We start from the raw sequence: 72,089 nt of genomic DNA, 5'->3' as shown, positions 1-72,089 counted from the left end.
TATGTACACTTGATGGATATCCACCTACGTGAATGTAGAACCTGGGTCGGTTCTTATGAGTATTCGTGCAAGTACTCTAGAGCATTCACATAACACGTAAAAATGAGGGCCAAAAAGCAACAACACCGCGGTAACGGGCATATAATGAAAAAGCAATGTGGGTGCATGTCCTCTATTTTACTACAAGGGAATGTTGGTTCAAAAGATTTTTAATCCACCACTTTCACGTATTATAAGACATGTTACCCTATGGTGGTTCAAGCCCGAAAAAAGCACCGAGTATCTTATGCATTGTTTTTTCGATTTCTCTCGGCATTTCGTTAACCCATTTCTTTTGTAATATCCTATTCCAAAATAGTGGGGGACTATTAGTATTTTGAAATAGTGGGGGATTGTTGGAATCTCTTGTGTATTTCTAAATACTAGTGTGTGTGTGCAAAGTGGAGGAGATGAACAAATGGTATTCTCGCACTTTAGTGCATAGTAGATAGTCCCCATTGGTTATCCACCACATCGGGTAGGGTTGGACTGGGCTTGGGCTTCTTGTTGTGGGTAGTGGTTTGACCAATAGCTTTAAACTTGTTTTGCCTTTTTTCTCGGAAAGCGACAAGTTTTGGTGTTCTATTAGGAGTTGGTCTCTCTTTCTCCTAACCTCTATAAATAGGGATTTGTGAGTCTATAGAGAAAATAGACTTGATCGAAACTCAACTCGAGAAACGTAAAACTCAAACCGGTCATTTTCTTCTTCTCTTCTTCCATCGACCCGAGAAAGTTATATTCTTCGTTACAGAGGGTAGTCCGTTTCTAGTGCAAAGTCAGTGCTGTTAACCATTGAATCGTGTGAGGAAGGCGCCTTTGTTGCCTTTCTCGCACCATTGAAAGGCTGAAATCTTTCTTAAGGACGACTTTAATCCGCGCTTGGTTATTCCCGATTCATCACGTCATTGTTTCTTCATTGCTAGTGTTCATACGATTTCTACTTTAGTTCTTTGTGTTCATACAACTATTCTAACATTTTTCCACACGACAATACCAATAACTTGGCGGTCAAGTTAAGCATTGTCGGAGAGTGAACTCATCAAATGGTGTCCCAAATTATCTTGCATGGGCGAAAAAACTTTAACACCTTCGAGCTCTAAAGAAGAAGTGTTTGCATAAGCGGATATCATGGTGTTTTAAGTAACGGAATCCTTAAAAGGAGCAGAATCAAAGAAATGCCGAGCTTTGGTAATATCACGGTTGTGAATGTGAGCACTAATGATAGCGTTCCATGTGAAAACGTTTCTGTCAAGCATTTCGTCAAAGAGACGTTGAGCTTCTTGTATGGAGCCATTTTTTGAGTAGAGATGGATGAGTTGGTTGGACGTGAAAACTGTTTGGAAAATACCGGTTTTTATTACGTGGGCATGGTTTTTGAGTGACAACCTCATTTTTGACTCGATAGGTAATGACTAAATGACGACGCTAACACATATGCAGCGGCAACTAATATATGTCAGTAGTCTATTTCAGAAAAATCGACCGATATTCCTGAAATGCCATACAATTTCGTCACACGTGAGTGATAAGGCCCCATAACTTCATTTCCACGCAATATTTAGTCTTAATCCCAAAGTTGCCCTTGGGATATTAGTAAGTACTATGTAGTAATAGTTGTTACACTTTAAAAAGTTCACTGTCGCTTTCAGCTTTGTTCTTAAACTTTACAAAACAGTGTCAAACAAGAAGAGAGAGAGAGAGCAGAATGGAGAAGAAGGTTATAGTGGTGTGTGTAACAGTTGGTTTTCTTGGAAATTTAGCTGCTTCATTAGCTTTTGCTGCAGAAGCCAAAAAGATTAAGGTATCATCATCTCTCTTGTGTTGTTACGTTGTACATGACATGACTTTACTATAGCCAAAACTACAAGAACACTGACAGTTAAAAGATTCAATATTGAAGAACCAACCTTTCTAGTTGAATGTATTCATGAGTCTCTGTACAATAAATTTCTTTTAGACCGTCAAAAAATACTTTTCCCGATTGTTTCATTACTTTGGGATGTCTTTACTATCCTGTTAATGAAATGGAGAGAGAATCCAACAAGTAAAATGGGATCTAGAAAATGTTCTATTCAGTAAAAAAAAAAAAAACTCCACCATGCCTAGCCGTATGTAATTTTCCATATATAAGTTTCATTGCTCCATGATCAACTTTAGAATGAAAATGATTTTATTTCTTATGGATCTCTACATATTACATGTTTATATAGTTTTCATACAATTGCTAAGATAATGACAAGTGTCCTACTCTATTACAACTTCATAACTAATTCTGTTATGAAAACTGATTCTGTTGAGACTGTTGAGCTGACAACTGATTCTGTTTAACTGACGTGGATGCTTGATTCACTGGATTACACCCCTCAAGTTTGTGTTTGGTAAAAACACAGCTTGCGTTGAAGAATAGAAAATCTTGCAGAGGAGAGACCTTTTGTAAAAATGTCAGCTGTTTGGTCTTGTGTGCATATATATTGAAGCTTGTTGCAATTTGCTGTTACGAGCTCTCTGATATAATGAAAATCGACCTCAATATGTTTCGTTCTACTATGGAACAGAGGATTCAACGATAATGAAATAGCACTGACATTATCACAGAGTAAGAGAGGTGGTTCTGACAAGAATAAGTGAAGATCTTTCAGGAGAATGCAAAACCAGTATAACTCAGCTGCTGTGTAGGCTAATGAACAATATTCTAATTCTGTAGATGACCTGGAAATAGTTGGTTGCTTTTTAGAACACCAACTAATAGGACTAGAGCCATAAAAGATAGAAAATCCACTTGTTGATCTTCTAGTATCAGGATAGCCAGCCCAGTCCGAGTCTGAAAATGCTGTAATCTTTTGTGATCCTTTTGTTAACCAGATACCATGTGTTATTGATCCTTTTAAGAATCGTAAAATTCTTTTAACAGCTGCCATATGAGTAGTTCTTGGTGTTTGCATATGCTGACACACTTGATTCACTGCATAAGATAAGTCTGGCCTTGTCCATGTTAAATATTGCAAAGAACCAACAAGAGACCTATATAATGTGGGATCAGAAATAATATCACCAGAATGTATATCCAATTTCACTGTACTAGAGCAAGGTGTAGATCTGAGGGCTTTGCATCCAACATATTTGCCTTTTCAAAACATCTAAAGCATATTTACTTTGTGACAGAAACATGCCTTGAGCTGATCTAAGTACTTCAATACCCAAGAAAAAATGAATATCACCAAGATCTTTCATAGCAAAGTGTTGATTTAACTGAAGAATGAAATCTTGACAATATGAAGGTGAGCTTCCTGTAATTAGAATGTCGTCAACATATACAAGAATATAGGTGATTGAATCTGCTGCAGCTCTTATAAACAGTGAAGGATCTGCCTTGGCTGAAATAAAACCATACTCAAGTAAGGCACCCATCAATTTTTCAAATCAGGACCTTGGTGCCTGTTTAAGACCATATAAGGACTTATGAAGTTTACACACATAGTCAGGTTTACTTGGATCAACAAAGCCAGATGGTTGCTTCATGTACACAGTTTCTTTGAGATCACCATGAAGAAAAGCATTAGATACATCCAATTGCCTAACTCCCCAATTATTCTGAACTGCAATAGTAAGAATCAACCTGATGGTGGTTGACTTTGCAACAGGACTAAAAGTTTCTGAAAAATTAACTCCTGCTATTTGATGAAACCCCTTGGCAACTAGTCGAGCCTTAAACTTGTCTATAGTACCATCAGATTTCTCTTTCAGCCTGAACACCCACTTATTATCCACTAAATGTTGAGATGAATGAAATGGGACTAGTGTCCATGTATTGTTATGGAGTAAAGCATTATATTACATTTGCCATTGCTTGCCTCCAATTTATATCCTTTCTGACTTGAGTGTAGCATGTAGGAACTATAACTTGAGGATTAATTTGTGATATGTAAGCTCCAATAGGATATTTAGATGCAATGAAGACTTTCTTTTGGAAATTCCCATTTTGATCTTGTATTCATAGAATGTGGCGAGGAAGGTGAGCTTGTTTAGATCGAGTTGGTTTAGTTTGAACTTGGTGAGATGGATTTGTTGAAATAAGAGGAGTTGGGAAGTGGTGGTTGAGAAAGTGATGTGTCGAGGAAGGTGTTATATGTGCAAGTGGTGACATCAGCAGAGGATGAAGACATGTCGAGTGTAGGAAAGAAGGAACAAGAATTTTAGTAGCGAGATGGAATAGAAGGAATTGATGTTGGCGTTGAATTTGAAAAGGAAATGAATTTTCATTAAAAATGACATGTCTACTAATATAGATTCTTCAATTGGAGGGATCAAGACATTGATAGCCTTTATGATGAGGGCTATAACCAATAAAAAACACACTCTTTGCTTCTAGCTTGAAGCTTGTTTGTTGTATAAGGCCTTAGCCATGGAAAGCATGAGCACCCATAAACTTTGAAGAAAGAGTAATTAGGAGTCTTTTTGAAAAGTTTTTGAAGTGGAGATAGATATGATAAGGAAGGTGTAGGAGTTCTGTTAATAAGGAAAACACAAGTTTGAAATACATGAACCCAAAATTCTGGTGGAATGTTGCTTTGAGCAATGAGAGTTCTTGTCATTTCAGTGATATGACGATGTTTTCTCTCTGCTAAGCCATTTTGTTGTGGTGTATGAGGGCATGAATATTGAGTGGAGATACCATGATGTTGAAGAAAAGTCTTGAATACTTGACTAATGTACTCACCCCCTCCATCAGATCGAAGAGTTTTGATATGATAATCAGTTAGGTTCTCAACATTGGTTTTAAATAATTGAAACACAGTAAGAAGATCAGACTTTTTAAACAAAGAAAAGATCCAAGTGAATTTAGAGAAATCATCTATAAAAGAAACATAATATACATGCCCAAGAGTAGATGGTATGGAAGAAGGACCCCATAGATTAGTATGCACCAACTCTAAAGGTTTAGTAGCTTTATTCAAAGACATTGAAAAGGGAAGTCTTGCACGCTTTCCAATTTTACAAGCATTACAAAAATCAACACTAGTACATGATGGTAAAAGATGATAGTCGGTGACAATTTTCTTTAAAATGAACAAGGAGGGATGTCGGTTCTGTGATGCCATAATGTTGAAGAGGCCTTTTCACCAAAGAAGGTAGTATGAAAGCGATTAGATGATGACTGAAAAGTGAAGGAAGGGATGCTTGTGAAGTATGCTTGAACTGCATAGGATAGAGACCATTCTTATGTCTCCCTTGGAAAAGAATCTTTCCTGTTTTGTTGGCCTTTACATAAAAGCAAATGGAGTAAATGTGATTGAGCAGTCATTGTCACTTGTGAACTTATGAGCAGTAAATTTTGTGAAATTGTGGCACATGAAGTATATTTTTAAAAGAAAAAGTGGAATGTGGTGTGTGTAATAAAAAGTTTCCTACATGAGATATAGACAGACCTTGTCCATCACCAACAATCACTTTGTCATGGCCATCATAATCATGTGAGATCATCAGATTTTGCAAATCAGGAGTAAGATGATTGTTGGCACCAGTATCAGCAAGCCAGCTAGAATCATGCCCATACACGTTTGAGTAACTAGAAGCATTAGGAGTAGAGACATTACCCTGATCATAATAGTTACTCTGAGCATTCTGAGAAGAGAAATCAGCATCTGAATAGTTGTTGTATGCCATTCTCCTAGCAGCCATTGCTTGAAGTTTCACTGGTGGAATTCGACCTTGATACACATAATTCATGCGGTTGTAACAATCCACGCCTAGTATGATTAGTTTTTCCACAAATCGATGACTTTGCTTTGAGGTAGAACCAAGAGAGTTGTTTTCTTTAACTTGCTCACTAGAACCAGAATTCGAGCTTGAACCTCGCATTGGATTGAAACCATTAGAACCGCGTCCAAAACTGTTATTCCTTCCACCATAAGAATGATTATTTCCACGACCTTTGCCTTTGTGATAACCTCTTCCTCGATTCATTTGATTGTAATTTGAGTAGAATACTTGAGGAGCATAATCAACCAAAGCTTGATGTCGTGATAGAATTGTGATTTCTTCACTGATAAGCAAACCATACAACTCGTCAAACGTCACTTCTTCAGTTCTCAACCTTATTGAAGTACCAAATGCATCATATTCAGGTGTAAGACCATTTAGAACATGCGTAACCAGATCACCATCAATTTGTGACTTTCCAGCAGCCATTAAAGCATCAGAGAGGTGCTTAATTCTTTGTAGAAACTCAGACATGGTTGAATTACCCTTTTTGGTCATTTGAAGTTGACTTTTAAGCTGATGAATATGAGAACGTGTTGTCACATCAAATCTTTTCTCTAACAGAATCCACAATTCTCTTGCAGTTGAACAACCAATGACATACTGCAAGATTCCTTCAGAAATAGTTGCGTTTAACCAGATTAATAAGGTTTGATCCATTTTCTGCCAATGAAGATACTCAGGATTGATAGTAGTCGTGTCAGCAAGAAATTGATTTGGAATTGATCTTGATCCATCAACAAAATGAAGAAGATTATTGCTTCTCAACACTGGCATGAAGAGAGATTTCCAGAGTAGAAAATTGTCTTTTGTAAGTTTAATGGGAATGAAATGATTTATGTTAACAGAAGTCATTGAAGGTGTTGTTGAATTCATTGTTTTGGTTGAAGATTGAAAGATGAATACTGATCAATCTTGATCAATTCAGATTAGAATTGAACAGAGAAATGAGATAAACGAGTAGAGAGTAATGAGAATAGAGTGAACAACTTGAATAATGAGAGTAATGAAGAAGGAAAACTTAGCTTGTTGAAGCTTTAATAACATTTTAATGGAGTCTCCAGAATCGCCTTGTTAGCTTTTGAGCTGATGGCTCTGATACCATGATCAACTTTAGAATGAAAATGATTTTATTTCTTATGAATCTCTACATATTACATGTTTATATAGTTTTCATACAATTGCTAAGATAATGACAAGTGTCCTACTTTATTACAACTGCATAACTAATTACATTATGAAAACCGATTGTTGAGGATCATTGCCCTTGGCGTGGATGCTTGATTCACTGGATTACTCCATACATGGTGATATGAAACAATTTGAAGTATACCATGCTGCTGTTACATAGGTTTTGGGTAGGTTTGGTACGGTCCAACTGTTTTGACTAAATTTTCTAAATGTGTATAAGCATTAGAAAACAAGCAGTGGAACGAGGAAAGCTTTACTATATAAATCTGACCTTGTTGGTAGACTAGACTTGTAAAGCTCAATGTGGAAGAAGTTAAGTAGAATTGCATTGGAAACTTGGAAGCCAAAGGGAGATTGGAAGATCATTTCTCTTGGTAAAGGATTTTTCATGATTCGACTAACTTACGAGGATATTTGGAGGAAGAGATGGTGTGGCGGTCCATGGAAATTCAAAGATCAAACTCTTCGATTAACAAAATGGGCCTGATTTAGACCCGGCGTCGAGGTAAAATCTAGTGCTTTAGTTTGGATAAAGTTTCCCAAACTTGGACAACAATATTGGGATTATGAAATCTTGATGTCTATGGGTAGAGGACTTGGCTATCCCGTTAGTGTTGACAAACATACCGCGCAAAGAGACTATGGGTTTTTGCTTCAGTATTGGTTGAAGTAGATCTTGCGAATTGAAACCGATACCAAACCAGATACTTGTTGAAGGGGACGAGCACACGTCTTTCCTTCAAGAAGTCGAAGTTGAAAAACTCCCAAAGTATTGTGGTCACTGCAAATCTGTTGGGCACCTTGTTGCAGAGTGCAAGGCATTGCAAAAAGGCTTTAGACGCGAAAAAACAGTAGTGACTGAGAAACAAGCTGAGGATGTGCAAAAACAGAAGAAGAAGAAGAGGAATAGAAACAAGAACAAAAATGTACCGATCGAACCAACAAACAATGTCTCGGTTGAGACTATGGGTACAGTTCCCGTTGAGGTGCCTACTACAACGCCAACTGAGGTGGTTCCAATTGATGTGGGCACCGTGGATATTGTAGTTGAGCAGGATGCACAAACACAAGATGGAACTGATCACATTGATGCAATACCACAAGTTGGGGTAGCGAGAACATATAGTTTCGATGTTGTTTCATTGCTTCCACTAGGCTGTGGAAATGCAATCAATGCATCCTTTGAATGCACATGGCGGAGGTTACAACTACTAACTGCTCTCTAGCTGTTGAAAATTTTGTTTCTCCAACTCTGTGTAGTCTTACACACTACATTGCACCTCCACTAAGAGTTACTATGGCTGAAAATACAATTGTGCCGCAAGAGAATAGTCGAGCAGCTGATTCCTATTCTCCCATTGCGAGGACTATGAAGAGTGGAGCTTTAGAGCCCGATTCCTCTTCAACAATGAGAATGGCTGAGTTCAATTCTTCTTCCACTACTGGAGAGGGAAACAGGCTCAAATAATTGAATGAGGCAAATTCACTGCTAAGATCGGTTAATTGGGCTGACCTCACAAATGATGATGAAAATGTCGAGGATGGTAAAGAACCATGGCAAAAGATAGCAATAAAAAAGTATAAGCATGCATGGATGTCGTAGGAGCATGTTGATGACAATGATAACTCACAGGATGGTGATGAACCATGGCAGTTTCAAAAGGAGAAAGGAAGCAAGACAAAGGGGAAAGATATGGATCTGACTCCTCTTCCACCCAGGGCAAGGAAAATTCCAGCAAGATATAAATGATTTACTTTTACTGGAAATACACATGGTTTAGACAATAGAATGAAGGCATTATCACCTTCATGGAATTTATTTTTTGGTTTCAAAGTGGGAACTTAATCCATCCCGGGTGGTACTTAACCCCTAGTTTGTAACCTTATTATTATATATAATATATTTACATTTTGCCTGCAAAAAAAAATGATATTGCTCATATATTGGCTATGGCTTGCGCGCTTCAATTCCCCAGTTGCAAGTTTTAACAAAATTGTTGTATGGAGCGCATAATGAGCATCTTGAATAAATTATTATGCTGAAACTGATCAACTACTATACGAGTGGGTTAATTATTAGCATAGTATGAAGAAGTGGGGGAAGTTTAGTGTATTCCATTCAAGTCTTTGGTGAAGAAGGTAGGTTACAAGCTAATTCTTCTGGTTATGAATGATAAAATACAAATTGTTCAAAGGAATTAGAGTTTACTTGCTACAGAATGTGATGTGGAGTTTGCCTAGCTCAAGCCCTCAACTATGCAGAATTGACAACTGTTTGGTGTTTCCACTGGGGATGCCAACTAATTTGTCTTATTTTGGTGGGTATAAAGTTCAAGAGTAAAGCTCATGACGTATTATTTTAAGTGTGAACCTCCTGAGACATGGGGATGTCATGTATAAATCTATTAAGTACTGCCACAATGTGGACATATCAATTGGTATGGCAAGAATAGAGTTGTATCTTAGTTAACATTTTAGTTTAGTTCAAGGTTGAATTTTGTGATTTGTTTGTTGTTATAGGCTGATTATGAATTGTGTTGTTAATGGCTGAATTTTCATGAATATGTAGTTTACTAATCAATTGTCCATTTTTCTGATCTCTTGTAGGTGTTAGGGAGCTGGAATTTTGTCTAAACAAATTATTGTGTAGAACATGGGATCATCCTCCCAACATTGGTGATATGGTGCACATGTTATCTTATTGTATGAAGGCGAAGTCATAGCACCGTAGAGATTTGTTTTTGTGTTTTATGATGCATAAGACTTCCTTAATAAAAAAACAAAATCACTTTTTGTGTATAAGTATTATCCACTTTTGTTGGGTACAGGTAATAGCGTTCGAACAATTGGTACCTTTTATGTGCATGCACTAGATAGACTTTGTTGACCCTTTTCTACACGTTTAATTCATGATCATCGTTGGCAAGCCTAGAAATCAGAGTTTGTTGACACTTCTATTCCATTTTATTTTTATTATATATTGGCATTTGGAGACTTGAATAACCTAAGGCAAATGATAAGGAGAGATTATTCTCTCTAAATTTAGTGCGCACTTCATATCAGCCGTTGGATGACATGATCATACGGTTTGGTGTGGTTTGTCTACTGTGGGCCATGCAACAACCTCGATCTAAAGAAAAAATTTCTTCATCCAACGACTATTTGCCTTGATCTCTCCAAAATTTAGAAAGAATGATCTCTCCTTATCGGATCTCATAACCTAATGTGTTGTTCAATTGTGTTTGATTATAGTGACCAAGTTTATATTATCAGTATGTGTTTAGAACCATTTGGACATGGTTGTAAACGTATTAAGCACATTTGTCTGTTACATATGAGAGCGTATAAGAGATGAAAGGTAGGCTTTGTACTTTTCATTTTCCATAATTTGGAAAACTATGCTTTCTATTGGAGAGTGTGTCTATGTCGTGTGTTTATGTGGTTGAAGTGCAAAAATATATATATCTAGGAATCTTCATAGTACGCCAAATTTAAGAAACATGCAATTTAGAGTGGTTGATAGATAGAATGTGACTCTGCTTCTAATAGTTCAGTTCACCTATAGATTGAAGAGTTAGTGACGAAATTTATGCATGCATAAGAGGTAGTTGTCCATCTTTTGCACTTTAATTGCTGACGTGCTCTAATTTTCCATCACATGGCAAAAAATTTATGTTTTAATAGCTAAAAAAACTTTATTAGATTTATTATAATTGGCATCTATTTCTATAGGTGCATATCTATCGCTTGAAAATTGAGCAGGGTCAAAAGCTGAACTTAAGTACTTTGAGATACAAGAGAATGTCTACTTTCTTTCTATTTAAAACTTTGAAATGTATAGCCTGAACGTTGCCTTATGAATCTTGAATACTGTTTTTTAGTAAGTGATGAGAACCTCTTTTTTGTCAGTGGGTAGTGATAATAGTTGCAGCTCTGAAGCCTTCTTCAGTGTGGTGGTCGAAAATACTCAGGCGTTGGTGCCAAGATATTGTACAATTTTATCTCAATGTACGCCTGGTATAACTATATGTACTTCTAGATATCCATCCCTTAAGGAGACCCATTCCATCTATGTTTGACGTGTTTGGTCAAATTACTTCACTACATATTGGTAATGTTATCATGTGTTTCAATAGAGGACAAGAGAACCATCTTACTTGGTTTTTTTCCCTGTTGAGTACTTCCGTAGGTACGTTGTTATTGGCTTATTGCCTTTTCACTTTAGGCAAAATTCTCATTCTGACATTGTCCCTGTTTAAACAATGAAATAGCAATTTGGATTTGATACATTGCAAGTTTTCCAAGAAAATGTTTCTTTTGATTATGATGCGCAACTTTGGAGAAACTTAAAGTACATACAAATTTGAATGTGATGGCTATGTTATCCCAGCCTGTAGTGAACATTATGTAGAACTATGGTTGTTTGTCCAACGCAAGGTTTGTGCAAAAGCTTTAGTGCAATCTTGGTTTTTGACAAACTCTGTTTGCTCCAGTGCATTGGCAATTATTAGACTTCAGCGCATCGACAATTATGAGACTTTGACGAGCTTTTAAATTTCAATAACATGGTTTCTAAACCAACTTTTATATGTTTTGCAGAGCCTTAAAAGTAATGCAGTTCAATCAAGGATCTCAAGTGTTACTCTTAAGGGATTTGCTTATATTCATAGAAGCGTGTTTGTATTTTTCTTTCTCTTTTCATTTCCACATCTCTACCGAGGGAGTAATTATTGTATTTTTCTTACAAAGATTTTGACAAAGCAGTTATTCTTCACTTCGTATATTTGCCATATAAGATAGGGTCTTCAACAAAATTTATTTATAATCGAGTAATTGATAACTGTAACATAATTTTATAAAAGAATTTAGAAAAAAAAACTTAAAACACAAACGGATGTTAGCGTACTTTTTTTAAAACATTTATTTGTCATCTGCACAACACGTGTATTTTGCTAGAAAGTATTAAAGAAACTATGTTCACATTCTATTGCTCTTATTGAAGAGAATATGAATATAGTTATCAAGAGGAGAGTTAAGCTGCTCCATATTTAACCATAGTGTCTTCTATGAAATTTGCATAGCTCGTGTCTTTTTGCATCTCAACGCCCAAAGTTTGTATAGGTTATGGATTGATTCAATCCATTTTAAGAGATCCTTGCTCCATTGCTCTCTAAATACGCTGAAAGGATGACCCAGCATTCAACAAAGTAACTTGAACTCTTTGGCAACCTGCAAGTAGGTGCTCGCATAACCCGCCCCTCATTCCTGTATATCACCCCTGCACCAGCTGGGCCACTGGGTTACCTAATGATGCCCTATCCGAATTTATTTCAACAAAGCTACTTGGGCAGCTTGATCTCCATCCTGATCTTTTGTAGTTTCGCTGGTTAAAGTCAAAGCATGTTGTATCCACCTCTTGATGCCCAGTTTGCATTTTGTTTGTAAGCAATGCTTGTCATCACAAGCAACCATATCTCCAGTGTAGTGGCCAAAGTCCCCACATTTTAACATATCCTTAATAATGGAACTTGATGCAAGTTTCAATTCAACTGTCTTTACATTTGCATCTAATGACATAGGAACAGTATCCATTGCCATACCTGCAAGTCTTGGGTGTATTGCCATCCTCCATATTATTCTAGACCACTAAGGTTTGTTCACATTTAATCAAACCCTAATAAAAAGTCACAGCCATCTAGAAAGAATAACGATATTGTAACATTATATCCTCCATATTATCGTAGACCACGAAGGTTTGTACACATTGAATCAAACCTAAATAAAAAGTCACCATTAAAACGCAGCCATCTAGAAAGAATAACGAATTTGTGACGTTATATAAGCTACTAAAACATTCTTTCTCATTTTTTTGGAAAAAAAACCCTTAACAACCATATAATATAGCCTATGCAACTACATTAGAGTATTACGGTCATGCAACAATAAGCACTTGAACCACTAAATGCAACGGTTAACAATCAAATAGCTCAAGCAATTTGACAAACAATGTATATTGTGTAGGAGATCAAGACATCTACTTGTGTGTGGAATGAATTTGAAATGTGTAAGTAATATGCTTATCAAATTTGATCTTAACTATAGACATACCTGAACATGTACCACAATTCGATCACCTCTCCATCCATGTCCAATGAATTTTAAAGGACGTAGTGTGTTCAACGAAACTGTACATGGGAAACAGTTAGTGATAGTGCAACAATATATAAAGCAAATTAAATAAAAGTGATTACACTGATTATGAAGAAAGAAACATAAAATAGCCCAATTTTTGGCCTTCCCAAAATAATGATTATAAAGATAAAAAGAACACCCCCAATTCTTATTATAAAAAGTAGCGCAACTAAGTCATAAAACCCAAGTCGTTGTGAATAGATAGTCGCAATGCTTGCCTAGGCCAAACAACCACACCACACGCACCTTGAAAATTCATCAAAAATCGATCATATACACCTTTTTATCACTATGCTACTTTTAAGAAAGTTATAGTATATTTGGCTCTTCTACCTTATTATCCAACCTGACAATTTGTTCTGGTTCTTGAGACATTCTTGATTATGTGGCGTCGTTGCAAATGTCATTCCATTGTAGTTGGTGATACTTTAAACCTATTGGAAAGGAAAATTTAGAGATCATGAGCATAGAATCCACCTCAATTAAACTTTGACTTGTTAAGTAGACTGAACTCTCCTTGGAGGTCATTATCAGTAGCGTATTTTTAAAATCAACAGTCCGTCCCTTGCTATCTGTCAACCTACCATCTTCCAGAATCTGAAGCATCATATTGAAGACATCGGGGTGAGCCTTCTCTATCTCGTCAAAAAGGACCACATTATAGGGCGGTGGTGAGCGGCTTCAAGAAGATGGTCGACCACCCTTAGTGTAGCCCGACATAACAGGTGCCGGTGGTGAACCAATCAGCTTGGAGACATACCTCTCCATAAACTCACTCATATCAAGCCGAATCATGGCTTCCTCATAACCAAAGTAATAGGTAGCCAACATTTTCGCCAGCTCCGACTTTCCAACACCGGTTGGACCTGAAAATATGAAACTCGCGATAGGCTGATTTGGATTCTTCAGCCCAACACGGGCTCGGCGGATGGCACGGCTAATAGCTTTGACAGCTTCATCCTGACCAATGATTCTTTGGTGGAGTGTGTCTTCCATCTTGAGGAGTTTTTCAGACTCATTACTTGATACTTTTTCAACTGGGATTCCAGTCCATGAAGACACAATATGTTGTATGTCAACTTCTGTCACGACAAGACCTGAATTACTTGCCTCACTCTCTACCTTGGTTTTCTCTTTACCTTTGTCAATTAAATTTGTGATCTGGGGCTTGAGGTCCATTTCCCTATCTCTCAACTCACCAGCCTGCCAAAAGTCATCATAAGCTTGACTGGAAAAAACCCAACCGGTGAGTTTATATGATTCTAATCACCTATAACAAACCAGTAAGTTCTCTTTCATTTCTTTTACTCTCAATTTTTAAACAAGCGTCAGACATCAACCTAAACAAAACAAAAAATAAAAAACAAATTCATAGTCCTATTTATTTATGCACATTATGACATCAGTTTACAAGTTCATGGATAAGTGCTTAAGGTGCAGAACCCTTGTATGGCTGTTACTTGAACAACGGATCTAAAACATGCTCATAGACTTGACCCAAAAAAGATTGGAACATAATTAAGCTAGCTAGCTAGTATACTACTATACTATATCTTGTTATATATCTATAAATATTCAGTGTGTATAAGTGTACTGATTAGTGTGTATAAGTGTACTGATTGAACGGGTGTACATAAAAACAATCTAATTTTACGTAGAACTTGAAGATTTATATAAGATGGCTCTTAATGCAACTCGGTCACCAGTGCGGAGAAAGAAGAAGAAAGGAAACTATAAAAACATTAAGGGTGTGTTTGGCAACTAGGATTTTAGGGTGAAATTCATAATATATTTTTTGAAAATTAAGAGACCTGTTTGGCAACTTTTATTCTTTGGAATAGAAATCTCAAATCCCCAAAATCTATGGAAAATTTCCATAATTATTTTAACTACTTGAAATTGTAAGTTTTGGAATTATATTTTCAATTCCAATTTTCCAAACACACCCTAAGGATACAACTTGGAAAAGAAATTAATCTGTCCTACATTTATAGAGGATCTTTGAATCTTTGATTTAATTTATTTTCCAAGTGAATCTATGATCCCGGCCTGAAGACAAAGAATCCATGACATGGGCTTTTGTATGAATACTATTAGCTTGCTAGTGCCAATTCATTTATTTAAGGGTTTATTTTAGTAGAATTCGAATTGAAGCTTTTTCATTGTAAATGATAATGAGTTTTACCAAGCCAAACATAATAACACGTACGAGACTCGCATTCATTTTTTTTTTCAACATATTCATTTTAATAGTACCAATCAACTACTGTTTTTTATTGGCCTCAATCAACTACTCATTATGTATAAATCTCATAATTGACGAATAAAATATAAAACGTACATTTCCAAAGTTACTTTTATATATAGAGATATTTTTATGCACACATTATAGTCAAATTGTAAATGAATCCAAACAAAATTATGGACTTAAAAATTGAATTAAGGGCTTATTTTTTGTAGATCGATATGATCTCCCTACCATAGAGAACATGCTTACAAAAATTAAGCTCATTCAAAAAAGTATAACATTAGAACATGCTCACAAAAATTTTAGACCGTTAGATGAAAAGTTTAAAAATGAACACAAATGAACACTAATTTTTATGTGATTAGACATATCTATATATTATGTTTTTTTGTGAAGATAATCTTCATGGTGGGGAGATCATTTCTACAAAAAACTAGGCCTTAATTCATTTGTATGTCGAAAATGTGGCTATAATGTGCGCATAATGAATGTGCTTCTATCCCTCCCTATATATATATAGAGAGCTCTACGACGACATACAGAAATGACATACGGAATTGACATACGCAATCCAAAAGCAGACTTGCACATTACTCTAAGAGTTGATTTTTGGTAGATATTATATCCCTACCATGGATAGTATCTCCACAAAAAATCAGCTCAATCGGATGTGTCTAGTTTTGTCAAAAGAGTGTCAAAAGAGTATTAAAAATTTTAGACCGTCAGATAAATTTATAATTTGAACTCAATTTTTAGTAGGGTTAAACATGTTCAAAGGAGCTAATTTTTGTGGAGATGATCTCCATGTTGTGGAGATCACATCTCCATAAAATCAGCTTTTAGTTTATTATGTAGGTAGGTAGTATTGCGTATGTCAATTCCGTATGTCATTTCTGTATGTCGACGTAGCCAGCCCGATATATATATATACAGCCCGGCTCCTAAAAGAACCTTAAATAAGTACCAAATCTAAAACACCCACAACTTTACCTACAAAATGATTTAAACCCTAATCTTTTGTGCATATGATCTACTAACCATAAAGAACATCTCTACAAAAATTTAACTCGTTTGATATCCTCTAACTTAGATAAAATTGTTTTCCACTTTTGAAATATATATATAAAGGTTCAGAAATGTCTAGTTTTTGCAATCATCTTTTGCCAGTGTTAAAACGAGTTGAATTTTTATAGAGATATTCTTTATAGTTAGTAGATCATATACACAAAATATTAGGATTTAAATCATTTTGTAGGTGAAGTTGTGAATGTTTTAGATTTGGATACTTATTTAAGGTCATTTTAGGAGTCGGACTATATATATATATATATATATATATATATATATATATATATATATATTCACAACTTCACCTACAAAATGATTTATAATCTAATCTTTTGTGCATATGATCTACTAACCATAAAGAGTATCTCTACAAAAATTCAACTCGTTTGATATCCTCTAACTTAGATAACATTGTTTTCCACTTTTGAAAATATATATAAAAGTCCAGAAATGTCTAGTTTTTGCAATCATCCTTTGCCAATGTTAAAAATTGTCAAACGATCGAGTTGAATTTTTGTAGAGATGTTATTTATGGTTAGTTGATCATATGCACAAAAGATTAGGTTATAAATCATTTTGTAGGTGAAATTGTGGGTGTTTTAGATTTGGTACTTATTTAAGGTTCTTTTAGGAAATATATATATATATACACTTAGAAAATGAATTCAAACCTAATTTTTAGATTATCATCTACTCATCATAAACATTATTTCTACAAAATTTCAACTCATTTGGAAATCTCTAACTTAGACAAAAGATGATTGCAAAAATACTACTTTCTGGACCGTTAGATTTCTTTTTAAAGATGACAACAATTTTTAGCTGGATTAGAGGTTTCCGAATTAGATCAAATTTTGTGGAGATGGTCTTTATGGTATGTAGGTATTACCCACAAAAAATTAGAGTTGAATTCATTTTCTATGTGATGTTTTACTTACGTACTTATTTTAACTTTAAAATAAGTATGTACTTTTAAAATTATATATATATATATATATATATATATATAGCCCAGTTCCTAAAAGGACCTTAAATAAAGAGCAAATCTAAAACAGCCACAATTTCACCTACAAAATAATTTAAAACCTAATTTTTTGTGCATATGATCTACTAGCCATAAAGAATTGGAACATCATATCTCTACAAAAATTCAACTCGTTTGATATCCTCTAACTTAGATAAAAATTGTTGTTCATTTTTGAAAAATATATAACGGTCCAGAAATGTTTAGTTTTTGCAATCATCTTTTGTCAATGTTAAAAATTGTCAAACGAGTTGAATTTTTGTAGAGATGTTTTTTATGGTTAGTAGATCATATGTACAAATGATTAGGTTTTAAATCATTTTGTGGTGAAGTTGTGGTTGTTTTAGATTTTGTCGTTATTTAAGGTCTTTTTAGGAGCTATATATTATTTATTTTATTTATTTTATTTTATTTTTATTTTTATTTTTTGGGTTCGTTCTTCCGGCAACCAATCAAACATAAATGTTGGGATGTATTGTGCAAAGACTTGGAGCCTGGCTATGTTGGGCTATGACTATGCTGGGCTATGACTATGCTGGGCTATGGATATGTTGGGATGTATTAATTTGGTTCTCTAATGGTTGTTCCTCATTGAGGGGTTTCCTAATGAGGATACAATATAGTATGTAATAGGGGATTAGTAGGTATTCAAGTTTATAATGTTGCACCCTCTAATGACCGTACTCTTAGAGTGGATGTAAAATTCAAACTTTGGTTATATATAGGTGGGGGTCTGTTTTAACCCCAGCTTAACTGGTAAAAAAAAACATAAATTTCTCAATGAAATATCATCAACGCAAGTTATTAACGAAAACTTCTTGCAACCGATGCACATGCAATTACCAAATTTCCATTATATGCACCTTATTTTATGCTTGAGATCTGCACAGAAGTATTTGCCTCAAAATATTATCTCCTAAAGGGATTTAAGAGACTTGTTAGAGTACGCGGGTCCTTGTTAGGGCATCTCTAATGAAGGGTGTAAACCATATAGAGTGTAAAGTTTACACTCTAAGTGTCAAAAAACTCTTTCCAATGGGAGCAGTATACCGTAAGTAATAGACTATTAGTTAATAGAGGTGGAGAATTTCCCGTCTCGCTATCAGTTGATAAATAGCTTGGGCGACACTTTAACCAACGTCCGAACAAATAAAATTTCGGACGTCACTTTAAGTCATGTCCCTTTCTAGTTCTAAAGTCATAATTTGAAATTTTTTAACTTGGACGTCAAAGAGAGACGTCATTTTAAGTGACGTCCGAGTTTAAAATCTAATTTTTTTTTACACTTCATTGGAGAGTATAGAGTGTGGATATTTTTAAACTATACAATAGTATGCAATTAAAGTTATAAAATCCTAATGCCACGTACGTGGAGTCTACGTGGAGGTGTAATTTTAGCCCCCCTGGATATGCCCTTAATTTGTCTATTAAGATACTCTTTCTTGTACTCTTTCTTACGATTTCTGGTAAATTTTGATAGGTAATTTATGATAATCAATTCCAGGTTTTTGGTGTGACCCTTTGCCAATGACTAGCTTTAACTTTCTAATTGCTTGATTACGAATTAACGACGAATTAACATTGACTTTATGGTGCATGCATGTGCTTCCTCGCTAGTACACACGAAAAGTTCAGTAGGCATTAATTATCTGGATGCTTATCAGTAGTTCAGTACAACACCATTGTTTTTGGAATTTTGATCGACTGTTGCTATCATTTTGCTTATATTTGGATCTGATACTAACATTTCTTTTCACAGCTACAAAGTACATATACTGTATATGGTAAATTTTATGTCCCATATATATGGGTTTGTTTTTTTTACTCAAACTAGGGATATCATCGTGGTCATATGTCCCACTCTTTACTCAAACTAGCATCATGCATGTGCATCTCGTATTAACAATACAGATTTATAGAATAGGGTAGCACATGGAACCTTGAGAGGAGGTAGGTTTTGATAGGCACAACATTTGAAAGAAAAAGATCATATGTACGTATAGTTGTATATTTGCAGCAGCTGCTGAAAGCTTTCTTTGTTGGTCATGGAGGTAAAGTATGTTGAGTGGAAAGTCTGTACCACCTCCTTCCCTTAAAAGTCCTTACTTCGAGATTCTACATCATCCTCACCTCGCGTTTTTTTTTTTTTTTTAAGCCATGAAACTTTTCATCAGTTTGCATCAAACAAATCCATGTTGTAGGATCGGATTTCATGACTGAGTAGATTCACCGTAACTGTAACATTACAGACATTGGAAACATGACAATCTAATAAAATTACAGAAGATGCAAGCATAAATGGTTAAACCAAGTATAACGTTAGCTTCTCATTCTTCCGCAGCACCTGGCAGCACGTAAATCCACACTGAGGTCGAGTACCTTTCCAGTGATAAGGGTATACATGTTGAGCACATCCATAACAGTTGACTCAAAGTGTGTAGTGGCATCATAACTCATTGATATAAAGCAATTGTCCAGGGAGGGTCCATTGACAGGTTCATATCTATCATAGACATCGAAAAATATCTCATCAACAGGCCCTAGAAGGTCGATTCCTTGCTTCAGTTCAACTTCAGGATGATCGATCTCTGCTTCCGTAGAAACAAAGGCAATGAATTTTCTCTTAGCGGCAACATTGTGTGAATACGAACAGCAGAAGAGGTGCATGTCTGATCTGCGGCCTAATTGCTTCTGAGGGAGGATGACTTGCACCGAATGAGAATCATTTGTATTCGGGATAGGATGGCTCATAATACAGATTGCCCTGGTAACCCTCCCAACCTTCCTAACCTTATTGGGCTAGTAAGAAGGATCACAGACAACTTTCTTGCATCTGGTAGTTTCCCCTTCGGAAGTGTCACCAAACACCGTACCTTTCCTTCATCATCAAACTCTACCTTGCCTTCAGGTTTATTTAGCATGTACGTTCCACCATACACTGCACTGAGCCGTGCAAAAGCCTGAGGAAGCTCTGCTAAGCCATGTAGAGGATATATATACGGTGATCCTCCTTGAAAACGTGCTACAGATTCTGCATAAAGCTTCATTCTCATCATTGTATCAAGTGCAGGTTCATCAAGGTAACAGTCATCTCTATGAAGTGCCACAGCATGACCAATAAAGTCCACTGTGTTGTCATCGAGACCGTATTTCGCAATAAGTTGTCTTGTAGTTACTCTTGTAAGGTCCATTCCCTCGTGTGTTTGTGGTTTGTAAATCTTGAACGTAAATGAAAAACTTGCGAGCACGGCGCTTCTCAAATAAACCCATTAGAGGAGATTTCAGGGCCTCCATGTCTGTTGCTGGAACCTTTCATTTGTTAAAGACAAAACTTCCATCGACAGCCTTAAAGGACAAATATTTCGTAACATCTGTATGGATGAGTGTGCGCACCAGGGTACCATTTACCATCATGAACTTTGGTATCATGTCCACATTATAGTCCCTGCTAGAGCCTAAATGTGCTGGAGGCTTGTCATCTCCCCTACATCTTTTCCACAGTTGAATGAGATTGAGCAAAGTCAACCCTCCGCCGTAATAGTCATTCCTATCCATGTGCAGGACCTTGAGGCCGTCAACAGAGAGAAGACCGCTGAGGATGCATTCTTTGAGACCTGTCCCCAAAACAATCACATTGTACTCTTCATCCATGTTTTTTTTATTTTGATTGATGATTGAGGGTTTTTTTCTCGTGATTTACTTTCAACCTTTCAAGCAAGTCCTTCACGGAGGCAAGAGATTATATTTCATAAAATAATAAATAAAGAATAAGACAGTTCACACTTACAGCATCGTTGTAACTTGGTAAAGGAAATGCATATTACAGTCAAACTCAATCAAAAGCAGCAGGATGCATAAAAGCCAAAGAGAATGATGGAAGATGGTTCTATTACAAACTATCATTCTTAGGCCACATCTACGAAAAAGCTATGTTACAATCCTTCATCTGACATACTTTGCCGCGGAACTTCATAGGATGTCAATTAATAAGATGAAAGTAATAATCTTTCTCTATCAACACAAAACATATCCTTAGAAGCGACAACGAAGGCAAAGTATACACACTGCTTAAACACCATTAGCCACTTCCTTATAACCAGAAATTCAGTTCAAAGCCCCCCGGAAAATTCGGGTGCACTTCGCGCACTTTTAACAACAAATTCAACACCTAAAACCGTTTTTGGTAAATAATCTCTTTTATTTTTATTTTTAATCTTTCCAGTTAAAAAAAGATTTCTGAAACACGAAGTACTTGGAATTTCAAAAGTTAATTCCAACCATATCAAATTTTAGTAAAGCAGTACAACACACCTATGAGTTCCTCTTTACATTAAGGTAACAACAATAAACGATTAAATTGTCCAAAAATAAAATAAAAATAAAAAAAATAGAAAGATCATGGAGTAAAGGATTATACCTTCTATATTACTCAATTTCTTTTTGAGCTCCTTGTTTGCAAGTGAAGCCTCAGCAACATATACAGAAGACTACGCAACAATAGATGCTAACTATATATAGTGTAGTGTATGTCGTGGGATATGCGAATGGCAGGACTACTTCTAAGTACTAATGCAATCCTGGACAGACTTGACCTCGAAATTTCCAGTCCATTAATTTATAATTGATGAATGCTTGGAATAAGTATTTGAAGCTTCAAGTTCCTGGGAAGTAACATTGAATATCAATAAGGTTGTTCGGTACCATTGTTCTATCACCATTTGCTTGTAATAAGGCAGACCAACAAAATCTGAATTATTGATAGGCTTAGGTGTACCAAACTTTCTCCAAGCCCCATTATGACTCATTATCATCCCATGAAGACCTTATATAGAATCAATATGAGCGGAATAGTTGCAGATCCTCGAATAGTGATCTCACATACGTGGGCAAATAGATAAATTCTTGAACGGGTTACACAAAAAAAACTCTTAACACCTAGAGTACAGTACACTAACATTCGCCAAACGAAGTCCATGGCTTACTTGCATGACCGCTTATAAGAGATGAACTCTCACATGACTTTTCCTGAGAGGCATAAGAAAATAAATCTAGGAAATAATTTAGAAAAACCGAATGATCAAGTATTTATACGAAATCAGCACACACAAAACAAATAAAAAGAGCAAATAAAATCAAATAAAAGAAAAATACAATAGTCTACAGTCGAATAGAAAACACATTGATCATTAAGCACACCTTCGAGAACCCGAGGCCCACACTCTTAAGATGATATAGTACTCTTAAGGACGTATGTGTAAATTCAAGCCGGAAATCAACTACAATGCAAAGTAAAAGGAGAGATAAAGAGATCATGACTAAAATATAGAGTTAACTCGAGTGAATCTAAAATTAAGACATCTTTACAGCCTCATACTAATATACTATCAAGCTAAGCATCATAAAACACCAAGACAACACCAAGACAGGGGGTGGGTGGTTGTTTATCACATTATGGGGACATACTTAAATACGAACTTCCACTGTTCCACATTAATGATTCATATAAAAGACATACCTCCTTGTAAACAAAAATGTATGCCTAACACGGTAACACCAGCCTAGATACAGAGTACATGCATGCTTTCTTGATGATGGATGATGTCCTATATATGCGATATAAATGCAAGCAGTATGAACCCAATGAAGTTAGAGCCTGTTATTATTTTAAAGAACAGCAACCAAAAAATTTAACGAAAACAAAACATAGAAAAAATAAAATTAAAAAGAAAACTCTTATATGCATGACAGACATGGAGCAAAGTTATCTAGTCCAGTACCTAGACGTTGAAATGTTAAATGCACACACCAAACTAAACAGGTCGTATACATGGAGAGTTAAAGTAGAAAGTTACAGCAAATTAAATCTAACTTTATACCAGGAATGAAATCTAAACTCATTTTCAGATGATAGTTTCTGTCTTTACAAATCTCTTGCACTGAAATGTCCCATTCCTAGTACGGACATTGCGCCCGTTAATAGATCATCTTCTCTCCATCATTGCGCCGCTCAAACTTTTGCACCCAGGAATGACTGAAAACAGAGACAAATGAAAGCAAAATAACATTCAATAAACACATCGTGATTATATTTGTTATAGAAGGAAGAATGGTTTGTCAACAGTCAAAGAACATACACAGTTTCTTTGAATATATTTGCAAATAACAATATGATGAGAAACTTGAAGAATCAGAGTAGTATTGGTTCCAAAGCACGATTCACAATCTTACCAATAATGAGAACGAACAAAACCAATAATAGAAAATAATGATGTGGTTTCTACTCCATTATGATGAGTGAGGGATAAAGACATGGGAAGGTTTTTGAGATGGAATATGTGGGTTCCTCTACATGAATCTCTTTTGGAACTCATTTTGTCTCGTTCATCAGTATTCTTCAGAACTCAAGAATGAATATATTCTTTTAAGCTTTCATTACAACATTGACAGCAGGTTCACCGAATTGTCAAAACAACCATCAATGTCTTCAGTAATATTCAAAGAGAACCCTCTTTTTCGACAATTAACCCAATTCGCATCCATCTGGTAAAGAAAAAACTGATTTTATCGATTTCAATGAGAGTGCTTTTTTTTTTCAGGAGTTTTGAAAAAGTTAAAAATCTAGGTGCGAGCTCTCTTTTATTGTTTGCAAAAGAGGTGGGAGACGTGGAGTCGAGATTGAAACGGAAAGGTTTTCGTGTATTTATTTGTGGTAATTAAAGTCTTAGTTTATTAAATAACGCAATTATTGCTAATTAAATGGCATTAATAGTAATGCGTACAAATCAGAATGGCGTGGATTTGGTTTTCTAATATATTCCCACATAAAAAGACTGATTGGCCCTATTTAAAAGTGTTAATCAATTGTTTTATTTAAGGACAATATCGGTACTGAAAATTTATAAACACATAAAAAGACAAAGTAGTCATCATTAATAAATATCTAGACATTTGATTTTATTATTCATCAAGGGTATTATGCGTCAGAAAAAGTCCCGGATGAATTTAAGAGGCCACGATCATTATAGGCTATACTAGTAGTAGAGATTCATTGGTGTTGTTTTTTCGTTTAGTAGGAATTGATGTTGTGATTACTAAAGATAATGTGGAATACTTCATGTTCATGTCTTCATTAATCCACTATGAAAATGTCTGAACCCAAACGTTCAAAACACATCATATCCACGGCAATTTCTCCACAAGTATAACATGGAGCTGATCAAAGGTCTGTCCAATGCACTTGGTTGAACGGTATCTCATTAGAAATGTGCACGCCACAAAAGTTTTTGAGGCTTGTTTTGGTAATATTGGCACAATATTTCGGCCAGCCACAGTACAGTATGGACAGGCCGGCTCTGGGGTAGCCAAGAGAGGCAACCAGCTGGGGCCCAAAAAATTTAGCCCAAAACTAGGGCCTCAAATTCGCTGACGACTATTGCCCTATTATCTGTATTTGCGTGTGATTTTTTTTTTCATTAGGGTCTGTATGCATAGTAAAGGCCCTCCACCTTAAGAGCTCAGCTAGGGCCTCAATAAACTCAGAGCCGCCCCTGAGTATGGATATAAGAAAGAACTTTATTTACACAAAAATGGAATAGGTGAAGTCATAATAACAAATCTATATTTAGCTAGACCGCCTCATTACACATGGTACACTATATATAAGGTCTCAACTTTCAACTCTTCAGTCTCCACTTTTGAAAGCGATGATGTAGAGCAAAAGCATGTTCTGAGACTCTTACAAGTCACAACTTACAACCACTTTGCAACTTTATTAATCAAGAAATTGGTCCCAAGGCCCAATTTTGGAGAAAATGAAGTCTAAAGGACACGGTTTTTTATGAGTAACTCACAAGGACAAATTTTAGGGAAAAGTAACTCACGAACTCACTATTTCAAAATTAGTAACCCTCAAGGACAAAATAAGTTGGCCCCGCCTTTTTACATTTTTTAAAATCTCAGTTATACCCTTCCATGAAAATAACCCTCAAGGACAAATGACCCGAATTTAAAATAAATGTTTTCCGATTTTACCCTTTCTGTCATTTTACTATGAACAATGAGTATTCATACCTTCTGCTGGTGTATGAACAATGATTGTTCATATCAAAATAGGTTAATGTATTTTATACAATATATTGATGTATGAACATTGATGTTCATACCAAAAGGACTATGAACATTCAATGTTCATACCCAATTAATGTTCATACCTAAAGACTATGAACATTGAATGTTCATACCCAAAAGACCAAGGACTATGAACATTGAATGTTCATACCCAAAAAATTATAAACATTGAATGTTCATACCCAATCAATGTTTATACCCAAGGACTATGAACATTGAATGTTCATACCCAATCAGTGTTCATACCCAAGGACTATAAACGTTGAATGTTCATACCCAATCAATGTTCATACCCAATCAATGTTCATACCCAAGGACTATGAACATTGAATGTTCACTGTGAACATTGAATGTTCATACCCAAGAACTATAAACATTGAATGTTCATGTATGAATATTCAATGTTCATACCCAAAGGATTATGAACATTCAACATACCCAAGGACTATGAACATTCAATGTTCATACTAAATACATCGGGTCGTTTCATCTGGGCCGGGACGTTAATTATTTTGCGTCAGGGGTACACTTGACATTTTATCTACCCGATCCGTTTTTTATTTCGCGTCAAAGGTATACTTGACCTTTCATCGACCCGGTGCTTCTGAGTTACAAAAATAAAAAAGTGTCCTTGAGAGTTACTTTTTCGGTATTTTTGTCATTGAGAGTCACTCCTTGTTTATTAATTTTATTGTGAACAAGACCTACAGAAAATTGTATGTAGTTGTGGATGCGGGCCAAAAGCCTTATGGGCTAATGATGAGGGCATTGTGTTTTCAGAGATTACGGCCCAAAGGACAAAACCCAATAATATTTTTGCTATAAGTCTTCAATTTTAATTTTGCCAATAAGTCTAAAATTGAACATCGACTATCATTTTTACTTAACATTTTAAATCAAGTACACATCTTACTATATTAGAAAAATTTGGGGGGTCGATGAGCGGTGTTTTCGCGTCGTCCACCGGGGGCAAAATCGTAAACTGGAAGCACTTAACAAAATTTCTAACGTTTCTCGATTTTTCCTCTCTCGGTCTCCCCGCTCTCTTCTCAAGCTTTGAGCTCACACACTTTTTCTCTCCGTCCTATTTCTATGTGCATGTGATTCTTCCTCATTGTATCTTCGTTTCCGACACCACTCAATATCTTCAACATCATCATACTCAAAACCCATTTATGGTTTAACCCAACTTCATTCAAAGCCCACTACATAACAATAACCGTTCAATAAAATTTACAATGACAAGAAAAAAACCACAAAAATTATGAAAGATAACCATTACAGAAATGGACTATGGTTTATAAGAGGATTTCATATAAATAGAGAATCCTGATGTTGGGTCTTCTTTTGTTTTGGATCAAGTTGATAAAGAAGGGAAGAGTCTTTCAAGGTGGGAGCTTTGTCGTGATGTTAAAGAGTTATGGAATTTTCGAAGATTCAAGCTTGCTCTTGAGGTAAATATTGTTTATTTTTGGTTTATTTAGAATGGGGGTTTGAGTTTTGTTGTTTTCATTGTGGAAATGTTTGAAATTATCTCTGTGTAGACCTGTTCATTTTGCTACTTCAAATTTGCAAATGTCTATGCTGTCACATCCATATATATACATACTTACATTTTTTATTGATAGTTGTGTCTTTATTCTTATGTATATTTATTAATTCAATTGAATTGTCCATGGTTAAACAGATTTTGAATTATATTCTTAAAAAGATTGTTAAGTCTTTGAATGTTAAATTGTTCGTTTATGTACTTTTGACCAATTTCAATTTGTTTATCTAAGTCTATTTGATCACATTTTTATCTTATTTGTTGATTTCATACAATTAATTACTTTCGGAAAGTTTAATGTTTGAATGGGTGGATGTAGACCAAGCCTCTATAAAAAAAAAAATGCTAATCGGTTGTGAGGAAACTTTCAACATCTTCCCTTAACATAAATTTTGGTTTGTGAGGTTTTCTTATTCCACAAACCCATAGGGCATCTTGTTCTCCTTCTCCCATTTTTTTTTGTGTTTTAAGCCACCTCTATAATTTTTTACTTTGTTGGTTTGTTTAACTTCTCATATGAACATGTTGTGTTACAAAATCAAATAGGTTTTTAATTTCTCTTATTGAATTGTGGTTTAAATTTGCTAAATATTTTTATACAGTTCAAATTTCCTTGAGTGATGCCTATTACTTTACAATTCCTCAAATGGAATGGATGTATGCGCTACCCCACTATTTATTCAACCATCCATAGTGTCTTTCCTTCTATATGTGTTTCCATTACATAAATAATTTAGATGTCTATCATGGTCATTATGAGATTGTATGTAGTCAAAATTCATTGAACCATGGTGATGCTCAATGTGGATTTAATCATGTCCGGCTACAATTGCAGAAATTGCTAACTCAAATTAGGGAGCTGTAAAGGCTAGGAGGGACATGCTTATATAGAGGCACCATCCTTTAATCTTTGTGAAGGCGTCTTTCCAAAATCTGCTCTCCCGGTCATCCACTTTCGATTTGCTTTCTGACCCAATGAAACTTATAGCTAGCATAAGGTATGTCAAAATCCGCTAACTTTCGTACACAAAGTTCATAATCGTATTTCATTGACATGACAATAACATAACAATTAAACTAAAGTTGCATTTCCCACTAATATACTAATGTAAGGGATGTAGATACTTTGTTCTTTCTTTGTATGGACAATATATTAAGCTTTATGTTCCTCACACCAAACTTTCATGTGATCTTTGGGAGCTTTGTGATACTAGGCCTTCACGATGAGATTGAGATATTGACATCTTGGCTTCCTTACTATTTTAGACACCCAAGTGGGTACACTCTTTTCTTTGATCATATCGGAGAGGCAGATAGGAGGAGGGATTTCTTGTGTTGGTGAACAATTTCTATGAGTTAGAGATTACTTATCTTTGGTGACTATGCACTCTCTTCTTTAGTTTCTTTCTCTTTTCGGTGAATTGTTTTGCGTCTAAATTTGTATTCGAACTCTCTTCTTAAGCTTCAAGCTCACCCACCACTTTTGGGGAAGAATGCATTTGGATTTGGATCACGGATCTGGTTATGATTTTGATGTTCATGTCCATTATGGTGCCGGTGTGACATTTGTGGTGAGAGGGCCGGATGCTAGGTATCTCTTTCTTTTCAATAGTAGTTTGTGTAATGCTATGCTACGAAACATCAAATTGGTATGTATAATAATATATAATACTGGCTTTTAAATCATCCCTCAAAACCATTCTAGGCACGAGAATGTGTGGCACGATCTTACGGATCTTGACTCTTTTCATCACTTTCAACTAGAGTGCGTGTTTAGTTTAATTTTGGAATTGGGAATTTCTTTGACGAAGGCTGTATTAAGTACATATTGATCATCTAAAGCTCTACCTTAACGATGTTTCATTGATTTTTAGCATGATAATTCATCAACTACTTTTCTTTCACCAATTTATTGGTTCTTAATTTTATTTATATATTTACTTTTTATATATAGTTTGAACTGTCATCCATAGTAATCGTAGTTATCTTTCTCTCTCTCTCAACTTGGGAAGATAGTTTTTATAAGAAAAAAACTTCTTATGCTTTAATAGGGTGCTTTGTCATAAACTTCATTTCTCAATAAATCATTAAGGTGACAAGATGATTGCATAAAGTTGAGCTTCAGGATCATGCTAGCATCCTATGAGAATAAATTCCCCGTTTGAATTCAATACTGTAGGGGAGCAATATCCCCACTAAGGAACATTGCAGACGAAACACAAGCGACCTCAGCATCGACCTCCAAGACCGATCTGCGGCGACTCCTTAGAAGTAGGTGTGTACATTGCAGACGAAGCACAAGCGACCTCAGCGCATCGACCTCCAAGACCCGATCTGCGGCGACTCCTTACAAGTAGGTGAGTACGAACAAAGATACCTCGATTGCGAACACTTTGCGAGGAGGCGAGCAGCCCCACCGGATGTAATCATTGCCAAAATCTTATTTGTATTCCCACCACCGGAAATAGGGACTACCGGCCAACTCCCAATCGGTATGACTTACACCAAAACCACTCCGGCGCTCATTCCACGATCTCTACCCTACATTTTGTACACAAAAGGGTACACGTGTGCGAAGGATCTCCACCCCCAAAATCCTATAAATACCACCTCCGGAACTTCGTCGGACTGATTCTTCTCTCCCAAGAAAAGGAAAACAAGAGATCGTGGTAGGCGGTTAAGCTCCGCGGCGACCTCGGTCCCATCAAAGTCAAACCCATCTCGTCCTCCTCTACTATAATTAGGAAAACTAAAATACCTCCTTTACATTGGCGTCGTGGTTCGATTCTTGGAGAGCCACTTTAGATCGGTTCATCCATCTCACAACTCTCGGCCCCACGAAGCATGGTTAGCATAAAAGATCAAGTTGAACCACCGCCCACCGGTTAGGAATAGCGAATGAGAGCATTTCCTTGCTTTCGGGGAGGAAAATGCTACTTTACGTCTTTCGGTGGATAGTTACCGGCAACAACAAATTCGGAAGCGGGGCGAACCGCGGCATCAATGGCGTTAATCGGCGGCTTTAACGAGTTATCCAAAAGTTGGCGGACCTCTGCGAAGAAGGACTTCGACCCAGATCGTGCACAAGATGCTTAAGGCGTATCGCGCATCTCCGTTCACCGAGAGGTCCTCGATAAATCCTCTCCACCGCGACTTTATCGCCCACGCTTTCCCGTATATACGGCGATACGTACATGGCAGGCCGTGGTGGCTATATTCGAGTTTGGCACTCTATAGCTCGCCCGAGTTTGATTATCTCCACTGCAGATTATTTCCGGCCCGACCTCAAGGATGGCGCTCTAGATGGTTCTTTTCAGCGGAGTCCGATTCTATAAACACTTCGAGCGACTCAGTTTGATTTGTTACCGCCCGACCCGATCGTCCACAACGGGCGGAAGAAGGCGGATCTTGATTTCTGTTTCAATTATCATTCAAGGAGGGCGAAACTATTCGTGAATTCTAGGACGGTTCAAGGGCGAGCTGGCATTGCATGGAAAGTGGCTTGAAAGAATCTTTTCGCCACAGCGGCCTTTTCAATGCTTGCTTAGAGTCGCGAAATAGCGACCTAGCTAGGTCGTTGATGAAGGAACGCCAGAGACACCGGTCCGAGCTCTACTTCGGCGTGGATAAAGTACATTAAGTTGCAAGAAACTTTAAAACTCCATGGTTTAGCGAGAGAGCCGCGAGGTCGCGAGTCTCCGGATCGTTCCCCGGGGCAGAAGTGGCGCCAGTCGCGATGCCCCGGCTTCGTGCACGCGATCGGATAACAACGAGAGAGTTCAACTGTCCGACCGTTCCCGATCCACATCTTGGATAAGATTAAGTGGCGCCTCATTTTCCGGCCAACAATCAGGTGAGCCCAAGAATCGACACGGCAAGCCTTTTTGTGCATTTCATAAAGCAAAGTGCCATGAAACCGATTCATCTTTGGGGGCTCAAGCATTATCTCCAAGACACTGGTGGAAGGCTGGTTATATCAAACACTACATTAGCATTCGATGGCGACTGCGTCACAAGTTCTTTGGCTTCGTCGTGGTATGCGTGAGTCGATCTCCACCCTCACCGTCACCGCCCGCGGGATCTCTGGGCTCGTCCTCCGCGGTAGAGGGGCGTTCAGTGATCGTTTCGCCACGAGAAGGCAGCATTTCGTCCGATCGTGACAATGCTCGCACTATTCATGTGATTACCTTTCGGACGATTCCGTGACCTCTTCCCGAGAAAAAGGCGTCGGGTCGGCTCTTCGGAAGTCTATCATTTTACTTCCGCAGGCAGCTCCGCCCAGCGGTTCAGTCGCGCGGCCAGCGATATCACTTTCACAGAGGCCAACTTAAGCAAAGTCACGCCTTCCCTCATAATGGCGCGATTGGTCGTTCATGTCAAAATCAGCGGATTTCCCCCGATCAAAGCGGCGTCCGATCGACCACTGGCGGTTCTGTGACATCTTATTTTACCACACCATGCAAGAGATGAACCTCCCCAAGTCCGTTCGTCGACCCAATGGCCCCTTTACGGGTTCAATGGCTCGAGCCGACCCCATTGGTGACATTATCTTACCGGTTTCGGTGGGCTCTCGAGAGGATAAGATTACCCGCAATACTTTCGGTTAGCGTTTCTCAAACAAGTCGCCATACAATGCCATCCTCGGACGTATTTGGATTCATCGGATCGCGGGCCGTACCATCCACTTTTACATCAAGTTCTCCGTTTCCCGGACCTCGAGGCATGATGGAGCTTAAAGCAATCAACTTAGGCGTACCATTGTAACCAGGTCCAATCAGCGGATCGATCGCTCGTGAATTGCTTCCCACCATACGGGGATCCCTCGGCCTACACAATGGCACGTGACTTAGTCGCGAAGTCCAACCCAGGCGCCAAGCGTAACGGCGGGGGGCTCTTCAAGCGAAGTTCTCTCGATGCCAATACCGCACTTTCGCTCCCGAGTCCTCAATGCGGCGCGAAGACCTCTAGCTTTGACTCGGTGACGATGGAAAGCCGTCGATTAAAGTTTCAGAGATCGTCTCAGCCCATGCAGCGTCGCCCACGGTTGCCAATAAATAGCACCGACCATCAATGTGTTTGCGGCCAGATCCACTCCCCGGTTAAGTGGCTACCCCCGGCGCGTTGCCCGAACAAGTCGCTCCACCATCAATGACGGTCGGATCGATCCCGCGGCCAGTTCAGCCCTTCCCCGGAAGTGAGTCGCCAAATAGTGCTGCCGCCGCGGTTGTAAAACCCCGATGGCAGAAAAAGAAAAAGTGAATCTTGCGCACGTAAGGCGACCGAAGTTTGTATATGTAGGGGCTAACCTCGACCACACTTTCGGATCTCAACTTGTAAATTTCTTATCAATGAATAAAGATGTTTTTGCTTGGTCGAGTATATCGATGTGCGGAATCGATCCTAACCTCGCTTGCCACAAACGCGTGAACCCCAATGCTAGACCGGTTCGAACAACGACCTCGTCGACTATCCTGCGCTTTCAAAAGCCATCAATGACGAGGTCGAAAACTTCAAGCAAAGTCGGTTTCATCGAGGAAAGGTAGACTACCCGAGTGGATTGCCAATATTGTTGCCGCCCCAAAAGAATGGTACGGGTTAAACTTATCGTCGATTTCACAAATGTCAATCGCCACGCCTAAAGATAGCTTTCCCACCTCGCATTGACGGTAACCGGTCCAAACTGTGGTCATGAACTCCTCTCCTTTATGGATCGTCACGATTAGTGGGTACAACCAAATCCCAGCTCGCCGAGGAAGATCAAGAGAAGACTTCGTTCATTACGAACAAAGGGATTTATTGTTACAACGGCGTCCTCCGTTCGGTCTAAAGAAGCGGCTTTGGGGCGACATACCAACGCTTCAGTCGCGGATATGTTCCAAGACATGTTAGGCGACACCATGGAGGTCTACATTGACGACATGGTGGTCAAAAGCAAAAAGGCGGTGATCACCTCACCCACTTAGAACAAGCGTTCTCCAGACTACGCCGTACGGGCATGAAGTTGAACCCCGAAAAATGCCTCTTTGGGGCATCCTCCGGCAAGTTTTTAGGGTATCAGGTGTCGCTTGTAGCAGGATCGAGGCCAATCGACCCGGATCCGGCGTTCTTAGATATGCCCGATCCACGCACAAAAGCGAGATCCGAAGTTGGCCGGGGAATGGTCAATGGCTCAACCCGGTTCATATCAAGGGCCTCGGATAAATGTAGACCGTTCTGCGGCTCCTCAAAAAGGCGAGCCGTTCTCATGGAAGCGATCAATGTCATCATGCATTCGCTACTACTCAAAGAGTATCTCACCACGCCTCCGTCTTAGCCAAACCAATATATGGAGAGAGATTTTGGGGCTTTATCGGCCATTTCGACTTCGCCATCAGCTCGAGTTCTCTTTAAAGAGGAGAACAATTCAGAGAAGCCGATCTACTTCACGAGTAAGACACTCACGCGCCGGCGAAAAGAATTATTCCTTCTGGAACGAGGCGTACTTGCTTTGTTGTATATTCGCCGCGGAAGTTCGGGCCGTACTTTCAAACACATCAAATTAAAGTTCTTACCGACCTTCCCTTGAAGAAAGTCCTTCACAAAGAAAACAAGACTTTCGAATGGCGGTTTGGGCGAAGAACTTCGGAGAACACCACATAGAGTTCGCCCCCGCGACTTCTCGAAAGGTCGGTCGTCGCCGATTTCCTAGCAGATTTCCCGGTCGAGGACCCTTAACTGGGAACAAGAAACCGAGCTCCGGACACAAAAACGGAGTCAAATCACATTGGTCTCTCTTTGTGGATGGTTCGAGTAATCTCGATGGAAGCGGCATCGAGTCGTCTTAGTTTCCCCGACGGAAATATGATTGAAAAGTCGATCCGCGATTGATTTTGCAACTTCTAACAATGAAGCCGGAGTCGCGGCGCTAATTAGGGGACTACGGATGGTTGCAGCTTCGGTGTCGAAGAGCTCCAAGTCTTTAGTGACTCGCTAACCGGTCGATTTCGCCCGGGTTGCAAAAGAATACACTACCCGAAGGTAACCTTTCCAAGTATCTTCGTGTCGTTCATCGGTTATTGCCTTCTTTTAAGCGGTACACATACATCATTTCTTTAGGAGGAGAACGCCACGCATGACGGTTTAGCTTATTTGGCTACCCGGACCAGTTGCGTTCCCCGACAAGTTCTCATAGAAGTCGTCGACCGACGCATACCAAGTCGACCATACCTTGATGATAAGCGACCTATTTCCTCTCTCGCCCGGTCGGTTAGGCCAAACATGGATGCGACCCATCATCGATTATATCCAAGACGCACGCGGCTCCGAGAGCGTACCAAAGGCTAAGCAGTCTCTTATCAAGCTCGGCGTTATTGTTTAGTCCAAAACAAGCTATTCAGAAATCGGTGGTGGCCCACACTTACGATGCATTACCCCGAGCGTGGTCGATTGATTTTTGCGAAATCCACGAAGCGAATGTGGAAATCACGCCGGGCGGCGCTTCATTAGCCCACAAGGCCATCTCTCAAGGATATTTCGGCCGGATGCGGATCGATGCTAAAGATATCGTCCTCAAATGTCTCAAATGCCAAGCGTTTGGCCTGATATCATCCAACCTGCTTTCGCGAATCGACAAGATAGCGAGCGGGGCCATTTCACATGTGGGGCATGGACATCATGGGACCATTCATTCCTGAGAAGAGTCGGCTTCCGCTTTGTCCTAGCCGCCACCGACTACTTCACCAAGTGGGTCGAGGCCATTCCTCGCCAGCGTCAAAAGAGTCCCATCGTCGAAACTTCATCCGGACTCACATTATCACAGATTTGGTTTACCACATACACTAGTAATGGACAACGGCCTCAATTCAAAGGCGAGAAGTTCAAAAGAGTTCCTAGCCAAGTGGAAGATCATTCATGCGTTCTCTACTCCGCGATGCGCTTTCAGAGTAACGGCCAAGCGAAGCCCGATAACAAAGCAATCTTGGAAAATTTGAAGGAAAAGATTGAAAAGAATAAGAGCCAATGGCCAAACCGGTTGGAAAACATTCTATGGGCTCACGCGACCCCCGCATTCCCAAAGACGGGCGAAGTCGCCATTCTCCTTATGTTATGGTACGAAGCGTAATTCCCACCGGTGACCATCACTACAACTCGATCGAACTTGTTGAGTCGGGGTATAACGACTCGTGTTATCCCAGAGGCGTCGACTTTGAAGAAAAGCGAGACTTAGCTGGCCGAGTCGCGATCTTACCAGCAAACTCTGAAGAACTCCTACAATAAGCGAGTTCATCCTAGGTTTTTTCAACCTGGAGACCTAGTGCTCAAAAAGACGCAGGACGATTCCAAGTTAGCCCCCACATGGGAAGGCCCCTACATCGTGGAACGGCGTCGTTGGCAATGGAGCATCTTTGGATAAGAACCCAAGAGGGGAAGATGTTGCCTCGACCTTGGAATACTTATCTACTGAAAAATTTTTATCAGTAGCGTCATTCATGTTGTAAATCTTTTGTTTTCATTAATGTAAGACAAGTTTTTTGTCCGACCGATACTCTACTCCAGTTAGTTGTATTGGTGCGACTCTCGCGGGCTACTTTAGCCTCTCCAATTCTTGTAACGTCGAGGACCTATATTTCTAGGATCGACTAAAGCGAACGCTCTCACGGCGGCTCGGGGCGCCGACTCTCGAGAGCTCATTTCTAGGGCTACATAGCCTCTCCGCGGGACTCCGCCGGGCTTTTGTAACGCGTCGAGGACCTATATTTCTAGGATCGACTAACGCGAGAACGCCAATTCTACCGAAAGCGAGGCGAAACATCTCTCAGGAGCTCACAAGCTACTTAGCCTCTCCAATTCTTGTAACGTCGAGGACCTATATTTCTAAGATCGACTAAAACGAGAACGCTCTCCACGAGCAAAACACTCAGCTATCGCAAGCTACATGCATCATACACATAACACATAACATGCATGTGAAACACAAGCAATAACAATATTCGATCAAGCATTGCAATAGATATGCCCACCGATCTGCTGGGATTACCCAGAAAATCCAGATCGGCGTCTCATGCAAAATAAACAAAGTATAGAACTGCCACTTTCGTGGAAACCGATCCTCGAACAAAAAGGCGAATCGGGCAAGCAAAACGAAACCATTTCTATTGTTTGCTCTCGTATAAGAGAGAGGAATGTAGACTATACTCACAACTTACGACTGACAGAGTCAGATGACGATCACCTTATCAATGCTCAGTAATGACATGCTTGTCTTCCGGGGCTGCGCTAGTCGAAGCAGTATGCCGAGCTGACCTCAGCGTGTCATACTTTTCGTCCAGAGCGGCATAGGCGTATCTGAGCTTGAGATCATATCGCTTCCGATTTTTCAAGATAAGCAAATACAACCGCCATTCCTTTTCCGACATTTACATCCGGTCCTGGCCGATAATTCCCTTTCCGGCTAGCATCCGTCACGGTCGGCGTTCTCGGCGATTCGTTCACGGTGGTGGACATCACTTCTAGTTTCTTCTTGTCCACCCCCCACGCATTTCGTCAGCCCCTCCACGTGCGGGTTCCCACTAGTCTCAGAACGCTGCACAGCATCTTTCAGCTTATCATACCCTGCAAGAAACTGCATGAACACAGTTAGACCACCAGACTCCACTGAAAGTCGGTACAACAGCTTAAGCTATCAGGAACTCACCAAACAAGCGGCCATATCCATCGTCCCCAGTAGTGTCCCCATGTCCTCGTCCTCAACCTCTGCTTTATCACCATCTAGCACAATCCCCTTCAGAACGCTAGTCGCTATGGGAGCCGAGTGGAAGCTACAGTCCGAGCGTTTTACCATCCGCTTCTTCCCCGTCTTCCCCAGGTAGTAGAATTCGCTCCCCACATCCTTACATGGCGGGGCCGAACTCTCACCAGAATGGCGACCTTGCCCCAACTTCGTTGCGGCTTTCCAAGCGACCCGATGGTTTCACCCACTTCGGCTGTGGCGACGGAATACAATGCCGCCGAGAGGCGACTATCTCTCCTCGATCGTTTATGACCCTTCGCTTCTCCCTCCGCGAACCTTTCTCTTCCCCGATCGCCATGAACATGAGGGCTCAAACTCCATCTCCTCCATTGATAGTGGCGGCGTTTCTCTCACAAAACATACGACATCTAGCCATCCCAACCTAAAAGGCAAAGTTACGGGCCGGTTAACACTTACTCTAGGTATTACTCAAACAAAGATAACATTTACAAAGAAGGAATCACGTGCACGGTGAAGAAGCAAAGAAGAAAGCAGAGCACGGCGACGAGGGTAGAAGCGAAGAAGATAGAGAAGCGCCAGACTTCAGCGATGGCCAAATACCTCGATGGTATGTAAAAGTCGTTTATATTCCTTAGGAAGCGTCTTTTCCTAAGAGCCTCATAATTGCCTTTGAGACGCCAAACGCCATCGCCCGCCATCATTATGTCCCTGAACCCTCGCCCCCTACACGCGTGTCACGCGCGTGAAGCTACCGGGTTGGTTGATCGAATAAATCGCGAATTCGAACAACGCCTCGGGCGGTATAACCCAACAGCGGGGCGCTCATCCACGCTTACGGTCATCAGCGGACTAAGTGGTCCCCGCGAACGCGACCTACCACGTTCTATTATGCTGTGATCTAATCACAATCGGCTATGATCAAGCAAACGAGTCAAGCACACAAAGCAAAACAAATAAATAGCAAGACCGCGATGAAAACAAAGGAACGACTGGTTTACCGGTTTTTCTCATCTGGTCGTTGTTTAGCCGAGTTGCTGAGACTACTCAGGAAATCCAACCCGGCTACACAAATACTAACATCGCATGGTTACCCCGAATTAGCACGGGGTACCAGCTTGCTCAAGAGTATAGTATAACAACACAAGAAAAACGAACTGCCCAGGTTACCCCAGGAAACCAGTTCTATTGTATCACAGCATATAAGCTGACAAGAAACAAAACAAAATAAATTCACAGCTCGCCCTCCATGGGCACCACAGTCAGTTCGCCAGGCTCAAACGCTTCATCAACCTCAGCAGCCTTCCCCTCCACTTCGATCGATATCCCGTCCAGTTCTAAACTCATCAGCGCATCAGGTGCAACAGTTCCAGCTTCAGACACCACGGTTTCTGGTATGATCAAGGAAGACCCAATCGCCCCACCGACGTCTCCTCCTCATTACTGTTCCAGCGTAAGTGCGGGACGTCGGGCGTGTGCATGTTCCTCCTTCAAAGCCTTGTACTCCATTTCCAGATCTCCGTAATCAAGCATCGGATCGTCAAATGCGTGATTTTAGTAGCGTCCGAGCAATTTTCTTACAGCAGGGGTATAATCGTTCGGCCTCCCAATTTCCACAAGCATGCGACGAACGTTACCTTCGCTCCTTCTAACTTCGCCCGGATCTTCAAACCCGGTGTCTTTCAAAGATCTTCGACAGAGTCGAGCTTCATGTGCCTTCCCGGACCCTCGAGCTCATCACGCTCCATCTTGGCGTCCCGCACGTTTTTCAGCTCTTGATCAACTTCAAAGCGATCTCCCTATCCGTTTCAGTGAGCTGCGCGAATCTCTTTCAACTTTTGGAACCGGTGACAAAGCCGCCACAAGGCACACGCAAAAAACAGATCAAAGCAACGAATAGAGGTTAACATGCTATACTAACGGGCGATAATTTACGTACCGGACATTGCGCGATTTCCATCCGGCGTATGGTATCCGCTAGCCCCTTCTCATCCGGTTCCTTGCGGTTCCCATCCAGGCGATGTTCCAAAGAAGCGGGCCTTTACCTTACTCGACTGAAATGCTGCGATTTTATACTTCTGATTGGCGCCCTTCGTGCTTTCGTCGGTACACAAATTGAGCCTCGGCTCATCGCCACTCCACCGCTTTTCCACTTTCGCCTTTACGGGGAGCCTTTCGCTTTTTCACCCGGATCGGGTTTCCGTCCTTGTCGGGCGGACTAGATCCCGCACCAAAGGTGGCCAAGTCCATGACTGTTTCAGAGACGCCCGACTCGGCGCCCACCGCTAGCACCACCTCCTCCACTCTCGAGCCCTCCCCAAGGCATGTCGTGATCACTTTAGCCATTCGAGCTCCCTCCGGCTCGCCACTTCAGCTCTCCTCTTCTCCGACCTACCCACGAGGAGGAAGCGCAAAAGCTTCTGATCTCCAACTCCACGGGAGCATCAATGGTCGATCCTCCGGGATAAAAGCTCGAGCTACCGGCCCCGCAGCCTCCACAACAGGGGCCGAGACCGAGACGCTGGCGCCGCCCGGTCCGGTCCTCCCGTGTTATCGGATCACTTGTATGCGTTTCTCCATCACCCTTCGCCGTCCGACTTAGAGCTCGCTCCTTTTGCACCTTCCTCTTCTCCGGATCGCGGCACCTCCTTTTTCCTCAAAGAAATGAGCAAACTCGAAGCTTAGCTCGCTTTTGTTCCCGACTCAACCGTCGCGAACCTCTCTATCTCCCCACGATCGGTTCGAGTCCGCCACGGGAATATCGCAAACAACACAACGAGATGAACCGGTTAGACGAAAGCAAATGGCTCACCCACTAACACAACAAGAGGGAAGACAATCCTACCCACCGGCTAGACTACACATTCTAGTTCGCGAACCTACATCCATCGGGCGGTGGTTGCCCACTAGCAACAAATGCCTCCTCGCCCAGCCTCATTGCTTACACCATCAAGCACGGCATGAACGCTGGCGTCGGCATGGTTTGCAAGCTAAAGTTCGGGATTACCGGACCGCCTCATTCGTAATGCTCTATTATGTCGGACACACCTATGTGGAATTCCCACTCGCATTTAACAGATTGAACACCCTCGAATAGTCGCCGGTGTTGCCAACGAACCGACATGGAGACTTCCATAATAACTCAAGAAGTCACAAACTAACCCGAGCGGAACAGAATGCATGAACGCCTCACCGGTGACCTTCACATATGATTACTCCACCATCGGAGGCTTGTACCCTCACTACGAACATTTTCACTCAACCTAGGTTCAGATATTTCCGTGTCGGGCACATTAATCCCATACGCCGCTTTCGCGGCTCGGAAACGAGTGGCGACCCACCGATTCTGACTCTTGGGGTGGGTCCTGGCTGGCGTCATCCCTTCTCGACCAGACGTACTAGCCACCTCATCCTCTGACCCAGATCGGCTATTAACCTCCTCTACCCTAACTTCTTCTTCCCCTACAGTCCGATCATCACCGCCGCTCAACGAATCCTCATCCTCTTCTTCATACTCTCCACAGCTCATTGAAACCTCCCGTACCTCTTCCGAACGAGTGTCATCAGAATCCGACATTGTAATATCACCTTATTCTCGAATCACCAAACCCTAAACCCTATAACCTAACACTGACCTACCAACTTAATAAACCCTACTTTTTTGGAAGAAGAAAGCAAAGCGAAAATGAAAAGCAAAAAAGAAGCGAAGCACTTCACCGCAAAGCCCACCAAACTGCGTTTTGCGGAAGAAGAAACGGAAATGCCTTTTGGTTGCCTCAATTTTGATTTTTGCAACAAACCTGTTCGGTTTAAGAAGTTATGATTACGGCCTATGATATAGCCCACACACGTGTCAAGGAACTGTCTTTTCGACTTCGAATACCGCGGCGACGACGATTCCTTTCAACCGCTATGATTTCGTCGCGTGCGAATGACACACAAAAATTTCTTTCCGCCGGGTTTCCAACTCGGCATCCCAAACGAGCGCTCTCCATAGCTCGCTCATGCTTCACCCAAGTGTTCGTCTTCTCGCCAGGTGGTCGCTGCATGAACCCGACCATTCTACCGAGAGTGGGGAGCAATATCCCCACTAAGGAACATTGCGACGGCGAAGCACAAGCGACCTCAACGATCGACCTCCAAGACCGATCAGGAGCAACTCCTTACAAGTAGGTGTGTTTTGCGGACGAAGCCTGGCGACCTCAAAGCACCGACCTCAAGACCGATCTTGGCGACTCCTCACAAGTAGGTGGTACGAGCGAAGATGCTTCAAGATCTGAACACTTGGCCGAGAGGCGAGCAGCCCCACCGGATGTAATCATTGCCAAAATCTTATTTGCATTTCCCACCGGGAAATAGGGACTACCGCACCAACTCCCAATCGAGTATGACTCACACCAAAACCACTCCAAAGACTCATTCACGATCTCTACCCTACATTTGTACACAAAGGGTACACGTGTCCGAAGGATCTCCACCCCTTAATCCTATAAATACCATCTATTTGAACTACGTCGGACGCGATTCTTCTCTCCCCAACAAAAGGAAGAAAAGAAGAGATCGTAGGCGGTTAAGCTTCATGCGCGACCCGGTCCCATCCAAAGTCCAAACCCATCTCGACCTCTTCTACTATAATTAGGAGAAAACTAAAATACCCCTTTACAGAGCCCATCCGGACGGGAGATTTGAAGGAGCCAATCCTTTTCAATGCATCCCATATCTCTCCATCAGTCACACGACTGTAAGTTAGAAGCAACAAAATCATCGTTCCTCAAGAATAGCTCGGCCAAGATTCGTGGCCAGGGCAAGTCTGACAGAGTTAAGGGCCTGAGCTGGCAAGTCAGGTTCATGGTAGTCAGGACGCAGCCTTCCAATAGACAAGTCTTGCAAGTTGGTCTGGGAGACGTTAAGCAGAGGTCGTTCTCGCCAATTAAACAATATCAACTGCATTATATACCAAGTCCATACATTAAACAAACAAGTAACTACGTCCAGACCAGCAATGTTGCTATTCTTTTTCTTCCTCAACGTATTAGATTTAATTTAAAACTGAATTCTCTCATTGAATCATAGTTACAGTAAAAAAGTGGAGAATGGAAAATGCAGAAAAAAAGGACGAGACTGGAGATAAAAGATGAGAAAGAGGTGGCTTCATTTATGAGTCGCCACTTTTTCAGCAAGGTTTTTTTTGTCTTTAAGCAACTAAATACACTTCACATCAGCGATGTTGTGAACAAGTTCAAGTGGGTTAGCCGGACTCTTCTTTTGAATTGTCGGTTCAAACTTCAAAGATCACATCAGACTATTTTCTCAAAAAAATAGATACAATTATGACTGAGTTTACTCATTAGAATTTGTCATCACTTCTAGGTTGGACTAAATTATGTCACGCATCAATAGGGAACTTTGGAAGTTGACTCTGTTGGCCAAAAGCTACGCACAATGCAGAAAAACTTGTGAAATTTTCTAAATAACTCTTTTCCTTTTTTACCCCTGTGCATCAGACACCATACATCCAAGTTCTATGTATATTAGTATATATATACTTATTTTGTACACTGGGTAAAGGGGTAAATCGGGATCTATACAGGGGTCTGAGCTTTATAACAGAATCATATTTTATTAACAGTCATGCAACAAAGAGTCTTGCAACAAAGCATACACTTAAACTCACCGAGTCGTGCAGAAGAGGGAGCCAGAACCGTTGTGGTGTGGAAGGATTTTTCATGAGCTGCAGAACAATAATTAAAGAATTTTATCATTACCAAAATTTGTATAGCAATTACAAATGTCAAATCATGGAGTCAAGGACCAAGGTCTATTATATCTAATCAATCTCAATAAATGGATACGTCTACATTTTTCTTTCATATATAGAGGCATTAACTATCGAACATTCAGAGTCAATTTCACATTCTCAAATCATGTCCTCAAATATAAAAATACTTTGTATACATATAAATCAAAATATATATATATATAAATACTATGGGTTTGAACGGGCAAAACAAAATGAGAACAAACATAGGATGACATGCGCGAGGAAGAATCGCAACGCGTAAGGGAGAGAGGGAAACTATTGTACTTTTTCGTTTCTAAAATTGAAATTACCGTATCTTTTGATCCCGGAGTTAGTTTACAGCAAAATTTATATTTGTAGGATGCTAAGGTACTAAGAAAATCCATGAAAGTTGGTCTAGTATCAGGGGTTGACAATAGTAAACAAGAGACGCAAGCAAGAATAACTGATAGTCGTGAGAATAAAGCTAATAAAATATGTAACTTTTACGCCAAACCAAGTTTGCACATAATTGTTCCATCCTAGCAGTTAATTTAAACGGGCACTTTCTTTAGAAAATCTCCATTTTACCTGTATAAGCGATTCTATAGCTTGCTGAGCAGCCTCTCTTGCCTTACCAGCTTGCACCTGCTGAAGGGATTTCTTGAAATCCCTGTACCTGTGTCACATTTAAGGACCAAAAGTCCCAAGGAAACGTTAGTATGGACTTCATGTTTTAGTAATAATACTGGACCATTAAACATGAAGGTAAAGTAACAGAGCTTAGTATTTACTTGTGAAGAAACTCAAGGCCACCTACGGTCCTGCCTTCAGAACCAAGCAATTCAATCAAGCCTTCCCATTGCTGCTCATACAAGAAAAATGTAAATTAATACCTAAATGTCACAGTTAGTCTTAGGAAACAATTTAGACTTGCTCCTCCGGACTCACTCGCCGTCTTAATCAACACATTTTGACCATTATCTCGTGGTCAGGGCAGTTGAAATGTCTTGAATATCCTTTTTGTTGAAAAATGACCAAAATGACATATTGGTTTTGCAATACCCAATTTAAACTAGAGAATATACATGACATGTGTCAATATCTAATTACTCACATCCAACGGCCCACATCACTCTAGCTCATTGATAATTAAACCCTAAACCTTGAGTTCATCCTCCCCAACTAATTAAGCACCAATTTTATTTGAAATCATTAAAAGTAACACCTTTAATATGGGTAAAATGATGGTGGGTGTTCAAGAATTTGAAAAGTTATAAGTAATAAACATGCATAATGACTACTAAGAATGTGAATTAGTGTTTCTTAAGCTTGGGATACATTAATGAAGATTATTCAATTGTAATGGTGATTTGTGGGGTATGTCTAATAACACATGAAACTGGGGGGTGGGGGAGGCATGTCTAATTTCTAATTTAAGATTTATTTTCTAATTGTTTTTTCTTGCTACCAATACCCCTCTTGTCGACACATGTCCAATGTATTAAGTGTTTGTGACCGTTAGATTAGATAGGACGAGATGTCGACACGTCTCTCTTTCTTTCTCAAATATGAAAATAGGTCTTGAATTGGGAAGTCTAGGGTTATTTTGGTAGTTTACAACAACAAGGGTATTCAAAACATTTCACTGCCTTGACCACAAAGATAACAGTCAAGATGTGTTGACTGACATGGCTAGTTAGTCTAGGGGGGCAAATCTAATTTCTCTTAATTGGGGGCAAGTCTAATTCTTTTTTCAAATGGGGGTGCAGGTAAAAAAAAACCTAAAAATTTAGCACCAGGTCAACAAAAACCGATAAAAACACGGTCATGTTCTAAATTACCTTGAAACTATTATCCGAGATTCGCTTGCCAACAAAATCAAACAATTTTGTTGGCGATTTTATTGAGGTGAATTTTCGTCTTGAGCTTTCTTTTTGGGCCCGGAAAATTGCGACCCTTTCCTTCCATGTTTCTAGTGGTGCACTCCGTTAATCGTCCAACAATATAGGGAAGTTTAAAGCAATTTCAGCAGGTTAAAAACGAGTGAGCGAGAGAGGGCTTCACACGCGAAATCACATGGTCATTTAAATCTCTGTCTAACATGTGTAAACACCTTAGCCCAAGTTTTCATTTTGTTTTCACGAGTAAACTCAATATCATGATCAAGAAAAATAGAACTACTTGAGTTAGTACTCCCTTCACTCTCACAATTCCCAACAATAATTGAAGAATACAAACCCAACATTACATTGAAATCAATCATGCTTATATGCTTCGCATAACTATAACAAGCAGTGGCTTGGAGCTCAAAGATCGGTTTCAATGATAGATAAACTACCATCACGAGAAATCCATACATCAAAATTTTTTGTACATAATTCATTCCACTTATTTCGGATCTCTTCCTTAATTTTAGAAATTGTTAAATCTATTCCGATACGAAAAGTGAAACTATCACGGTCATAGCAAAACACACTTGGGGGGGCAAGTCTAATTCTTTTTTCAAATGGGGGGTAAAAAAACCTAACAATTTAGCACCAGTCAACAAAACCGATAAAAACACGGTCATGTTCTAAATTACCTTGAAACTATTATCCGAGATTCGCTTTGCCAACAAAAATCAAACAATTTGTTGGCGATTTTATTGAGGTGAATTTCGTCTTGAGCTTCTTTGAAGCTTTAAAATTGCGGACCCTTTCCTTCCATGTTTCTGGTGGTGCACTCCAGCAATCTGTCCAACAATATAGGGAAGTTTAAAGCAATTCTGCAGCGTTAAAAAACGTAGTGAACAGAGAGGGCTTCACACGGAAATCACATGGTCATTTAAATCTCTGTCCAACATGTGTAAACACCTTAGCCCAAGTTTTCATTTTGTTTTCACGAGTAAACTCAATATCATGATCAAGAAAAATAGAACTACTTGAGTTAGTACTCCCTTCACTCTCACAATTCCCAACAATAATTGAAGAATACAAACCCAACATTACATTGAAATCAATCATGCTTATATGCTTCGCATAACTATAACAAGCAGTGGCTTGGAGCTCAGCATCAGTTTCAATGATAGATCGCTTACCATCACGAGAAATCCATACATCAAAATTTTTTGTACATAATTCATTCCACTTATTTCGGATCTCTTCCTTAATTTTAGAAATTGTTAAATCTATTCCGATACGAAAAGTGAAACTATCACGGTCATAGCAAAACACTACTGGGGGGGGCGGGCAAGTCTAATTCTTTTTTCAAATGGGGGTGCAGGTAAAAAAAAACCTAACAATTTAGCACCAGGTCAACAAAAACCGATAAAAACACGGTCATGTTCTAAATTACCTTGAAACTATTATCCGAGATTCGCTTGCCAACAAAAAATCAAACAGCTGTTGAGCGATTTTATTGAGGTGAATTTCGTCTTGAGCTTGCTGAAGCCAGAAAATTGCAGACCCTTTCCTTCCATGTTTCTAGTGGTGCACTCCAGCAATCTGTCCAACAATATAGGGAAGTTTAAAGCAATTCTGCAGCGTTAAAAAACGTAGTGAACAGAGAGGGCTTCACACGGAAATCACATGGTCATTTAAATCTCTGTCCAACATGCGTAAACACCTTAGCCCAAGTTTTCATTTTGTTTTCACGAGTAAACTCAATATCATGATCAAGAAAAATAGAACTACTTGAGTTAGTACTCCCTTCACTCTCACAATTCCCAACAATAATTGAAGAATACAAACCCAACATTACATTGAAATCAATCATGCTTATATGCTTCGCGATAACTATAACAAGCGATGGCTTGGAGCTCAAAGATCGGTTTCAATGATAGATAAACTACCATCACGCGAGAAATCCATACATCAAAATTTTTTGTACATAATTCATTCCACTTATTTCGGATCTCTTCCTTAATTTTAGAAACTGTTAAATCTATTCCGATACGAAAAGTGAAACTATCACGGTCATAGCAAAACACTACTAGTACATGCAGTGCGGGAGTCTAATTCTTTTTTCAAATGGGGGTGTAGGTAAAAAAAAACCTAACAATTTAGCACCAGGTCAACAAAAACCGATAAAAACACGGTCATGTTCTAAATTACCTTGAAACTATTATCCGAGATTCGCTTGCCAACAAAATCAAACAGCTGTTGAGCGATTTTATTGAGGTGAATTTCGTCTTGAGCTTGCTGAAGCCAGAAAATTGCAGACCCTTTCCTTCCATGTTTCTAGTGGTGCACTCCAAACAATCTGTCCAACAATATAGGGAAGTTTAAAGCATTTCAAGAAGCGTTAAAAACGTAGTGAACAGAGAGGGATTCACACGGAAATCACATGGTCATTTAAATCTCTGTCCAACATGCGTAAACACCTTAGCCCAAGTTTTCATTTTGTTTTCACGAGTAAACTCAATATCATGATCAAGAAAAATAGAACTACTTGAGTTAGTACTCCCTTCACTCTCACAATTCCCAACAATAATTGAAGAATACAAACCCAACATTACATTGAAATCAATCATGCTTATATGCTTCGCATAACTATAACAAGCAGTGACTTGGAGCTCAGCATCAGTTTCAATGATAGATCGCTTACCATCACGAGAAATCCATACATCAAAATTTTTTGTACATAATTCATTCCACTTATTTCGGATCTCTTCCTTAATTTTAGAAACTGTTAAATCTATTCCGATACAAAAAGTGAAACTATCACGGTCATAGCAAAACACTACTAGTACTGAAAAATCCATATCATTGCAAGAAAAAAAAAACTTATATTCATTAAAAATAAACTCATTAGATTTTCATACAAAGACATGTTTTGCATGCCATAAGTAATAAAAAAACAAATGGCACGACACCATAAAAAATCAAAACAAACAATGAATTAACTATGAATAACACTAAACCTAAATAAAAATGTATTATAAATTGAAGAACACAATCTGTATCACATTGTCTCAAATTGAAGAATATATAAATACCTACATATGGAAAATACAAAATTCAAAACAATAAAAGAAAAAGAAAAAGAAAATGAGATGAAATAGAAAAATGAGGAAAACAAAAACGAACCTAGATGAGCAACGATTGATGGAGAGAAGTGGAATAGATCGAGATAAGTGGAATGACAAAAATTGTGCATGAAAGTTGGGTTTATTCTGGAAATTTTCTAATTCTATTATGTATAAGAGGAGAAGGTTATTATTGAAATTAAATATAACAAAAATAGAAAAATTTATCCTGGAACCGTAATTGCTTACACCGAATTAGTTGATTTATCCTAAAACCGTAAATTATCCGGTCCTGGAGCCATAAATAATTTCTAATTTGAGTGATTGGGCCTAAATTTGTGATTTGCAAGAGGGGGCAAATAGTTACATTGTTTAAGAGCCCATTGGGCTACAAATTGGGCCTCCCCATGGCGCACCAGTTGGTCATTCACTCATTCCTCAAAATCTGAAATCTTCATCACACACTCACTCAACTCCCATTTAGCCGGGCTTTACCGCCATTTAATCTCATGAACCTTACAACAACAATGGCAACAACCATACACACCCACACCTTTCGCCGCATTAACACGCGTCCATTTCTTAAAAAACTGCCCAAACCTTCATTCTCTTCACTCTCCGCATCACTACAAGTAACTCCAGAAGAAGAATCTCAACCGTCCACTACACAATCTCCATCTTTCTATCCAAAGAAGAACCAAACGTTGGAACTTGTTTGTGAAAGTTTAGCATTTAAAGGAAAGGGTGTTTGTAAAGTTGCTGATACTGGGTTTGTTCTCATGTGTGATCGTGCACTACCTGGTGAACGGTTCATTGGTCGGGTTACTAGAAAGAAGGGAAACTATGCCGAGGTGATTTGTTTTCTTACTTTACTTTTACACTTTATGACTTGGGGCTGTTGTTTTTTGGTGAATTTTTGTTGCCTTGTTATAAAGTTTGAATTTTTTGTTTACTTGAAGAATGAAAACTTTAGGCCAATTAACAACTTGGGGATGTGTAAATTCTTTTTATATAAGCCCCATTTTAGCTCAAGTTTTAAGTAGTTTTCATTGGTAGTTTATAGCATGTACTACAGTATTGAATATAACTAGTTTGGGCATTGTAGACTATTGTATAAATCTGCAACATAGAAAGCAATTAAGATTCAAGCATTTGGTAGAAGCATGTTAAAAGACTGCTTGTCAGTTTAAGCATTGTCCATTGCAGCCTTGGAATTTTTATTTTTTAGTAGTGAGTACCTTTTTACTACCCCAAATTTTGTGTGAATAATAATAAAAAAAGAAGCCAAAACACCAGTATACCAAATGGAGCATATCTCCAAACAGCTGTCTTTGTTGGTATAGGAGCCATGAAGAAGATCGCCTCTTTCTTCGTTGGTTTTTGTGAAATTCCATTGATACACACCTTATAACATGCAAGGCTAATCGCTGCCAGTATTTGAGCTGAAAATCATGTGCGGAGCTTAAATTCTTGTATATGATCGTGTTGAGAATGCACAGTAAGCAAAGTTAAAGCAAGGACTGAAATTCTGGCAGTGGTAAAATGAAATAAAATATTGGGCTTCAAAGCTCACACAAACATAGTGATTGTAAGTTTGGTTGTGACATTGGTGTTTGCATTCATTATGCAGGTGCAGAAGATGAAGACAATTAGTCCTCACTGGGACTTTGTGAATGCCCCATGTGAATATGCCTCGTATTGTGGAGGTTGTAAAACACAAAACTTACTATATGAAGCTCAGGTTCGAGCAAAGGAACAGCAAGTCAGTGAGTTGATAACACATGTCGGCATGTTTAAAGACCTAGAGCTTTCTGCTACAATGAAGCCCATCGTTCCATGCAACATTCAATTTCATTACCGTAACAAGGTTGGTGTATCAATTGTCTATTGTCTATTTTCCATGTCTCAGTTATGGCCGTACACATTGTCTTTTTCTAGTTATACCAACCTTTGATTTTCTTAGTTCTGCAGATGGAATTTTCTTTTGCCACTCAGAATTGGCTACCTAAAGAGGAACATGAGAAACAAGATGGTTTGGGTAGTTACGCATTGGGATTGCATGTTCCGGGATTTTTCGATAAGGTCCTCACTATTGACAAGTGCTTACTACAAAGTGAGGCTGCGAATAAGGTATGCTGTCTCATTGTTTCAAATGCATGAATTACATACTGGCTACAGTAAATTATTGGGTTATTTAGGTCTTAGTACAACTATTAATAGCGATACTAGGCTTTAGCACGACTTTTCAAATTAATTAGGCTTTAGTACAATTCCTGTCAGTTGGCCGTGTGTTAACTTCTGTAATACATGTAAGGAATTTCTTTCTAGTCTGTGTTTTTTCCTTTCATCTGTAAAGCTCTGCATGGTGACTTTGAATTTTAAATATAGGTTCTCGCGGTCATTCAAGACGGTTGGAGAGATTCAGAGTTGGGCCTTTCACCATATGATGTCCACACTCATGCTGGTTTCCTTAAGCATCTAATGCTAAGAAGTGGCAGGTGTTTCTCTTAGAAGTAGTATTGTGTACGAATTGTTAATTGACCTATTACAATGTAGTTGCTTCTATAATTGCTTTTGTCTGTTTCAGTGATGTGAAGACTGGTCTGACTGAGCTTATGGTAAATTTTGTGACTTCTGCTTATAAGCCAGAGTTACTAGAGCCTCTTGTTGAGAAGATTTCAGCTATTACAGAAGTGGTATGTCCTTAGAGTCTTTTAATATTGTTGAGATGTTAAATCCACATGGGACATTGAAAGCCTTGCATTACAGTAGAAGTTCCTGGGCCTGCCTCTCCACTCACCACCAATCAGTTTTGAGTTGAATACCCTAGCGTTTGATAAATATTTTAACTTCAGCCTAGTTATTTGTCAAATAACATTTTTCCTCTCTCCAAGCAACAATAGTTCTAAGCTGGTAATAACGTTCTTAGTTTAGGTATTGGTATTCTTACTTAATATAGCTATAGTGTTGCGTTTTAGTTTGAACTTGGGTTTATTTTATTTATTTCACTAATTGGTTGAATTGGCCATCATTGTCCATTAAAGAAGCTAACTAATCTCATTAATTGTGGGTCATTCTTTTAAGGTATGCAATTTGGTTCTGTTAAGCAGTTATAAACTCTTTCATAGAAACAAAGTCTCATGCTTTAAAGCATGACCAAAGGCTTACAACAATCTAGGGCCTCTAGGCATATGCCTCAAGTGATGTCTTTTCTTTAATTATTGTAAAACTGTAATAAACGTAGGAAACATTGTTAAAATTCGCAATTTAGTTTTTTTAGTTCAAATCTAACATTCCATGAAGGTTATAGTGGGGCCTGTTTGGCAAAACTAATAAACTACTCAAAATGGTCATGTCTAAATAAGTCAGTAGGCTCTATCTTGCTGTGTTCTTTAGGAAGAACGGGAAATTTGTGGCCTATGATGAGGGTTGGCAAGTTGGAAGTGTAGATATTTATTAAAAAGGGGGCGGTTAATTCTCTTAAAAGCACCCTGGCTAGTCTCTTTGTCTATTTTATGTATCTTTTCGTCATTCCCAAAAGTGTTGCGAGCAGGATTGAAGACATTATGAGGAACTTTCTTTGGGATGATTTGGACGAGCAACGTCACTATCACTTGGTTAGGTGGGAGTTGTGTTGTTTGGCTAAAAAGGACGGGGGTTTAGGTATTTGAGACATGAATATTTTAATCAAGCTTTGTTGGGTAAGTGGTTGTGGTGATTTGGAGAGGAACGTCAGAGTTTGTGGAGAAGAGTGATTGTGTCCTACTTCGGGGAAGCTCATTTTGGATGAGATAGTGGTTCGGTTCGTATTTCTTATGGTTGTGGGGTTTGGAGAGGAATCCTTAGTGCTTTTCCTATGTTTCTGAAAGGTGTCCAGTATAAGCTAGGGCTTGGTGACAAAATTCTTTTTTGGGAGGATAGTTGGTTAGAGGGAGGTTCACTTGCCAACGGTTATCTATTGTTGTTTGGCTTATTTAGCTTCAAAGGTAAACCAGTTACAGATTGTATGGTTAGAACTGAGGTTGGTATATCGTGGAATCTAGGTATTCGCAGAGCTCAGAATGACTGGGAGGTTGATGCGTTAGCTTCCCTTATGGTTAGGCTTGATGCGCTACTTTCTGTGATGCAAAACTGTGATAAGAGAGTGGTACCCGAGCAAGAAAAATATTTTCTCTGTTAAGTCTTTTTATTTCAACATTCCTACTTGGTCAAATTCTCATAATCGTTGTGCTCCTATTCCCTATTTTCCCAGTCTAGTCATATGGGGAACTAAAGTCCCTACTAAGATTTCTTTTTTTGTTTGGACAGTCTCCTTAGAGCGTATTCTTATCATGGATAATCTTCGGAAGCGTAAAAAAATTATTGTTAACTATTGTCAGTTGTGTAGGAAAGATGGTGAATCTGTAAATCATGTTATGTTGGGATGCCCTTTTTCTTTGAACATTTGGTCTTCTTTCCATTTAGAGTCTTATTTTTATTGGGTGAGTCCTGGGCGAGTGGTGGATTTGTTGAAGGGTTGGTGGTCATGGTCCTTTTACCTCATCAGGCAATCGTCTTTGGAGCTGGTTACCATTTGCTATTCTGTGGGGTATTTAGATTGAGCGAAATCGTCGACACTTTGAAGGCGTTTCCGCATCTAAGTAGGAGCTTATCATATCTATTAAGTCTTTATTATTTCAGTGGCCTAAGATTTTTTAAGAGTTTAGGAGTATCCCTTTTGAGTATTTTGTGGTGAGATGGGATAGACTTTTGTATTTAGTAGTAGAATAATTTGTAGTTCTCGGGTTAGCCTCTTGTGGCTATGTTTTTAGTTTTTTTTTGTTTCTTTGTAATAGTAGGCTTTCTCGGCTTACTTTCTTTTCACTTTTAATGAGATTTCAACTTTACCGAGCAAAAAAAAAAAAATGTACCAAATTTTCAAGATATATGACACGCGAAGCATTGAAAAGATCAAGACACATTATACTTTTTTAACAATTTATGTAGCTATGAAAAAGTGTTATTAAATTCAACTGAAATGCTATGAATATGTTTTCGGTGTTCTTTAACACTTTATGTTGAGATATGTTCAATGTTAATGGGTCTTTCTTTTGCTTGTCAAGTCTCAGAATGATATATTAAGTTGATCATGTTACTTTTGTTAAAAATATTAGGTAAGCATCGTGAACAATGTGAATACTTCTGTTGGAAACACATCTCTCGGGGAGGAGGAATACATTTTGTATGGAAAGCCAACCATCACAGAGACTTTAAGAGGAATAATTTTCCAGATTTCAGCCAACTCTTTTTTCCAAACAAACACCCACCAGGTAAACTCTTCTATAGACTTCCTGTAATATTCCCTACCGTAAAAGTGAACATTAACTGTATATTTGTGCAGGCGGAGGTTCTGTATAAAATTGTTGAAGGGAATGCTGGTCTTAGAGGAGATGGTTCAGAAATTGTTCTCGACTTATTCTGTGGAACTGGTACCATTGGTCTAACGCTGGCGAGAAAGTAAATCCCTTTACCATTTTCTACTTTTTCAAGGTGTGTTTGATTGATCTGGAAAAACTACTTTGTGGGCATTTACCTGTGTACTTTTCAAGAAAATAGACTACCAAGTCATATTTTCCCTTCAAATCCAGACTCCTCTATATAATAATATAAATATATGGAGGAGGATCAGTATACCATAGTTTATTGTTTATGTCTTGTTCCCGATAATGTTTTTGGTCAAAGGATGTTCATGCTGAAAAAAAAACTACTTCACCTGACCACAAATCAGTTCTTCAGAAATCAAGTAAACATGCCCTTAGTTACACAAGTTTACCACCTAGTGCTATAATCTCTGTTTATTGGTTTATCTTTTCAGGGTAAAACATGTTTATGGTTATGAAGTCGTCCCCCAAGCCATCTCCGATGCTCGTAGGAATGCTGAGCAAAATGGCATTCACAATGCCACATTTGTCCAAGGAGATCTGAATAAAATTAGTGACAGTTTCGGTACTGAATTTCCTAAGCCTGATATTGTCATTTCAGGTATTTTGATCACCCAGCAAAAAAAAAAGCTATTTTGATCCTGGTCACCTTGTTTTGATGCATCGCTGTTTATGTTCAATTTCACCAAATTAATCATCACCGTTGATAAGAAATGGTGGGTGTACTACAAGTGAAACATTCCAAAATTTAGGGAAAATAAAATTGATTGGTAATGTTGAGAATTGTATATCTACTGTCACCAGAGAAAAGAGAGTGTGTATGTCAATTTTTGAAAGTATGGAGGAGTTTGGAATCTCGATTGCTTGTTACTTCGGCTATTTACTTCAATACTTCCTGTCTTGTTAGATTTCAATTGATGCAATTGCAATCAGGTCATAAATGAGGTCCTATATATAGTGATCAAATCACACCACAGAAGTTTAGACACATTCTAATATCACAGTACAACTCCTGCAGATCCTAATCGTCCTGGCATGCATATGAAGTTGATCCAGTATTTACTGAAATTGCGGGCCAAACGCATTGTTTATGTATCTTGTAATCCTGCTACATGTGCGCGTGACCTTGATTACCTGTGTCATGGGGTGGTATGTATCACTTTAACTTCACTAGAAGTCGTGGCGTTCCCCCTTAATATGTATTTGTTACTTGTAGTCATTGACCCTACAGAAAAATATGCAGGCAGAGAAAGATATAAAAGGATGTTACAAGCTGAGAAGTCTGCAACCCGTTGACATGTTCCCCCACACGCCTCATATTGAGTGTGTTGCCTTATTGGAGCTTGACTAATCCCGTTCTCTGGCCTGACTTACTTACTCTTCAATTTTGGTGCTAATTTAGCATGCGTTGCATGTTACAGCCATTTCCTATTCACAGCAATTTTTACCGAGGAAAAGCAAATGCTTGGGAGCTCTGACCTTATTCTGCCTGCGAGCCATATAGGTGGGAAGCTGGTGTATCTTCATTTGTATAGCTTTGTAACATTTGTGAAAGAAATGAAATCGTTTTGATTTTCTTCTGCAATATCAAGTTTTCTTGTCTACTGAATGGATTATTATTGTCGATTCTTATTGTGAAACAAATGATTTATTTTTTTATTTTCATGCACTTATCTGTTAGACAGAACTCAATGTCGGCCACCTGACTTGAGAATTGAGATCAAGCCTTTATTTTTTTATTAAGTCTCTCCACATAAATGATATTGTAGCATAGCAAGGGCCAAGATGACAAGGGCGAGCATCTTGATGTGAATCCAATCTAATCGTAGATACACTGTTTCTTTTCTCCTCACTCTGTTGATATTTGATCCCCCAAAACCATTCCAGTAACAAAGTTATTTATTTGTGGGTGTAGAATTTGAGAACATCTGGGGACAAGTACTCACAATCAAGTGAGGAGTTGAACAGTGTCAATGATCAATAGAGAGGGAATGGTTGTGGTTTTCCCAGTTATATTACCTTCATTTTGGACCCTAGCTTCTTTGTTGTAGTTGTTGACTTATTACCGCTGCGCTGCTCTGAAGTAACCTTAATTAGTAATGACATCCTGCCATTGATATTCCATACTTCATTCATATCCCTTGAGAAGGAAGTCCTTTCACAAACACAGTTGTGAAACTGTTTTTCTCCCAGCATTGTATATACCTTTATGAAATTTGGAATGTTCTGATATGTGAGCAAGATCATGCCGATAGTGTCCAAAATAAAAATGATTTTAACAGTATCAAAGTAATCCACACTCCGTATTAGACTACGCCAGTACATTACTAGTCGTTTCTGTTAAATGCCATTGACACAAAAGCCCACCTTAAATCCCAAATTCTCACACAAAAAATCATCCCGTCTGTCATTGTGCAGTAGTTAAGAAAATGCATTCCTTCTTAGCTATGAGGGCTGCTGCTAAAGATGTTTATTTCGTGTAATGAAGCTGATGTAGTGGGTGCAATAAACCTGGAGGATGTTCTCTACTCAGTTCAATGCACCATACGAGTAGTATTTAGACAATAACAAACTATAAAGGGTTAAAAACATTTCAATAGAGAAAATCATTGCAGTGAGGGTACATGAAGCCACAAGGTGTTTGTATCCAAAGCGCGTACATAAAAGTGTATTTTACTTCACGGCATCAAACTTGGCTTGCAGGTTGGATATCATAACTGGAATCTGTCCCTTCTCACAATAATCTGCATACTCCCCTCCAGACAAATCGATGTCTTCGAACTTGGTCCCTGATGTCTAAACAAAAAATGTGCATCAGTTCCACTCTAAGGGAAATAAAAAATCTAACTCAGAAAACTGATCTTGAGAGCCACAGGAAAAAAATGCAGAGCCAAACAAAATACAAAACAACCAATGCAGCTAACAAGCGGAAGATATTAGTTCAAGTTCACCAATACAGTAATTGCATATTTGAATCCTGAAGCAATAAGCACCAAAATTCACAACAGAAAAATCAGCCAACCAGTGAGGCACTGAAGCATATCATTTTTTCGTCATTCCGTTGCATGCACAACCTATACTCAGTTTCTAATGGGTGCATTGAAAATGTTCAAAAGAACGCAAGGCTGCCCAAAGAGAAAAAAAGATACAAACGAAAAATGCAAATTGTCATATGAGTTGTTGCTTAAACTTAAGGACTACTCTTTAATATAGGCTACGAGGCACAATCTCCACTATGAGCTTGGATATGTGAAAATTTGCAGTCCTAAAACCAATCAGAAAAAGCAACTTATGCTGCTTTCGGCATGTTATTTTAAGAATGTGATACCATACACAATCTCCATTTTATTTAGATAAGTAGTAACAAACTATGCAGTTATTTCAATTGCATGTTGCGTATTTTACAGGCGGATGAACTGTGGGTAGGGGTCTGGGGGAGATATCTAGAGTATGCTAATTTCCCAAATCACAACTCAGTATATATTACAAGTTCATACAAAATTCACTTGTTTTTAATAGGTTCATCAACAATTCATTAACTCGTACACTGTTAAACTTAATGCTCATAGAGTCATACATTCTCATCACCAAGCCGATAGAAGGTAGAAAGAAAATTGAAGGTATTATCACTACCATATTACGCTGATCGTATTGAAATGTAAATAAAAACTTAAAGTGTGCACGGAAGCTTACAGATATAGCTTTCCATCCCTGTCCAAATGCAAAATCCACAGGTTCCAGACCCCGGCAGTCAAAAAGCATCAATGGTGCATAATCTCGACTTTCGCTAACGTCGAGCATCAGTGGTTTACCTCGACCGGGGATCATGGTAACAGTTCCCTCCCGTGAACAGAACTTGCACTTCAGAAGAAGCAGATACAAACCGTGTCATACCAATACCATGATCTAAATATCTACAAACATCTAAAGTCAATCTCTAAAAGAAAAACACATTTACGACTATTGATCCTTAAGCCTAAAATTCTCATCTATAGATTGAAGAGACAATCATCAATCATGCCAGTTAAATAACTAATGTTTCACACCTGAATGAACGAAAGATATTAACGAGCAATCACAACATGAAACACAGAACCATCTCAACAGTCAAAAAGTCAACACAAGCCAAGTCATCTAGTTTAACTAGCTCAAGTTTGTCATAACAGTTTCCTAACCATCTCCGCAATTCCGTTTCTGTAACTAATCTAGTTGTACCTAGTTCGACAATGTCCTACTAATTTCTATATAAAGACATGCTGTAACAGATCATAAGCTAAGTGAATAAAAACATTTCTCATCTTCCTCCTATAAACAGTGGCAAATGTGCAAAAATATATGCGTAAATCAACGATGGAAGTGATAAAGAGATGTTGAAATTTTTCATACCTTTTGGACAAGATGAGAAGTTCCACGACCATTAGGGTTAGGAACAGTATCAGATAAACTCACACACGTTTCCTTCTGACTCACTTCTCCACAGTTCATACATTTCATCTACAATTTTCAAACCAAATATCAATCAATTACTTTATATATAAACACTTTCACTTTCAATTACTTCAAATTATGAAAACCAGATTACTTAAAGAAGATAATTTGAGTTGGAAACAAGTGTAAGTACCTTGAAGTAGTAAGAGAAGTCGGGATCATCGACACCACCTTGAGGTTGAAGTGAATCCAGATTCTCGAGTTCAGCTGTGATTGTTAATATTATGTTCACCATTTTTTTTTTTCCCTCAGGAAAAACGAAGAAATGAAGTTGATTGGTATTTATAGATGAAGTAATGGGCTTAAAGTGATGTGAGTAAAAGGAGTGAACTCAGGCCCAATAACATATTCACATAGCAATGATCCATATAGACGGGATATCGCTTGAAATTTCGGATACGGCTAAATGCATGGCGGAACCAGGATTTTACTCAAGAGGGGCTATTATGAAATTGAACTGTAGATTTTTTTTTTTATGAACGGTGTGGGCCTAGATGAAACTAACAAGGCCCAAAATATCGATATCGATCAATATATCGGTGTACTCAAAAACCGATATATATCGGATATATCTATTATTTTGGTGACTATTCCAAACTATTTAAAATATCGAAAATATCGGATATATCGGACATATAATATCAGAAATATATTGGGAATATCGGATTTATATTAAAAAATGGTCAAAAAGTCAACCGATATATATCGTAAATATCAGATATATCGATTATATCGGTGATATAAAGTTTTATATCGGAAATTTCGATATATATCGGAAAAAAAAGAGTTCTATATTCGGTGGATATATGTCGGAAATATTGATGTCGGTGTACTAAAATATCGATATATATTGGCGATATATCAGATATATCTGCGATATTTTGGTCCATGGATGAAAGTAGGTATATATATCTAGAGTGGGCCTATATGACTAGATCAGTGATATTTTATTGGGTTTGGGGTTGTACATACCCACATATTAATATGGATAGAAACCTGCATTTTCATATTATAAGACTATAAATATAGTGATTTTTTTTTAGTGGGGAAGTTAGGGAGGCTAGAGCCCCATGTTAGCCCTCTCCTAGGTCCGCCCCTGGCTGAATGCATATAACTTGAAAATAATGTAAAAGTATGAGCATGTTTTATGTGTCCATATGGTCACCATTTAGTTGCCATTTACGGTTAGGCTTGCCAACAATATCATCAAGTCATTGGTTTTGGAGAATGGTCCCTACTTTCTACGGCTTTAGGCCCATTTTGAAATTTGGATTACGAAGAAGCGAATTAATTTGGATCATGAAGATGCAGAAAAGGAAGCAAATAAGCTTTTAAGTATAGGAGATTATGCAGTACCGAAATTAGAAGAATACAAAAAGGGAATGAAAACAATACTGATCTTATTCACATTAAAGAAAAATAATTTGTCATCTTGCACCACAAAGAAAACGTCTCAATTTACGCAAACGTCTATAATGAAGAGCATTATATTTACCACATAAAATCCCACTGGAAGCGTTGCACAACACCAATACGTACCAAACACCTCTTGTAGATACAAATCGTACGAAGATCAAAAGGTGTTTCGATCGTTTCTCTTCTTTGCTATTAAAGCTTTTACTGTGATCAGTTTGTTTACTATTATATCAAATTGCTCATATTCCAATCCTCGTAATATACATGCATGTGCTGATGCATATATAGACTAGTCTCAAGCTTACAATTTTTTGCGTTTGAAGTTGTATGCGGGCCGTGTGTCTTCTGTATTTATATGATTTGATAGGTTGATGTTAATGATTGAGGCATTGCAAAGGGTCTACTTGGGTTCAATTAGTTCGTAGATGCTAATATTGGTATATGTATATGGGCAGTGTATTTCATTTGGGTTTTCTAAGCTCTTTGGGAAACATGCAATCCCACTTAGGGGTGCCACTTTTTTTTCAAAAACCCGAATTCCAATTCATATTTTTTTGAATTTGGCAATAATATTTGTGTTTCGATATTTGATTTTTTCAAAAAATAATTAGATCGGAATTGGATGTGTTTTCAAAATCCGATCCGATCCGATTTTCGATTAATTTCTGAATTTTTAACATATAGTGGTCTATTTCATATAGCTACTAAATTAAAACTACATATAATTTACAAATCAATCAAAAACCTTAGAGAAGTAGAATATTGTCTCTCTCACAACTTTAAGAAATCAATATTGTCATTCTAGTACATGTCTCAATTTATTCCATATTCCTATTTATTAAATTAATGCATTAACATGAAGAAGTTTTTTGTTGAATGAACGTGTTAAAAGGTCTAAGTTGTTTACTGAATTAATACATTTCAAAATGATTGCTAAATGAATGTATTAACTGGATAAAAAATGGTTATTTTAAAAGAGAATTAGGTTATATAATTCAAATTTCCGATTTATTTCTATATTTTGCGGATTTCGAAATTTTTGAAAATTTTCCGATTTTCCAAACTTTCTAAATTCGGAAAAAAAAATTGTCATTTGAATAATTGGATCGGATTTGGAAAGGATATTGCCATCCGAAAAAAATTAGAATTTTTTCCAAAACCCCTTTATCCGATCTGATCCGATCCAAAGTCACCCGTAATCCCACTGGTTGGTCTTCACGGTTTTGGAATTTAAAGAGAATGCCAAATTGTAGGTGAGAGCCAAATTTGTTGGTGAGGAGAAATTTGTGAGTTTATTGGGCTTTGGTCAGTGGTTCTAATCTAGTCGTTCTTCTTGTTGGATTTCCTTTCCTTTCATAAGTAGTTTCTTTTCTTTTATTATAAATTTCTTAGTAGTTTAGTTGTTGGTGTTTTAATTCGTAATGTACTGTTGATTGTTTGTCAAACACTTCCATTACACTATTATTATCTGTCGTTTCCGTTGCAATATTTAGCCTACTCCTCTTCTACCCACCCTCTTCTATTTGTTGTTGTACTGTTGCGATGTGCGGATAGTTGCAGATAGTTTAGAGATTTCTGATTTTATTTTCTTGTAGCAACGAGTGCATTTTTCTTGAATGAGCTTAAAGCGACTTCTGCATGAAAAGTGTAACATAAACAATTAAACATACTGAAGTCTTGTGTTCTATTTTTTTATTTATTGTGAAGTCAGCTGTCACAAAGCTATACTAGGAAAAAAAAAAAAAAAAAAAAAAAAAAAAAAAAACAAAACAAAAAAAAAAGAAAAGAGGATTTAGTTATTGATGTATGTTCTGTTTTCGTGGGGGTTAAAGCTAGCTTGAAACAACTACTTATAACTTATGTATGTAGTGACTAGGGATCATATCAGTTATCAATAACTATCAGGAAACCATGTAGCTATTGTTCTCACGTAAATTTACAAAGTCACAAATATTTGGTCATTGAAAGACTTTTCATCGTTGGCAGCTACAATACTCCCCGTATGTGCCTAGATATAAAGTCTATCAAGCTCATTAGTTTCCGTGTTGTGGTTTTAACAGCAATGGCAAATGATGCGGCTCCCGAAAGGGGCAGTGCAGCAGCAGCAGGTATGCGTAGGCGAAGAACAACTCGTGGTGGATCTGCAGGGGTAGCTAGCAACATGCTTCAGTTCTACTCAGAAGATGCTCCAGGAGTGAAAATATCACCCCAAATGGTCCTTGTTATGAGCATTGGGTTTATTGCCTTCGTTGCCTTTTTACATGTCATAGGCAAATTATATTTGGTTCCAAGAGAAATGGGCACGTCTTAACAGTCAAAATTATTCGTAATATGACTTCTCCAATTATGTTATATAAGTAATAACCTTTGATGGATGGATTGATGGGTGAAATTCAGAGATATGTTTATGCTTTGTGTTATCTCATCTTAATGTCTTACGCTTTCATAGCAAGAAACTTATGGGTTGGAGGACGTGTACTTCATGGTTCATATGACATAATCGAAATGTATGCGCGCTGTGCATTGTGAAAAATTATATATATATCAGGCTCGCTACGTCGACATACTAAATTGACATACGCATTTCAAAAGCAGATTTTCACATTGAACTAAGGGCTGATTTTTGGTAGAGATGACTTACCTACTATAGATAGTATCTCCACAAAAAATCAGCTCAATTGGATGTCTCTAGTCTTGTCAAAAAGGTGTTTAAATTCTGGAATAGTATATATATATATATAGTAGCGAGCCCGATATATATATATTTTAAATACCTTTTTGACAAGACTAGAGACATCCAATTGAGCTGATTTTTTGTGGAGATACTATCCATAGTAGGTAAGTCATCTCTACCAAAAATCAGCCCTTAGTTCAATGTGAAAATCTGCTTTTGAAATGCGTATGTCAATTTAGTATGTCGACGTAGCGAGCCCGTATATATATATATATATATATAATATATATATACAGTTTTGCTCTAGTCAGGACTTCCCGGATAAAAAAACTTCCGGACCAAACAAATTCACGTGACTTTTTTTTTCTCTTTCTTTTTTCTCCACTTTTTTCTCCAACCCCACCTTTTCTCTCTCTTCTCTTCCCATAAATTCATGCTCTCTCTCCTCTCTCTCTCTCTCTCTCTCCATTCTTACGAAACCCCATCCCCTTAAGAAACAAAAAAAAAGGAAGACAATATATGATAAGCGCACACACACACAGTAGATAGATAAACAGTTAATAAATTTAACACATCAAGGAAAAATCGTTCAGTATGTCAAAAAAGATTTGAAGATGGGAAGTCATACATGCTGCTTTTGTCTATCTCAGGGGCACAATCCATCCATTGGTGCCAAACATGGCATTTGTAGGATATCTTGATAGTGTTTCAAACCTTCATTTAGCTGAGCTTTGATGCAAATGGTTGGCACGATTACTTGATAATCAATTCAATCTCCCAACAATTCGGAACATGCTCGAGCAAACCAGCAAGGAGGAGAAGGTTATGCAGAAAACGATCAGATTTTATAAGAGGCATTGCATCTCAACTTTTTTTTTTACTTCAATTTCCTGATAACTTGGAATTACAACTCTTGGCACAAAATCGACCGAAAACGTGTTTATTCTACATGTTTGATTGATGTTAAGACAATTGAAAGGAACAACATTATCATCATCATGAATTAAAGATCTCCTCCATCTGCGGTTCACGGAGCATGGTTCTCTATCAAAACCCGAGTTACGCCCTAATCGAAATCAAGGACGCCGCATGCGGTATGTGTGGAGCATTTGCCTGCGCTTCACAATGAGAATCGGATGGAGCCCATCCCGCATGAAGCGGAAACTTGTCTCGGAGATGATGAGAAGCGACTTCGAGCATTGTAGCCATACTCTAAGCAAATCTCAAATTGTCGGTCGCGACCTTTTTGGTCGTGGGGAAATAGTTGGTCACAATTTGATCATAAAATCAATAAGCGATCGATCCTTGACTCGCCACCGGTTTTGATGGCTTCACAAGATTTGACTAGCTGCGTGTAGTCTTGAGATTTTGGCCCGGAAGCTTTAGATACAGCCCCAAAGCTTGCTCCGCACCAACTGTTGGACCGATCGCGAAGAATGGTGTTGAAAAAAGTGAGTTCAAAGTGGCGGTGGTTGAACCAAAATTTGGAGTGCTAAATGCGGAAGGTGCTGTTGTAGACCCAAACAAAGATGTTGGTGGAGTCCAAAAAATTGAAGATTGGGGCGTACTAGCGGATGATCCAAAAGGGAGGACACCGGAGCGACTCTCGATGGAGTTGAAAACATCGAGGATGACAGAGTAGAAGACGATGTATTAAATAGTGAAAACCCACTTCCAGATGATGCAGATGGTAGTTGCGGAGTGTTTGATGTACTAGCCATAGGCGCACTTGAAAATAAGCCAGCACCTTGAGTAGATGGTTGTGGCATTGAAGGCAAATGCAAGGTTGGATGAACTCTCTTCGCAGACTTCTGTTTGGCCAATTCCATACATGCGCCTCAAGAAATGGATCATTAGCATCACCCCCGCCACCGGGTCGCGACCAAGATAAGCTGTTTTCATAGATTCAATGTACTGATGAAGACTCTCCACCTTGGCAGCTACATGAACAAAGAAATCATGCACATTTGACATAACTTTTGGTAGAGGCGCAACAACGATGAGTCGGTGCCGGAAAATTCTCGTCGATCAAGATCTCAACTTTTTAGTATCAACCATAGTGGCGAGATATGCAAAGAAATGGGTTGGGGATTTTGGAGGAAGAAAAATTGGTTATTAGAAGCCTTGGTCCTTACAAAGAACGGGACTACATAGAAAAAAATTATTATATGTACGGTCTCTATATTAGCAACGACGAAATTTGAAGGTCAATGAAGGAACTACCTGGAGGGCCGATAATGGTGCCAGTCCACGATCTCATAAATATGTCATCACCATCATCCATTCCATAGCTAACTGTTCCATCCCCAATTCCTTTCTCCCCCTCTCAAGTTCCTTGAGTAATCCGAAATTTCTAGGGCGCAAATGACCAATGCACATTCGGCTATTATACATACTCTTATAGGAAAATATGCGGATCAAAATATCAAAGACTGATTGGTATCTAACAATGAAATGACCAAATTTACTACATAAGAGAACCGGTATCTTGACTCTTTAATTAGCTCACATTTCTCAATTCTTTAGTTCCCACAACAGTAGTAAATTAAGAAACAACACAAGCTTATAATTACTTTGCTTTGTTTTTTTATCTACGAATTCTACCAAAAAAAAATTGGTGAGATTATTTCCTAGTGTTGGAAAATAATGTGGAATTTGGTTATATAAGGACATACTCTTAACACTTTATCCACCCAGTTCTCATTATAAAGGAATTAGGATTATAAACAAGTAACTCTGGTTCCAGAGCATACCTCTGATTTTTCTATAAGGGGAAGAGTGGTAAAGTAAGAGAGTTGAGAGTTCTGTAATTGAGAAAGGAGATAGTGAGTTGTTCTTTCTAGACAATCCAACATGGAAGAGAAACATAGTAAGCAAGTTTTGGATTTGAGGCCTTGCTTGCAACTAAGTGATTGTGCTTACAGCGTAACATTGTTACCCATGAGCTCGAGGGTCGAAAAGCACATATTTTTGGTACGTTAAGCTAGTTTGTATTTTATTAAAGCTTGTATGCTCAACAACCACTCATAAATTCAACCACGCACAATCATAGGACGAATGCACCACATTCTGAACATTGAACAATCATAAGACAAACGAACACAGGTGGAAGTCTTCTAGTACATCAAGTGGACCATCAAATTTTCATGAAAATACAATCATAATATAAAAAATTTGAATAAATATTGCATAAATTTGAATTATAAACCTAAACAAAGGCATAACGAGTAAATCAACTATACAAAACTAATAGAAGGACATCAAATTTCAGTAGCAGAAATTAAACTAGACTCACGAGTTGCTATTATTAATGAGCCCATGATGAAAACACATACTAAAGAACAATGCTAATTCTAGCTACGAACCCCATTTAATTTACCGATCGAAGAAAAAAACTACTAACTCCATTTCACAAATGGATAGCGCCACCAGTTCACTATATGGTCCACTCAAGGCAAGCGTTCAACTTCTGTAGAGGCTGAAGAGTTACCACCACCATCAGCTGGACTTTGAGTGTCAGTTGAACCTATAACAGCCAATATTTAGCTCAGTACAAATAAAAATAAAAATAAAAGAGTGCATGATTAAATAAAAATAGTAAGCAATCGAACATTACCAATCAACTTCGGACAGTTTCTTTTGTCATGTGATTGCCCAGTAAGTCCACATCCATTACAACGCCTTAGTTGACTTGCTTGAACCTGTGCCTTCTCTTTTCCCCCTTGTAATCTATGTTTTCCACTGCCTTTTGCTCTAACAGGATTAGGCTCATTCAAAGTCACATGTCGATGCGTTTTTTCTGTTGGAGAAATTCCAACTCCTTTAATAGCCAGCACTTCCTTAATCTTTTCATGTACCACTTTCAAATGTTCTTCATATACTTCACTTGCCTCTTCACAAACTACAGCGTCATCAAGTACCCTTGAAGTAAGATGAGATAATTTTGTGTGCCTCAACAACATAAAGTTGTTACTATTTTCTTTCACTTCTTTCCCACCATCTGTTAGTATTTCTTCCAATTTTGTGTCTTTCCTCCATCTACTCAGTATATAAGCATCCGGTAAGTAAACAATTTGACTAACTTTCAAGTAAGCCAAAATGTGTCTACAAGGAATTCCTTCAAATTCAAATTTCTTGACTCTGGTAGCAAAATTTAGAGCCATATCATATACAACTTTCTGCGGTCTAGAATCTTTTGCACTTGGCCTTTTCACCATGTAGACAACTTGCTTTTCATTATCTACTGAACTTTCAATAAAATACTCCAAACTCTCCCACAACTCATTCTGAAATCTAAGAAAAATAGACAATGTATAAATATCGCCATCTGTTTCTCCATAGAAATTGGGGTTTTCATCACAGGGGCTCATTGCTATCAACATGATCGACTTGCAATTCTTTATGGCGTATTTGGTATTCAAGTGCCCTATTAAATCGCGTAACAAATTCATTTAAAGAATTTTCCTTAGAGACATACCTCTTGAAAAATGCATGTGAACTTTTCGCCCTTTGACTACTTGACATGCGGCAAAATAAAATGTGTTTCACAAATGACGGAACCCACCTAGACCGCATACCATACAAAGCGGCTAACCAAGTGTTATCTTTTAGTTCGCTTTTCCCTATTGTATCTTGCCACATTGCCTCAAACTCTTCCCCAGACTCTGTATTCCAAATGCATTTTTGAAACGCAGTATAGTGATCTCTATAAATGATTGCATCCAATTTTTCAGAAAACTTGTTCAGAATATGCCAAATGCAGTATCGATGATATGTATTTGGAAGAGATTGAGCAATAGATTTTGACATAGCGGGGTCTTGATCAGTGATAATCATTTTGGAAGGGCCAACTGACATTACTTCCATCCATTTTGGAGTAGCCAAATAAATGATTAAATCGTCTCGTCCACGACGGGGAATGCACAACCAAATATTACTGATCTGGCGATGTTTATTCCCCTACAAATGGTGCAAATATCATACCATACTTATTGGTTTTGTAGGTTGTATCAAACACTACTACATCACCGTAAAAGCTTATGCGCCCTTATTGCCTTTGCATCACCCGAAACAATGAGTCAACCTATTTTTCGTCGCGGTCTCGGTTTTGAAAGAAAATGAAGAATTCTTTTCTTGCTCTGACAAAAAATATTCCATCAATATCTCTGCATCGTGCCCATCTACTAAGCTCTTTGAATCTCTAACAAAATTTCTAAGGTCTTTTTCTGTACAACCAATATTTTCTATTCCACCCGCTTCCATTGAAAGAATACTAATTTCCTTGGTTTATAGGTATATTAGCGGATGATAAAAGATTAGACAATGACTTTTTTGTATCAAATATGCCACGGTGAGATCTCAACAGATGTACTTTATGAGGGGTTGAAAGTGAGTGGTTGTGGACCTCGATAAATTGGCTGACGCTGTAACCCGACTTCAATTTATTCTTCAAAACTGACAATTTTGCCTTGCAACCCTCACGAACAATCCCCCGTCGCCTTTTCTTTTCTCTCTTATTTTTCTGTTTAGGTTTCCCTTCTTTGAAACAACAGTACTCCTTCCTAGTTATTTCATTGCCTTCTTTATCCTTCTTAGTAGAATTACTTCGTATACTAAATCCAGCCACTTTTGCATAAGTATTGTAAAATTCATAAGCTTCATCCAAAGAGTGAAATTCTTGTCCTATTTTTTGGGTTTGCAATCTTCTTTTACTCAGGGCATATAAACCATATCGATTTGTTCTTCTTCATCTGAGTCCAAATGTTCAAACTCCATATCCATTCAATAGATGCTACACATCAATTTCAAAATATGAGCAGCATTATAATTAGTTGGCATTTAATAATAATTCTTAAGAAATTAAATGTATATAAATTGAGCATACCACCCAATATGTTAAAAACGGAATATAATTAATTAACATTTAATAATAAAAATTTGAGAAAAAAAAACAGGGAAAAAATTGAGCTTACTTGTGTACTGATGCTGAAAAGCAATAGTATAGTGTTGACTATTTTGTTCCACGTTGGAACACTCTTAAAAAGTAAAAAAAAAAAAAAAAAAAGTGTGGTGGTGATATTGAGGTGAGAGTGTGAAGGTGGGGTTGGAAGTTGGGAAGTGTCGAAAAAAAAATTAAAAGATAGAGAGGAGAGAGGCGTGAGAGAAAAAATTGAGGAGAATGAAAAAGGCACGTGAAATTGTTTGATAAAGTGGAGAGAGAAAGAGAGTGTGTGGGGTCAAAAAAATCAATAAAGTAAAGAGAGAGGAGAGAGAAAAAGTGGGGTTGGAGAAAAAAGTGGAGAGAAAGGAGAGAGAAAAAAAGTACGTGAAATTGTTTGATAAAGTGGAGAGAGAGAAAGAGAATGTGTGGGGTCAAAGAAAATCAATAAAGTAAATAGAGAGGAGAGAGAAAATGTGGGGTTGGAGAAAAAAGTGGAGAGAAAGGAGAGAGAAAAAAAGTACGTGAAATTGTTTGATAAAGTGGAGAGAGAGGAGAGAGAGAAAGAGAGTGTGTGGGGTCAAAGAAAATCAATAAAGTAGAGAGAGAGAGGAGAGCGAAAGAGTGGGGTTGGAGAAAAAAGTGGAGAGAAAGGAGAGAAAAAAAAAGTCACGTGTATTTGTTTGGTCCGGAAGTTTTTTTATCCGGGAAGTCCTGACTAGAGCAAAACTGTATATATATATATATATATATAGCCCGGCTCCTAAAAGGACTTTAAATAAGGACCTTAAATAAGTACCAAATCTAAAACACCCACAACTTCACCTACAAAATGATTTAAACCCTAATCTTTTGAGCATATGATCTGCTAACTATAAAGAACATCTCTACAAAAATTCAACTCGTTTGACAATTTTTAACACTGATTTTACCCACAATTTTACCCACAAGATAAACTAGAACCTAATTTTTTTGTGGATATGTCCAACAAACCTTGAAGATCACCCCCATAAAATTTCAGCTCATTTGATGATGTTTAACAATGTCAAAAGATCATTGCAAAATCGAAAAATCGTGGTTGTTATTTATTTTTTTAAGTTGTCAACAATTTTTAATTAGATTAGAGATTTCCAAATTAACTGAATTTTTATGGAAAATCTATCTATAGTTAGGAGATCATATCCACAAAATATTAGCTTTTAACTCATCTTGTAAAGGGCGTAGTATAAACCATGGTATAAAAAACCATGGCAAACGGATCCCTCCCATATATACGGTATAAAACCATGGTATAAAAAAAACAATGGTATAAAAAAATAGTATATACCATATATATATCCCTCCCATATATATAGTATATACCATGGTATAAAAAACTATGGTATAAAAAAATATTAGCATTAGCATTTTCCTGCTCCAGGATTTGTTGCCTCCATATTGGAGCTATATCACTTGGTAGTACATACTGATAGTCCACCTCCAGAGTCTTTATAAGCCAAGTTGGCGAGTCATTTGTCCAGTTATAGGACTGTGGGTTACATGAAGCATAAGATGTTAGCTTATGTGCTATAATATTTCCACTTCTGTGAACATAGGTTATTTTCACATAGCTAAATAGTTCAAAAAGACTAGCTGCATCTGAGAGCATTAGTTGTGCTGGCCATGCTATATTGCAGGGATTGTTTTCCAGGTAATCTTTTGTAGCCTTTGCATCCATTTCCACTAGTAGTTTGCCGGAGTGGTAGTTTGAGCACCATGTGAGGGCTTTGAGTAGTCTTCGACATTCTAATTCCTCTGCGCTTGTTGACTAGCTGGTGGATGTCCTGCAACAACAATTTTTCCTTGGCAATCTCTCAAAATATACAACTTGTTGAATTTTGTTTTTCATTAAAACTGGCATCCACATTTAATTTAAGAAACTCAGGTGGGGCGGTTTCCATTGGGCAGGAAAAGTTAAGTTCTTATAAGTACTTTCCTGATGTTGGTTGTTTTGATTGTCAAAGAACGATGAGATGACCTTACTGATTCTAGTAAGAGATGGTTTACTCTTATGATGCAGGATGTTGCACCTCTCCATCCATATATTGGAATAAAACAATAAGCGCAGAACTTAGCCCACTCTTCAATCTCTATAGGCCAATCTTTTGAAGTTTTAAACCAAAGATCTATCTAAATCTTGGTGGTGTAGTGCTTATATGCTTCCAGTTTAAACAACCATATAGCATGGTGTTTGAAACCATAAAGCTCTTGTGAAAGGGCATACAAGAAGAAGATGATGAACACTTTCTATCCCATTTCCACATCACAGAAGACAAGACTTATCTTTTATATGCATGATGCATGCCAAATGGTCCCTAGTTGGTATAATGTCATGATAAAACTTCCATGCCAGAAGAGCTTGTCTTGGTAAATTTGAATTTTTCCAGAAAGATAGGGTGGTAGTTGGGTTCTATATGCATGCTAAGTTTATGATACATGGATTTTACACTATTTTTTTTTTTTTAATTTATTGATAAGCCTGTTTTAAATGAGATCAGTAACTCTTTGATGCTGGCGGGGTTTGATCCCCAGACCTCTGGTATCATCACCCAAAGATTTTACCGACTTTGCTAGTCAGCACCTGCGGATTTTACACTATAGATACCTTTTTTGGTGAGATTCCAGTGAACAGAATCCACCAAATTTCTACTGGAAAGATACACATTATTTACATGCATGATAGTGTTTATATCAAGGAGGGAATGAATAACATTTAAGTTCCATGTTCTAAGAATATGATGTATCAATTGTGACACAAAAGTAAAATTTATATCTACTGGCTGTGTGTCAGATATTTTACCATGTGGTAACCCAGGTAACCAAGAGTCACTCCAAATATTTATATTGCCACCTGTACCAACATGCCGTGTAGAATTATCCTTAATGAGGGGTAGAATGAACAACATACTTTGCCAGAACCATGAAGTGCCTTGTTTTTTTACAGACCTGCAGTATATTATTATAAGGGAAATACTTACTTTTGAGCTGCGAAGCCAATAAGGAATTTGGGTTAGTCAAGATTTCCCAAAAGATTCTAGTGAGATGAGCTAAATTATTTAGTTTAGAGTTTCTTATACCAAGACCACCGGTTCTCTTAGATTGACATATGAAAGACCAAGTTTTGAGATAGCAGGGGTGTTTTTTATCATGTTGTTTTCCCAACCAGAAGTCTCTCTGGATAGAATTCATCTTTTCAGAAATAGCCATAACTAAGAGGAAAATGCTCATGTTATAAACAGGAATAGCTGTGGCTATTTATGGACTTAATGAGAACAGTCCTAGCTGCTTGAGAGAGTAAATTGCTCTTCCAACCAGCTATTCTCCTATTCACTTTAATAATAAGGTCATTGAAAATTTCAAACTTAGATTGCCCTAAGAAGAGTTTGGATCCAAAGTATTTTTTCCCTATCTCTATTTTTTTTTCATGTTCAAGATCTTTTGAATGTCCACCACTAGAGAGCTTGGTATATTCTTGCTAAAATGTACACCAGATTTGTCAAAATTTATATCTTGTCCAGTTATATTACATAACTCATTAAGAATAGCAAGAACCGACTTTGCTTCTCCAATGTCAGCTCTACAAAAGATGAAAACATCATCTTCAAAGAGCAGATGTGCAATGGGTTCACTTGTCTTAGCAATTCTTATTCCATGAATGTTTTTTTTTTTTTTCAGAAACATGCTTGTTTATGAGTCTAGAAAGGACTTCCATACATAAGATAAAAAGGAGAGGAGACAAGGGATCCCCTTGTCTTAGTCCTCTCTTAGATTTGAAGTGTCCATCAGTGCCGGCTCATCCATAAGGCGACTTAGGTGGCCGCCTAAGGTCTCAAATTTAGAAGGCCTCCAAATTTTCTTATTTCTCCTTACATAAATTTGATATTACCATCTTTTATAAAGAAAAAAATAAACAAAAAAGGATAGTAGGAGTCTATTTGTTTTCTCCCCACGCACTAAATCTCAGGAGTGAATTGGTTTGAAGAAAGTTTAATCCAATAGACCACTACACAATTTGCATCTCGGAGTTATATGATGAATCTAATGGTTGCTAGTGCGTAGTTGTCTTAATTTTTGTGGGAGTGTCCTCATTTAGTTAGCTATCTTAATTAAAAAGAATCAAAGAAAATATAAAATTCCACAATATATGCAAGAATCTCCACTTTCTATGGCGCCTTTTCCACTGTTTATCAACTTAACTAATTAAAGACATATTAAATATATATTAACCAAGGTCACTCCTTCTCAACATCTCTCTCACACACTACTTTCAATTTTTCAATAAATTTTTAAAATAAAAAAGGCCTCGCTTGGATTGGTCGCCTAAGGCCACATCTAGGCTTGAGTCGGCCCTGGTGTCTATGAGGTGAACCATTAACAAGAACATAAAATTGAAGTGAGGATA

At 38.3% G+C, this 72,089-nt stretch overlaps 4 protein-coding genes and 2 pseudogenes across 6 annotated transcripts; 1 reads left to right on the top strand and 5 right to left on the bottom strand.

Moving 5' to 3' along the window:
* Positions 1-13,863: 13,863 nt before the first annotated feature.
* LOC147507234 (ATP-dependent Clp protease ATP-binding subunit ClpA homolog CD4B, chloroplastic pseudogene) lies at positions 13,864-15,060 on the bottom strand (annotated as a pseudogene).
* A 4,636-nt stretch (positions 15,061-19,696) lies between these two features.
* LOC147507233 (guanosine nucleotide diphosphate dissociation inhibitor 2-like) lies at positions 19,697-24,105 on the bottom strand (annotated as a pseudogene). Its single transcript, XR_015217591.1, has 3 exons — positions 23,751-24,105; positions 23,399-23,553; positions 19,697-21,136 (listed from the first exon to the last, which is right to left on the bottom strand). The product of XR_015217591.1 is annotated as a guanosine nucleotide diphosphate dissociation inhibitor 2-like (transcript).
* Positions 24,106-41,595: 17,490 nt separating this feature from the next.
* Positions 41,596-47,448, bottom strand: LOC147507232 (nuclear pore complex protein NUP85-like). Its single transcript, XM_086600332.1, has 6 exons — positions 47,068-47,448; positions 46,799-46,924; positions 43,499-43,569; positions 43,296-43,383; positions 42,600-42,656; positions 41,596-41,869 (listed from the first exon to the last, which is right to left on the bottom strand). The coding sequence occupies exons 1-6, from the start codon at positions 47,446-47,448 to the stop codon at positions 41,687-41,689; spliced, it is 906 nt and encodes a 301-aa protein (XP_086456458.1). The 3' UTR covers positions 41,596-41,686.
* Positions 47,449-48,170: 722 nt separating this feature from the next.
* LOC147507231 (RNA methyltransferase family protein) lies at positions 48,171-54,797 on the top strand. 2 transcript variants are annotated; one of them, XM_086599946.1, is made up of 10 exons: positions 48,171-48,563; positions 49,343-49,579; positions 49,684-49,842; positions 50,101-50,210; positions 50,300-50,408; positions 52,866-53,021; positions 53,093-53,208; positions 53,567-53,733; positions 54,151-54,281; positions 54,364-54,797. In XM_086599946.1, the coding sequence occupies exons 1-10, from the start codon at positions 48,222-48,224 to the stop codon at positions 54,481-54,483; spliced, it is 1,647 nt and encodes a 548-aa protein (XP_086456072.1). In that variant the 5' UTR covers positions 48,171-48,221; the 3' UTR covers positions 54,484-54,797. The 2 variants fall into 2 exon arrangements, with proteins under 2 accessions (XP_086456072.1, XP_086456073.1); XM_086599947.1 differs by having other exon boundaries at positions 48,172-48,563; positions 54,376-54,797.
* Positions 54,798-55,587: 790 nt separating this feature from the next.
* LOC147507230 (uncharacterized) lies at positions 55,588-57,907 on the bottom strand. Its single transcript, XM_086599945.1, has 4 exons — positions 57,754-57,907; positions 57,519-57,626; positions 56,826-56,993; positions 55,588-55,928 (listed from the first exon to the last, which is right to left on the bottom strand). The coding sequence occupies exons 1-4, from the start codon at positions 57,853-57,855 to the stop codon at positions 55,806-55,808; spliced, it is 501 nt and encodes a 166-aa protein (XP_086456071.1). The 5' UTR covers positions 57,856-57,907; the 3' UTR covers positions 55,588-55,805.
* A 7,252-nt stretch (positions 57,908-65,159) lies between these two features.
* Positions 65,160-66,567, bottom strand: LOC147507229 (protein FAR1-RELATED SEQUENCE 5-like). The gene is made up of 3 exons (XM_086600245.1): positions 66,288-66,567; positions 65,327-66,136; positions 65,160-65,236 (listed from the first exon to the last, which is right to left on the bottom strand). The coding sequence occupies exons 1-3, from the start codon at positions 66,565-66,567 to the stop codon at positions 65,160-65,162; spliced, it is 1,167 nt and encodes a 388-aa protein (XP_086456371.1).
* Positions 66,568-72,089: the final 5,522 nt, after the last annotated feature.

This window comes from Coptis chinensis, chromosome 3, assembly GCF_015680905.1.
Source record: "Coptis chinensis isolate HL-2020 chromosome 3, ASM1568090v1, whole genome shotgun sequence".
Taxonomy (NCBI): Eukaryota; Viridiplantae; Streptophyta; class Magnoliopsida; order Ranunculales; family Ranunculaceae; genus Coptis; species Coptis chinensis.
The sequence above is the reverse complement of the archived record's forward strand: the minus strand, read 5'-3'. Positions and strand labels throughout refer to the sequence as shown.

Coding starts and splice junctions, on each gene's coding strand:
- LOC147507229 (XM_086600245.1), bottom strand. CDS start 66,567: ATGTCAGTTGGCCCTTCCAAAATGATTATCACTGATCAAGACCCCGCT. Junction 66,137..66,287: donor TTGGTTAGCCGCTTTGTATG/GTATGCGGTCTA, acceptor GCGATTTAATAG/GGCACTTGAATACCAAATAC. Junction 65,237..65,326: donor AAACTGTCCGAAGTTGATTG/GTAATGTTCGAT, acceptor TGGCTGTTATAG/GTTCAACTGACACTCAAAGT.
- LOC147507232 (XM_086600332.1), bottom strand. CDS start 47,448: ATGGATTTTTCAGTACTAGTAGTGTTTTGCTATGACCGTGATAGTTTC. Junction 46,925..47,067: donor AAATGAAAACTTGGGCTAAG/GTGTTTACGCAT, acceptor GTGCACCACTAG/AAACATGGAAGGAAAGGGTC. Junction 43,384..43,498: donor GGCCTTGAGTTTCTTCACAA/GTAAATACTAAG, acceptor AATGTGACACAG/GTACAGGGATTTCAAGAAAT.
- LOC147507230 (XM_086599945.1), bottom strand. CDS start 57,855: ATGGTGAACATAATATTAACAATCACAGCTGAACTCGAGAATCTGGAT. Junction 56,994..57,518: donor CTTCTCATCTTGTCCAAAAG/GTATGAAAAATT, acceptor CTTCTTCTGAAG/TGCAAGTTCTGTTCACGGGA. Junction 55,929..56,825: donor AGGGATGGAAAGCTATATCT/GTAAGCTTCCGT, acceptor TTTTTTGTTTAG/ACATCAGGGACCAAGTTCGA.
- LOC147507231 (XM_086599946.1), top strand. CDS start 48,222: ATGAACCTTACAACAACAATGGCAACAACCATACACACCCACACCTTT. Junction 53,209..53,566: donor GGTCTAACGCTGGCGAGAAA/GTAAATCCCTTT, acceptor TTATCTTTTCAG/GGTAAAACATGTTTATGGTT. Junction 53,734..54,150: donor GCCTGATATTGTCATTTCAG/GTATTTTGATCA, acceptor CAACTCCTGCAG/ATCCTAATCGTCCTGGCATG.